The 59,152-nt window shown below is 41.6% G+C and overlaps 3 protein-coding genes across 3 annotated transcripts; 2 read left to right on the top strand and 1 right to left on the bottom strand.

Annotated features, from left to right (window-relative positions):
* Positions 1-16,968: 16,968 nt before the first annotated feature.
* col8a1a (collagen, type VIII, alpha 1a) lies at positions 16,969-19,461 on the top strand (the record flags this gene model as incomplete). The annotated part of the gene is made up of 2 exons (XM_079231465.1): positions 16,969-17,257; positions 17,528-19,461. 2 exons carry the CDS (start codon positions 16,969-16,971, stop codon positions 19,459-19,461), a joined length of 2,223 nt encoding a protein of 740 aa, XP_079087591.1.
* Positions 19,462-30,237: 10,776 nt separating this feature from the next.
* inpp4aa (inositol polyphosphate-4-phosphatase type I Aa) lies at positions 30,238-41,162 on the bottom strand (the record flags this gene model as incomplete). The annotated part of the gene is made up of 22 exons (XM_079230630.1): positions 30,238-30,370; positions 30,486-30,640; positions 30,722-30,834; positions 30,938-31,035; positions 32,587-32,854; positions 33,244-33,367; positions 33,458-33,630; positions 34,176-34,208; positions 34,373-34,520; positions 34,598-34,873; positions 35,408-35,594; positions 35,821-35,929; positions 36,029-36,133; positions 37,134-37,264; positions 37,985-38,132; positions 38,255-38,345; positions 38,838-38,955; positions 39,058-39,137; positions 39,324-39,440; positions 39,547-39,665; positions 40,914-40,958; positions 41,063-41,162. The coding sequence occupies 22 exons, from the start codon at positions 41,160-41,162 to the stop codon at positions 30,238-30,240; spliced, it is 2,871 nt and encodes a 956-aa protein (XP_079086756.1).
* A 6,219-nt stretch (positions 41,163-47,381) lies between these two features.
* On the top strand, positions 47,382-57,857 carry slc9a2 (solute carrier family 9 member 2; the record flags this gene model as incomplete). The annotated part of the gene is made up of 13 exons (XM_079231385.1): positions 47,382-47,646; positions 47,770-47,984; positions 48,078-48,326; positions 50,332-50,582; positions 50,690-50,907; positions 51,506-51,705; positions 52,114-52,203; positions 52,290-52,360; positions 53,896-54,063; positions 54,180-54,276; positions 56,364-56,480; positions 56,767-56,848; positions 57,396-57,857. The coding sequence occupies 13 exons, from the start codon at positions 47,382-47,384 to the stop codon at positions 57,788-57,790; spliced, it is 2,418 nt and encodes an 805-aa protein (XP_079087511.1). The 3' UTR covers positions 57,791-57,857.
* Between the last annotated feature and the right edge of the window lie 1,295 nt (positions 57,858-59,152).

Here is a 59,152-nt window from a genome sequence, read left to right as displayed (position 1 = left end):
ACTTTGTTTCAAATGCAAACAAACAAATTGGAACAAACAAAAGTCCGAAAACGTTTGGAAAATACATTTAGGCGCTGCATTTCTTCCATACATTTTTCATCTAGATTAATTCATTTGTCATCATGTTTTCATGAAAATCAATGTTATGCAGACACTTCAGTTACTTTGATACAGTTCTTTAGCTAGTTCCCTCACTCTCTCACAAAGCTGGTTGTCTTAAATTTGCCGGTGAGTGAGATGGTGAACTGCTGAAGCCAGACCTGTCCTGTCCCCATATGCTGCATCCCAGCATGCTATCTGTTTGTCCCAGGTCAACACCGAGTCCTATGAACATTCCACACATACTAACACCTCACTGCAGAATACTCTACCCACAATGCCTTTCACCGAGCACCTGTATTTATGACTCAATACCTTACCCTTTCACCCAGTGGGGAATATGACTTTCATTATTGGTTAAAGGACTTTGTTAAAGGGCTGAAATAAGGAGCTGGTATTATGTTGTTACCATCAGACAGAGCCAGAATCGAGCAGACATCTCTATCAGTGGATTTAAACGTCCACTGAAAAGATGGAAAAAATGTTGGTTCTGTGTGTTGCGACAAAGAGATTATAACCTTCCTCAAATTCCTTATTTTCAATTGGCTATTATGGGTGGGTTGTTCATCAAGCAGTCCAAGATACAGTTTATTTCTGCTTCCAAGTTCTGTTTTATAGTGAAACAATAATAATAACTAACAGAGTGTATAGGTGGTTGGAGCTAAAAGCAATACATAAATATTTGCCACAAAGCTATAAAAACTATTAATCACACCAGGGCCAACATGAAAAAGATTACTTGTGAGGTCCATTTGTGTATGTGTGTGCTCATGCCTTAATAACTGATTGGCTCATGCCTTGCGATGATTGATCATAAGTGGACTTAGTCAAAATAATTGCAAATCCCAAATCAAAGAAAGCTAAATTTACAGTAATTAATGGAAACATTTTTCTGATGTCGAAGGTCAGGTGAGTGATGAAGCAAACAGGCGATAATCTAAAGCATTAAAAAAAGGTGTTATTTCAAGCAAACACCACCAGAGAGATGATGAACCAATATCAGAGGACAGGAACATCAATTAGAAGGTTGGAAAACAGAGGCAGACAGAGAGTCTGCAGACTGTCTGTCTGCCTCTGACATGTCTCACAGTATATCAGTCGTATGGGTCTGTTTGCCACGTTGTGGATGCAGATGTATAGGAATGAGGTCGGTAGTACCATAGTGTGATGAGGGAGTTTGGGAGGTTCTGTACATAAGTGTGACTGTAGAGTGTTTTGGATTATCCAGCAGGTGTGACTTTACATTCCCATAAAGGTTCACTACAACGTTAAAACCTGGACACAGGGGTCACAGCAGCAGAAACGCATTAAAGAAATATTTCAACATTTTGGGAAATATGCTTCATTACTTTTTCGCATCAATATCAATCAATGGAAGGTAGCGATGAGAAGGATAGATATTTTGAGGGTTGAGGATAGATTTTGATTTGATCTCTCTGCAGACATAATGGTAGAAAACCTTCCAACTTCACTGTGACATGATATGCCTTTGAGATGCTGCGTACAGTCAGTGTGGGCAAAGATAGAGAGATAAAATGTGATAACGGTCAACTTACAGAGGCATTGGTAGGTCATCTCTCACTTTGGAGAAAGCTCTTTCTCCCTGTCGGCAGTTCTGTTCTTAACACAGACGTGAGATTGGTATCAATCGTCTCATCTCAATCTCAGGAAGCAAATTGATACATGTATTTTTATTTTTTCACATTCTCATAGTCCCTTCGGACAGAGAACATTCCTTATTAAGGAGAAACCTGACAAAGCCATTCTGTTTGTTTTTGATGTCCTGTTAAATTTGGTTAGTTTTGAATGAACTGCCTTTTTTTGTATGAGCCCACGAGAGAAGAGAGCCTTTTGAATCGGGCTCGAACCACCGAGCCACCTCATACCTTGTAAATGGTGTGCCCGTCTCTCTCGGTGGAGTGATGTCATCGTTGGACAGCCCTGGGTGAGAGACAGGAATGTTACAGCCTGTTGACTGAGGCAAAGGATTGTAGGCCGGGTGCTGTGTATGTGTGTTTTTTAACGTGTGGAATGAGGAGACTATGGCAGAGAGGCCGTGCACATGTTTGTGCATGTGTACGCCTATGTGCATGTATGGGGGCTTTGCTGCAACACTGCTGTGTGAAGACTTGTCTCAGCACAGGCCAGCTGTGAGCGGGGGAGTGTGTGTGCCGCCTGTACATTCACAGCAAACTCACAAAGCTAAATAAGCCCACTGCTCACTTGGAGGCACAGATACATGTACAGTAGGATGAACACATGATTGTAGCCAGAGGGTTTGGACAGATTCCCACTGGGTAGACTGAGTGGAGACTGTGGTGTTTGGGGTCATAGTGACTGGTCATGGTGGTTGGGCCCGAACCATGGGAGCCTCCGGTGAGGGATACATTACACATGTAATTCCACTTTGGGAGGGAATTAGCCTAAAATATATGATCAAGTATTTTGTGTTGTCCTTAACCTAAATTATGTAGTAGATACAAATACTGATATATACATATATTATTCTGAGATAAAGTAAAAGTTGTGGGATTTTGACCTCATTGGAACGCCTCGCGTCTTAAACCACAGTGGGCATTTGTTTCATGGGGTGGAGGTCTGTGAAGGAGGGAGGTGGTGGTGCAAGTCTTGGGAGCCCCACTGTGTGAGCAACAAGCTTGTTTTCTTAAAAAACAGAATAACAAACCTCTGGCCTTGTTGGTGGTGAGAGGGCCATTTTTGAAGTGACACAGGGGACTCTTAAAGCCTGTGATTTATTGCTAGACCCATGGTAGGGGGCAAGGAACGAGGAGTACCCGCCCTGAGTGTAGCAGGTGTGGGCTGAGGGCTGCGACAGTACGGTCATCATAACCTATGATGAAGAGGGCAGGACTGAACGAAGTTTAAGGCAACTGGCGACCTACAGTAAACCTGTTTAGCTTGCAAGGAATGTAGGCGAATACAGATCATACCGTATATTGTGCTGCCTGAGTATCTAGTTTTGTACATATTTTCAAGAAATATCCAATTGTAGAGAGAAAAAATAAATTTTTTGTTTACTTAATTGGAGCCCTAAAAGAAAGTGAACATATTTCCCTGCAGTTACATGATCTCAACTCATCATTAATAGAAATAAGCATTGCAATCTTGAAAGAAAACTGAATTAGGCAAATAGCGGCATTTACACCACAAATCATCTAAATTACTTTATATTTGTGGATATTATCTCGCACCACTGGCATATTTTTTTTTTTAACAGATTTTAATTTTTAAGACTCAACTAGAAAGGTGCACATAGTGGAGTGAAGATCTCCGCCCGGTGTGTCTGCAATGACAGCTGCTGTATTTTGTGATTTAACGAATACAACCATCTGTCTCACACAACAGATACACTCTCATTTTAATCAATGCAGATATCTGCTCCAGCTGCTTGCAAGCAAGGTTCTCAGCTCCGCAACCACAATTTTAAAGAGTTTATTGAGGCATAATGACAATACGCTTGTAAACATCGGATTGATGGCCAATTAAAAAGGCACGGAATAACTGTATCTTTGTTTGCAAAGCAGCGGCGGAGCAGTTTATGCTAATGTTTTCTAGTAAGCAAGATGATGAATTTAAATGAATTATAAATACAAATGTTGACCTGCTGGTGGCGAAAGCATGATTTGTTTAATAGAGATATTCGCTTGTCGTAGTTTGGAGTTTCTTGGTTTACTGCCCTCCATTGTTCACGTGTGGGGTCAGTGTGACCTTTAGGGTCAGTGGAGGAAGGTCAAGGTTCACTGCTCTGGGCACTGGGGCAAAAGTTCAAAATAGTAAAAGTCTTTAAAAGAAAAAAGCTGACTACACACTTGTTGAAAAGCATTGTAGGTATAACCCTGATTTACTTGTTGTCAGCCAAAAGAATCTCCCAGCAGCTGGATGACCGTGGGTGACATCATGCAGAGGTAAATATTTAGCTAGTGTGAGATCAGAATCTGGCAAGAGGGACTCAAATATTTCCTATTATGTTGAGGTAATTAGGCAGTATGGCGACACGCTTTTAAACACTTTTTTAAAAGAAAAGAAAGCACTGGTTTCATCACCGAAAAGGGTCGGTAGCATAAAGCACGTCCCTCTCATATTGCTGACAAAGGTAATTTGATGAATCACCAGTATTTTTAGGCGCTTTCTGGCAGGTCTAAATTCCACAGCTCTATGTTCCTACGGACGAGGTGACACAGACACTTTCTGATGTTTGCTCCTGTTTGCACTGCAAATTCCAAGATTGCCTCATGGTGGAGAGAGGGGCAAGGAATGTGTCCGCCTTACAAACTCAGATGCCATAAACTCATCTGAATAAGTGACAGGGACAGCGACTCAACAGTTAAATACAGATTCTAAACAGCGAGTTACTAAGGTGACGGGCTGATTGTCTCCGCTTTATGACTGTAAAATGTAAACACACAGCTGTGCAAATGTTCCAGAAGACGCATCTACAGCTGCCCTGATGCAGAGACGGCGAGATGCTGGACGCCTTTGGACACCGTGTCACAACGCAGAAGCACCCACAGTTGGAGGAGTGGAGGTCACAGAAAATGATCTGTGAAAGTTGGAGACTAAGAGCGCGCGATAGACAGTGATAAATGACAGAGTGGACACAGATTGCTCTGAAAGTTACAAATACATCTGATAAGGACATTTCCAAACACAGACACACATACTGCATCCCCCGTCTAAATGCCACTCGGTCTGCCATCTACTTGTTCTGACTATTAATAAGCAGTGTTTATAGTACGACCAAATGAGTGTTTTCTTTCAGCCTCTAAGTGGTGCTCCACGGGAACCCGAGGGCAAGAACACAAATACCTAGTGTAACTGTCATCGAGGGGCTCTGGTCGATGCCATGCATAATACGCATTATAAACTTTCTCAGGGTACAGAGGAGGCGTGCCAGCTGGTGGGAAAACAAAGACAGTCGAGTATACTGCGTGCAATTCTGTGTTTGGGTAAGTGCACACGATGGCCGATTGTTAATGTGTGTTTATGGATGGACTCTGGGTTACTTGTGCTCACTGTATGTTAGATTAAATGTATATATTTTATTCTCATATAGCATTGAAGAGCATCGTATGAATTTCTGCCTGCTTCTCATGAGTGCACTGCAACTTTACAACTGTATATATGTATACCAGCTGTGTGTTATAGTTGAAGATATGTATTATAAATGGTAAAGTATGCTACATGTAATATACAAAACATACTGTATAATGTACACAATCTGTATATAAGTGGACATAATCATTTGAATTGTCCTGATATAAGAGCATGATTCCAAAACCAAAGCCAGCCAGTGTGTTCCTTGTGGTACAATACATAGTGTGTAAGAGAACTACAGTTACTGATGCAAAAACACAAAAAGTGTGAATGGTCCTATCAAAAGCCAGTGTTTGGTTTGTCCATTCTGGGCTACTGTAGAGCCAAAGGGATCTGTTGAGTCAGGTGATAATTCTCTGTGAGTTTGTCACGGGCGACGCCTTTCACATTATGCATCGTGATTCCTTCTGTTGCTAATGTGATAGGAGTCTAGGTTGAGTGGTTTCCAGTATACTGAGTCAGAGCACAGGGTCTACTTTCACAAGCAGCAGCATACAGTACAGCCGGTGCAGGCCGGATCGTGAGAGGCAGTTGTGAGGCCCATTGAGGCTTCATTAATGGAACAGGAAGAGAATTGAAGCACAAGGGCAAACACACACAACTCATTACCCCCTGGTTATCGTGTACCTTTCACACTGCAACTCTAAGTGTGTGTGTGTGTGTGTGTGTGTGTGTGTGTGTGTGTGTGTGTGTGTGTGTGTGTGTGTGTGTGTGTGTGTGGTGCATTAATTGCATTTATATGAGTTCTGTGTTTGAGTGGGCGGGTGGGGAACAATTACCAGCAATCAAGAGACGAAAACTTCATTATAGTATTTGATCTTTGGGGTTACATTAGATATACAAACATTATAACAATAAAGCGAACGAAAAGATAGACACTTATTAACCTTATAGACCTTTAGTTATTTTTCCACCCAGGACGAAAAGGAATGATGTTTAAAGCCATCCGAACTCAACATAGAAACAAACATTTTTAAGACCACTGAGAACATCATCACAAAAGACAGTCCTTCGCTACAGACTGCCTCCGAGAGCAGTAAGCTGACTAAGCTGACACTTGGCTGTCGGAGGTGCAACAGGACATCCACCCTTTTACACCACCGTGTCACTTTAGAACCGCACACACCCACTATCCCTCACACACACACACACACACACACACAGACACACACACACACACGCACACATACTCACTCACACGAAGCCACCCTTAACCAGGACACACTGCTGGCCTCTGTTCTGTATCTAAAATCCCGTGAGCAAGGAACAGAGTGATTGACGTAAAGGAAATAAAAGAGAAAACACAGTCATAGCTGAGGTGCAGTGCACAGGGTCTCGCTGTGTGTACACACTGTTTAATAGTTAGTGGCTGGACACGTCAGAGTTGCTCAGCTGTTGTAGACAGGTGTCAAACCTGCCTTGGAAAGTGTCTGTCGTCACCAGCCAACAAAGACCCTCTGAGAAAAAAAAAAAAGAGTATTTTTAGTCCACACGGCTTAGACTGAATGCACGTCTTCTAAGTGCTCATCGGACCGCTTTTCACCACGTTTCATAGATCTGTCACACTGTTGCTATGACGGGTGTATATGCAATTCCAACATCAAGCTTTCCCAAGTGGAGGATGGTCCTCATATGACAAACAAAAAACTTCATGAAAATATGCTGTTTTTAGTCACTCATTCGTTCAAACTTTACTGAAGTAATATCACCGAAGTAAATATGCTCTAAAGTAACACTCTTGATGCGTTAACATAATCACTGTAGTGGCAGAATGCTAAAGCTAGGGTTTAATTACAGCAATACATTCTGTTTTATGTGTTTACTTAATCCTAGTCTTGGAACTACGGCTGTCAGAAAACGGGAATTATGTAATGTAATCAAGTTGAGTAAAAGTAGGAGTCTCACAAAACTGAAATATTTAAAGATAACTTTCTGTCATTGCCCCGAAGACAAATATATTTGGTCACGTTTCACTTGAATATATAAACCTATTTCTAATTGTGCAGTTACTTTAATGTCTGGTAATGTCTGTGTGTGTGTGTGTGTCTGTGTGTGTGTGTGTGTGTGTGCATGTGTGTCCTTGGTTATTTTACAGTCGTTGTCCAGGTGTGTGCCAGGACAGGTGATCTTTAACTTCCAGCTCCAGTGCGTTGGGGTTCAGTGGCCCGTAGATCACAACATTAATGAATGAATTTGGGAGGTTATACTGTATATTTACTCTCAGACCAGTCTCCATCTTTCCCTTCCTCTCTCTCTCTCTCTCTCCCACCCACCCGAGTGGCTCCACCCTCCAGCAGATATAAGTTGTGTCCTCAAGGTGTGCGTCTGTTATGAGCACATATCCCAGGGTTCCCTCTGTGTGGTTGTCTGTCTGCCTGCTATTCTGTCTGTTGGCCCGACTGCATTGATTATTTCCCCATAAACGGCCACTCACCAAGGTAAGCACTGTCCTATAGTCATTATATCCTGTGGTTCATATGATTCAAAGCTCTATTAGCATTATATGTGTATGATTATTGCAAGTATTTTCTTGTGCATCTGTATGATGTTGTTTTCTATGAAGTCTGCATTCTGTGAGTGTTGTTCCACTAAATACTATGCATCCACTACATCTTTTGATTAGTTCACTTAAAGTTTGTTTTCATCCACATTTTAATTTAATTTGGCAGGAATGCTTGGTGAAAATATTTTATTGGGCAAATGGTTTCCTTTTTTTCACTCTTCTTAAAAATTGGATGATTCATTTTGACACAACGTATCCAACTTTAAGCTTTCAACATAATCTCTAATTTAGATATAACATGATACATGAAGTACAATAGATACATGTTCATGAATGTTTATCATTCTTATATTTTTGTCCAAAATCTTTTGCGTGTTTTTTTGTCTCAGTGACCAAAAGGGAATGTCAGTGAATTGAAAGGCCTCATAAATGTGACCGTTAGCACCGTTAGCACCATTGCTGCACATCATCATCCTGCAGAGAAGCAGGCAGATCATCTCCTGAGCTAGAGGGGTGTTCCCAAGGCGGCTGCATCCTTACTTTGTCTGCTTTTCTTGAAGCCAAACTGCCAGATGTATGTGATGGGGCTAAGAGCAGCAGTTTGGTGAGAAGAGACTGCAGAGCAAACACCATCTTCGGCTCTGAGCGGCTCTGTCTCTCTGGCCTGATTTGCTTGGCATTTGCCTGACATTACTCATCGGTTTGGTGCCTTGTCAGTCACGGCGACTATTAAATAATTCACCTGCTTGAGGATGAAATCCATTCATTTGAATCTATGTGTTCAGAAAGTTTATGTTTTCACCTCAGACGTATTAGTGGGAAGCTACAGCAGAAGTGTGTCTTTCTTTCTGAAATATAAACACATTTTTATCGCACAGTGTTTTCAGGACAGTCTGCAGCCATTCAACAGATCTGCCTCATTGACTTGTGGAATCAACACAGATCTGCCCTCAGAAAACTACCATCAATTCTTTCTTCTTCTCTTCTGTTTTTGTTAGCATGAAGATGAAGTCTTTTCTCTTGTTTAATTATCACTATGTAGCTCTGTCTTTACCATTGTTCAGGCGCCTAAAATAAAATACACATCAAATTGTGTCAAATAAAAGTATTGCACAAGTTTCAAAAAGGTTTCACTTTTCATCACCTAATTCCAAATCCTTCATCTCTTATTGTTTCACGTAAAGTTTCTCCATCTTTCGCGCATTGCATCATAGTATGAAATCAGTGTATGGCTCCTGCAGTGACCTTAGTGTGTGAAAATGCTACAGAAGCTGGTCCTGTGGACAATAAGTAACCTTTCAATTGGAGTGCGTGCTTGCACTTGTGTGTGTGCACATTGTACCCTCCTGTACACATTATTCCGCCAACTTCAGGAATGCGCTGGACAAAAGAATCCAATGAAAAGCAAGAATAATGGTATGGCAAAGGAGAGGGACAGAGGTAAACACTTTGCTCATTTAGCTGCACAGCTGTGGCAGTCTGTGTGTGTGGAGTAGCTCTATTCCTCTGGTTTGTGTACGAGGTTTGTTTGAACGAGGACGTTTGCAGCGTGACTTGAAGAGGTGTTCATTTTATGAGGGCTGCTTTGTGATAAAAGCTGCGTTTAGGGAGCCGCGGAGCTGCAAATGTTTTTTTTCCCCCTTTCACTGAGAAACCGCATCATCAGTGCAGTCACCCAAATTGAGTGCCAGGGTACCGCTGGCTTATGTATAAATTTGTAAATGGTTTGCGGTGCAGGGAGGAAAGCAGCGTGGTTTGCTCTGTGATTTAAACACTAGCTTTTGGTCAGGCTGCAGAAGGAAAAACTCAAAGACCTAAATTGGCTGAATAAATGAATAGTTTAGATGCTAAATGCTTCTGTAATTCTCCCTTTCAAAATATACATACACATAGCACAAGCAGAGCAAATACATGTGCTCATGCAAACAGTTAAACACCAAATGGATTGTTAAATCTGAGCACATAATGTGTTCATAACTATGTGACCTCTCACATCTCATCATTACTGGACTTTTCTGTAGTGCCAGTCCCTGTTCTGTTGGCAATGTGGTTTAAAGAGACACACCTAAGTCTGCAGGCTCACCGAGTGGCTCCCGGTCAATAGAGAAAAAGGCACGACGAGGGCAAACAGATAGAAATGAGGCAGAGGGTGAAGACGGTGCAGAACAGTCTTTGCTCTGTTCCACAGAGACACAGGAAGAAAGGGAGACGGCGAGAAGAGCGTTGTCTGTATCTGACAGAGGAGAGAGGATAGACAGATGTGTCTGGAGACACGAGGATAGTAGACGCAGAGCTGATATTTCCGTCTCAGTCTAATGCATGAGAGGAGAATTAAAAGGTGCTTTTGAGGAAGAATGTTGGCCGCCCCCCGTCCCACCAGCTGAACTCTGTCACTGAATGAGTGTGGTTTTGTGCACTTGTGCGTGAGCAATATAAAGCCAGCGCACCAGAGACAGGTTTGTTTCCATAAGTGAGGAATCAGCCAGCAGCCGCTCTAAATCATTATCAGTGTCTATTTTCTTGCTCCTGTCCTGTGAAGGGTGTGTGTTGCAAACGTATAAAGAGCATCACTTTTACATTGATTATGCTTCTGTGTTGCTATTTTTGGGCTTTAACACACAGTGGCAATATGATCGCAGGCTGTTTCCCTTAAAACAACATCCCTGTCTCCATTAAATCATTCTGGGAAGCTGGGAATGGAGTCACACCCGAGTTGACTGCGTTTCAGTGCAACGAGTCGGAAAACCTAATGGGGTTTGCTCGTGCCAGGTTAGCTATTGTTAGCCTTTGTTAGCATTACCAGTTGACTGTAAGTTATTACACTGGTGTTTTGTGCACACAAACATCGTAGCAAAATCCCCACGGTTAGAAGTTGGAAAGTACCGTATTCATGACAGATTTAACGACACACAAATAAGACAGATGTTCTAACAAACACAATATTGCTTCGTCCAATTTCAGGCTTCTGACTTCCAGTTCCATTTTCGACTGGGAACTTTTCCAACTTCCCAGTTCAAGTGGAACGCAGCATTACAGAAAACTACACTTCAGAGATTGGTATTTCACAGACACAGTATATTGTGTTGGAAGTTATGCTGCTTTATATTTTAACTGGGAAGTCAGAATTTTTGAGTTTCCAGTCGGAAATGTCAGCTGCAATGTCGCCTAAAGTCGAAATTTTGACTCTGAAAGTCAGAGGAACCCCAACAACCCCAATCCTCAAAATTTCAAGATGGCTTTTTAACGCATCAACAAAATAAAAAAATGTAATATGCTGTTTATTAGCGCGTGTCATATCTGTCTCATTTAATGTATGTCATACATACAGTACTGCCCAACTTCTAGCTGTGGGCAATATAATAATTGTAATTATAATGATACAATGCGTTGTTAACCACTGGTTTTGCTAACAATCGATAACTTAGCTGGACCAAACCAATTAAGGTTTCCGACTTGTTGACTGGAACGCAGTCAACTCGAGTGTGACTTTTAATTCCAGCTCTCTCACTATACCTCCACGTTATGATGGCATCCTCAATATTATGTTTAACGGTAGCCAAAAAAACATTGATACATAAAAAACAAGTTATTCCAAAGCATCTAAACTGAAGTTAATTTCCCAAATAGTGTAGTTATACCTTATTCTTTGGGACACATTTGTTCAGAGGGTTGCACAGCTGCTGCAGTTTTAATGAGATTCTGGAGGTCGCAGCTTGTTTAAACTATAGTAGCCGACACATCAGCTTCCGCTGGGCGATGGTTGACTCAGCAATAACAACATCTTACGGACACATGATGCCCATGAGTCCTCTCACGTCGCACACCTGACAGACAATTCGCTGTGTTTCGTTTATGTGGAATGTAAAAAAAAGATGGACATCTGGAAGCAGTTGGGGAAACATACATACATACATATGGACACATACACATACGTTACATACAATGTAGACTACTTTGAGGTTTGCTTATTTTTTAGACTGTCTGGGCCAGGCAGGACATGCTGAGAGCTCAGTGGTGGATGACCAGCTACACATGATTTTGGCAGCAGATGTTGAAAAATCAGAGTCCGCAGATATTTGTACGCCCTTGTCCCGCCGGGCTGTTGTCTTATTGCTAATGTGTTGGCTTGACTTTGAGTGACGGAGCCTACTGAAGGTAATGTACATGCCAAGTGTGAAAAGAAGTTTATGAGTAATTATGCAGATTTGCTTTACTATTTATATTAAATGGATATTCTATATTATAGCTTTCATAGTCTGAGCCAATGTGCAATATTAGATGGGCATTTTTAGTAGCACGGTTCTAAGGATGCAATGTCAGCCGGTTCACTGCCCAGAGGATGACTCCTGGTTATTTAGGTGACTTTCTCTCTGGCGTCACCATGAAGTTGACGTTTAGGATTGAAATATCTCAAAAAACTTTGGATGGATTGAATATTGGTCAAACATACATACTCCCCTCTCACTCTTCCTCTGGCAGCATCATCATCAGGTCACAAGTTTTTTGTCCAATACCTTGTCTTATGACCAAATATCAATAAAACTACTGACAATCCCATCAGCCTCAGCCGTCCTTTGTGTTTAGTACTAATTAGCATCAGTTAGCACACAAACATGCTTCACTAATATGGTGCACCTAATTATACCTGCTGAGCAGCATCTCAAGGTTACATCGTCATCATGAGCATATCAGCAGATTAACTTGTCTTTTCCCGGCTCCTGAACAAACCGATACGGAGAGTGTGAACTGATTGACATCTGAAAATGTAGAACATGGATTTTGCTCCTGTTTAGTCAATGCTGCGCACCGCTGCTTGTCAGAGAGTCATCAGTGAGGGAGGCAGATTGTTTTACGCCAACGTGTGAAAAATTCAATCGTAAATATCATAAATGAAAGAAACAGCTCCCGACATGTTGCTCACACCATCACGACTTCACACACATTTATAAGTGACTTCATGTCTGACATTTGTACGGAGGACACGTGCGTTTTAAAATAAAGTTAACGTCCACAATAGACTTCTTTATAGTGACTTTGTTAAAACGTGGAAAATTGCTGGTAAATGTTTCTGTCAGTCTGAAAGTGGCCATACTGTATGAATACGTCTCTCTGCAGGCAACACTTATGTAGATTAATGTGTTGGAGAAAAGCACACCAGGTAAAGACAGAGGGTGTTTCCATTACTCTGCGGTCGCCATGACAACGTCACGGTGTTGCTGTATGACACTGAACAGACCCTCGTTGTGCGGTGCCACTGATCTGTGGTCGCAGGTTTTGTCAGAATATTTCCAACCCTTTAAAACCACTCATGCGCACACACACACACACACACACACACACACACACACACCCCCCCCCCCCCCCCAACACTGTGCTGAGATGTTCCTAAAAGGCAGTAAAACTGTCCTATTTATTTTCTTAAACCTTTTATGTATATATAAATAAATGGTCATATCAGGAGAAAGATGTACATCAAAATATACATTATGTATTGCACTGCTATCTCTGACCCTGTCTTCTATCAACTTACAACAAAAACAGCATATGTATTTTTAACTGTTTGACATTTTTATAAAGTTTACAATTTCTGTAAATTATGGTAATACATTTATACAAGTCGGAGAAAACACGATTAACACTCATTTTGCGTCTAATTTCTCCAAACGGAAAATCCAACGATTTTTTTCGTAAAGTGATCTTTTATGAAAATGTGTCAAAAGTGCACTACCTGCCGTCTTTTTTTCTGTGCCATCATAATTAATCACATTTAAATATATTAACAATGTACAAAGCTTTTTTTTATTTTGAAAAAATGTTCCCCTGCTGCAATACGGCAATAATTTCCGATATACAAGAACCTAACATTTAAAAAAAGAGATGCTGTATAAATGTAGTGTCATTAAAATCATTCTGCTGTACGTTTGGACTTTTGGGCCATAAGAGCTTCTCTATTATGTTGTGGAAAGTATCGAATAGCGACTGTGCCTGACATACCAATCGATAGATGGTGAAAAAGAGTATTTGTTAGCAAAAGTGTATTTGAATATTTTAACCTGACAAATGTCTCAGGATCAGTGCACTTTTTTTGACAACCCCCACAACCAGCCACCTCTTAAAAAAGGTACATGGTCAGTGATTCTATGTTCTATCCATTTGCGTATTTATGTAGTTAGACGTTATCTGTTTTAATTCCCAGAATCATCCTCAATTACTACTACTTTAAATGCGCTGCAATGTTTTGGATTCTTACATTTCTCTCTCTTCAGACTTAATAATCTATGATTAGTATCATTATTAGTAGCAACTTGGGGACCTGAAGATAACAGAAAAGGTTTGCTCAAGTTGTCACACCTTAAGCTCAGAGATCAATTATTTTCTTGTCCATTTCCTTTACTTCCGTGTATTTTCTTTAGACCTCACATGTTTTATTAGGATACTGGGATCAGACCACAACTTCCACCGAGCAGATAAAAATAGGCCCGGCTACTTGTTGGGAAAAACTCAGCACATTCCTCCGAACTCTTTGGCATGTTTGGCTTCTGCCGCCGGGGAAACTAGGTGGGCTTCTTTCAAAGAACAGCTCTCATAGAGAGAGACAGTGGCACGGCTATGTCAAAATTACCATTTGACTGAGAAAAGGTCAGAGGGCAGAAAAGATCCAAAGAGCCAGCGATGGAATGGACACTAAGGATGGGGTTTAGGATGTGAATTAGAAATAATAATAAAAAAAAAGTGTGGCAGGTGAGAAAGTGAACTGACACTGGGATGGAAATGGCACTTTGAAAGAATGACTGTATAAAACAAGTAGACACTCAGAGGAGCAGGTCATGGTAAATTATTTGTCTGCTTTGAAGCTATAAAACCCCAATGCCTTGCTCCGTTACTGACCATTTAAAGCAGAGAGCTTTGGGGTTAAATAATGTCTGTGAAACATAAATATACGGTTTGAACTGCACCGCTGGAGCGCAACTCTGTTGTGTCTGTCTCTTGTTGGACCATCTGACAAGCACCTGCAGATGGCTTTAGATATTTCTCACTGAATCATCTATGCATCTTCGTATTAAATATTGATTGTCTCGAGACTTTTTGTGTAAAATACCTGACTGAATGTTTTGCAGTAATGCAGTGACAACAAATGCTCTGAATGAAAGACTGTTTCACAGTTGTAAAAGTAGACATTCCAAATGGGTTCGAGCCTCTCGGTGCAGTGTATGTGAATGGCATTAGTTGACAGGAAGTGAACACGGACCCAAGCTGTTGCCGAACAATGCAATTCCGTTGAAACAGCCTGGTCTCACTCCCAACTCGTCAAATATCGTTGTTTGATCAGTGCCACTACAAGTCTGATACCAACGTACTGCAACTAACTCCATTGTAAACCCACCCGAATTGTCATTAGACGGTCAGAGTATGAAGAGCAATATAGTCCACATGGGGCGGGTGAATGGGTCAAACAAACATAGGACATTCACCTAGGAGACTGCTGTTTATGTCCAGTGCAAAACTAAAAGTAAACGTTGACATTTTGTCACAATGGTCTCATGAGTTGTTAGTCACGTCAGTGATTAGTTTGTTACTTGTTAGGTCAGTAGAAGTGACATAAGTTAGTCTAGTCAACCAAGCTCTATTCCTAAGCCTAACTAGGTGGTTTTATGGCATAAATCTAACTTCCTGTAAAGACGGAAGTTTATTTAACAAAAGACTCTATGCAGGTAACGAGTGGAAACCCAGCCATGTCCAAAACTGACGCTAGAATGGTATAGAGCGTAAAGGTTTGAGGCAGGGGGCCACGGTTCAAGTGTCGGTATTTGACATGTTGGGAATGAGAATGTGTTGGTTGAATCGGTCTATACCAGCAGGAGCGGTGAGGACACCAGTGAGTTTACTAGGAGGTCGCAGAAATACTTCACACACTTGTAAAAAGAAAGAAAAAAAAAGCTTTAGTGTCAGGCAACAAATGAATGTTCATACTAGTGTTCTCATTATAATGTCACCACACATCTCAGACAGTGGGACTGATTTATTATGGGACTGATATGTAACATTCTTCAGCCAGTTGATTCTATGGGCATCACATTTTCACATTACATCACGTTTGCATACATGGAAAGTTTCAGCCCAAAATATGAACATCAGGAAAAAAATAAAAAAATATTTGATGTGACATTAAATGTTGCTTCCTCTTGTGGATAACTATAGTAAATGCAGTTTATTCCCACCTCCAGTATTCTATTGCATTTAAGTAGATGCGGTATAATTTGTTGCAGAACACCATATTAAAAGCCTAAGCTGTATCACTGCAAGTGGGTGTTAAAGGACACTCTGTACATATCTGTATGTGCAGTTTTTTACACTTGATATGTACCATATCAATGCAGGGTGTGTATATATTTATTGTGGTATAAATGCTGCTATTTTAATTAAGTGTATTACCTATGCCCCTTTTATTCGGTGCCTTGTTCTTGTTTTCCTTTTAAACTGACTCAGTGAGCATTGCTTAAATAATTATAATTTCCTTTTAAGGTGCAAATGGAAAATACATTTCCTCAATCTTGATTCTTAAAGGGCGTCAGATTTAAACTAAAGGCAAGTCAAGACATTGTTATATGAGAATCGAATTTCCCAAAATCGTATTCTAAAAGTAAGACTTTGGAGGACTCTCGATTGGCCGTTTTAATTGAAGTATAGATGCTTTTCCTAATTAGAAATATACAGGTAAGTCTGCATAGTTCAGTCCAAAATATATTAGATTGAAATGGTCATGGCTGAAAAATAAATATTGTTTAGGTTTTAAAGCATTCAGTTTTATTTCCTGGCAAGATTAATAGTTTCCAGTGGGTGATACTATTTATGGTGTTGTTATAGAATAATAGCACGTTGAATTGGTAGAAATGGCAACTTAATGGCAAAAAGCCCACACTTAATCATCTTATTTATTCCAAAATCAAGGAGAAAAAAAACGTTCTTATCTGCCTATATTACAGACACACGTTCACACAAGTGCAACTGACTACAAACACTGATAACAAGACCATTGTGTAGCTCAAATGTAATCCAGCAGAGGGAGACAGAGGGTAATCTCCTGTAGCTGCATTTTGAAAGTGAGGTTGTCACTTTGAAGGTTCATCATATTTCATGAAATACTGAAGCGCTAACATACCAATGTTTGATCTACTCACTAATTTACATGATTTAAAAACAGATCCCTTCCTTATATCTGGTCCTCTCTACCTTCCATACAGGCCGTGGCCATGTTTCCCCTTCCTATCCCCCTGTTCCTGACACTTTTACAGATTGCAGTACTTACTTATGTGAGTGATGGGGCATACTACGGACACAAGCCACACCCTCAGCCATACCAGCCGATGCAGCACCTCCAACACATGGGCAAAGAAAACTTTCCCCAACAACAGTACCACGGCAAAGAGGTACCCTATATGCAGTATCCCCACTACAGGAAGGAGCTACCCCAGATGCCTATGCACAAGGGCAAAGAAAACCCTCATAAAGGGGGTGGCTATAATGGTGGCCAAGATAAAGGTGAGTAATCAACAATCTTCCATGAACATATATTCACATCTTGAACACATGTGCTCAAACCCATCAAGGGCTCAATCATTTTTATTTAAAAAAGGCATATAGTATGTTATTTTGTTCTGTTTCATCAAGAAGCAGAAAAGGAATATTAAAGGGAAGTACCCAACTCAGTGTCGATTGCATGTGCGTCTGTGCTCAATTGATAATCAAAATGTTGTCTTTGTATATTTAAACTCATAATTTCTGGCTGAATACCTATCTCATTCCTCACAGGTCAGACAATCCCTAGTGGGGCTGAGGGAATTCCCCAAGGAGAGCAAGGCCTAGCTGGGCCACCAGGACCAGAGGGACCGGCAGGACCTTCTGGACCTCCAGGGAATGGACAGCCTGGACCTGCGGGACAACCGGGATCTCCTGGTCCACCAGGAGGGCCGGGAATGGGAAAACCAGGTTTGCCAGGACTGTCAGGCAAGCCAGGAGGAAATGGTGAGGCTGGACCACAAGGAGAAATGGGTCCTAGGGGTGAAGAAGGGCCAAATGGGCAGCCAGGGCTTCAGGGTCCCCCAGGACCACCTGGGCTGCCAGGAATAGGTAAACCAGGGGTACAGGGATTACCAGGCCAACCAGGGTCCAAAGGAGAGCCAGGTCACAAAGGTCTGCCAGGACTACCAGGATTACCTGGACCCAAAGGTGATAAAGGAATAGGGTTGCCAGGACAGCCTGGCCACAAAGGGCTCCCAGGGACCCCAGGACCTGCTGGCCCACAAGGGCTGCCTGGTTTTGGAAAACCTGGCTTGAATGGGGCACTAGGGCCACAAGGACCACCAGGAGTGAAAGGATATCCTGGAGAGCTAGGACCAGCTGGGCCACCTGGTGATGGAGGACAGCCTGGCCCACCAGGTCAACCTGGCCATGGAAAGACAGGTCAAAATGGCCTGCCAGGACAGCCAGGCATGCCAGGTGGGAAAGGCCATCCAGGACCACCAGGTTTGCCAGGAAAGGCAGGGCTTCCTGGTATTGGTAAACCAGGACTCCCAGGACCAAAGGGTGATAAAGGTATGGGTGGGTCCCCAGGACTTCCAGGACCAAAAGGAGATAAGGGCCACGGAGGACTGCCCGGTATGCTTGGACCCCCTGGACCAAATGGTCCACCAGGTCATCCAGGCCCTATGGGAACCCCAGGAGGTTTAGGTTCACCTGGTCCTAAAGGACACTGTGGAGAAGGAGGACCTAAAGGGCTTACTGGAGCCCAGGGTGACCCTGGTACCTCTGGGATACCTGGTAACGATGGTCTGCCTGGAGAGAATGGAGAGCCAGGACAACGAGGTCCATCAGGACCAAGTGGTGCCAAAGGAGACGGTGGACATAAAGGTCTACCTGGGAACCCAGGTACTCTAGGACTTCCCGGGCCAAAAGGACAAGGGGGATCTTCTGGCGAGGTCGGTCCTCAAGGTCCAAAAGGAATCCCTGGAATGGATGGCACAGTTGGACCAATCGGGTCTCCTGGTGTTCCTGGGCCCAAAGGAGATATTGGTCTAACAGGTCAACCAGGCATTGCAGGTGAGGGGATTCTGGGGCTTCCTGGACCCATAGGACCCCCAGGGAAAGAGGGTTCACCAGGAACCCCTGGACAACCAGGTACACCTGGCCTTCCTGGAGCACCAGGCCCACCTGGAGCACCTGGGGCTGTCGACATGGCAGGAGTGCTCTCTGAGATGGGCCCTGAACTAGATGGTGTTAAGGCTGGTGGCTATGGTAAGAAGGGCCAGTATGGAGGCAATGAGGCTGAAGTAATGGGTGCCAGTGGATTGGAAATGCCAGCTTTCACAGCAGTAGTAACAACTCCCTTTCCGCCTGTGGGCACTCCAGTCATCTTTGACAAGCTCTTGTACAATGGTCGCCAAAACTACAACCCAGAGACAGGAATTTTCACCTGTGACATGCCTGGCATTTATTATTTTGCCTACCATGTTCATTGCAAAGGAGCTAATGTGTGGGTTGCTTTGATGAGGAACAATGAGCCAGTGATGTATACATATGATGAATACAAAAAGGGATTCCTTGATCAAGCATCAGGGAGTGCAGTACTACCTCTACAACCTGGGGACACTGTGTATATTCAGCTGCCCTCAGATCAGGCCTCAGGACTTTATGCTGGGCAGTATGTGCACTCCTCCTTTTCTGGGTATTTGTTATATCCGATGTAAAACCACAAACTGCAGGGAGCGAGAGAGGCTTCAGTGAGAACAAAGTGGGAGCATATTTTTATATAATATAAAACATGATCAGAAATCAACTTAGACTGAGCAGTCTTTGTAATGTAAAGTCAACAAAATATTGGTCTTGGCAGCTGCGGTGAGAAGTGAGGGAAAACCGGAAGTATGCCGGTCTGTATGTACAGCAGCTTTGATACCGTATAGTCACGTGATTGGGAGAGCAAAGGTGTTTTCTAACAGTTTAGTGTGTATAAAAAGGCATTGAAAGAACACCTCAAAGGTGGGTCCTCAAATGTATTTGCATGGCCAAAACTCATAAGAGTACAATGTATACAAACATATAAAGGGAACATGTTAAGTGTATGCCAAAGAGGATGAAACAAACTGTACAATTCTGGTTACATAAAGGCACATTGTGTTCCTGCACCTCCTCAAAACTGGCAGCTAACCCATGCAGCAAAGAATGTGAAATATAGTAGATAATCATAAAGGCATATTCATTTTTAAATGTATGTTTTTTGCATGCATGCATTTGTATGAATACAGTTTCTCTCTCTTGATTGATAGTGGCAAGCATGTCAAATTAACTTAAGAATGGCAATGCATTGGAAGCTTTGTATTACAACAGTTTGTAAATGTCTAGAAGTTAACACATATCTGATTGTGTAACCTGCAATGACTAAATCTCTCAAGCTCCCACGTTGATAACCGTAAAATTATAAAATTGGCTAAATACAGTGTGAGAGCAACCATGACCTTACAAGGCCTTATGTATTGACGGATCAACTGTTATTGGTGGTGAACTATTATAGGGCAAGTGATGTGCTCACTTGTAAGATCACAACATTTGAGGGTCAGAATTAAATAATAAAACGCTTGATATTAGTTGCTTACTGACAATTGCTCCCATGAGTGAGATTCAAAGAGTAAGAATGTAATATTAATTGTATGTTTTAACGTTTGCTTATAGGTTTATCAGAGTGCAGACAAGTGCAGAGGTCAAATCAACATACCATACTGCCCTGAACTATGAAAACAACAAGTCCAAACTAAACAGCATTTCTGAGTCACCAACCAAACCGTAGCATTAGTATAAGTGACACATACTAAATATTATAAAGCGCACCCATGCCTGTAAACATATACAGTTTTAACTACAATATAATACTCTACAGGGATTAAGCAGTGTTTCAGTCAAATAATCTAATGACTGAAAAGATCCAATGACTCTGTATTTAGCTTCATTTCAAAGCAAAAAAATATTTAGAAACAAATTAAATTAAATGTATTCTTACTTACTCTTTTTAATCTAAAGTTCAACTGATTATATTCTGTAAGTGTTTTGTAGGCTTAATATATGTTTAGTTGTAATGGCAGTATCATTATTCATAAGAGGGTGTTCTTTGGAAAACAAATTGCAAATTATTCTTTGGAAATTAAACACGTTAACTGTAGGACCTGGTCATTCAGTGGGATTTGTTTTGAAGCGAGAAAACCAAATAAAATTTCGCAGCATCCTTGGTGAGCTACATTTAGTTTGTTTTGCAAGTATTGAATGTTGCTGCAATTCAGTTATGTAAATAATGTATTTTGTTATGTGCTGATGGCTGATCACCTACATTCAATGACAAGGACATAACGCATGACAACCTTTTAAAGGGAAATAAATGTATATTTCTCCTTTTAACCATGGTGCTAATATTGTTGATATTTCACTATTGTTATTATTTTTAATGTTGTTTTTTCTAAATAAAAAATGTTTAATTAAAAACACATACTTATATTGTTGACATCTCTATTTCTAAGCTCATTAATCAAAACAAACCAATTTAATTGAATATCAACTAAAAACAGTGTGGTTGAAACCACATTGGGGCATCAATCATGAATCAAAGACCAAATACTGAATAATTAGCATACCGGTCCTGGTTGATAGTTTAAGTTGGATTTCCTCCTGTTAAAGATACCTGGTTGGTTGATAAAGTGTTGGGTCTGGAGAAAGCTGAATACCAGCAACATTAGGACATAAGGTGCATTCAGGTACAAGACAATGTGACATGCATGACACTAGATGCTCCCTGTCTGCTAGCTTTAAACACATTGATTGATTAGTTTGGCCATATCGAGGACCAAATATGTCTGTATACACCAGTTCTGTTGGTAACTTCTAAGGAAGCCCATTACCGCCAGTAAAAGAAGAAAAAAAAAAGATGAATATGTAGCTGTGATAATAAATATTTTCCCATGGTAAGTCATAATTATGAGATATAAAGTCGAAATTGTGAGATAGTAAATCAGGAGATATAAAGTCGAAATTATGAGCTAGTAAGTCATAATTATGAGATAGAAAGTCGAAATTATGAGATACTTGACAACGACTAAAGACGACAAAAAAAAAACATTTCAGAGGCCGTCTGGGCTTAATTGAGGATTAGGGGAACCTATGATTATTTGGGGTTCCCTGTGAAATATAGAAACCTTCCGCACTATGATGCCGATAGGTAAGCAAGTACAAACATCCCAAGTGGGAGAAGAAAGTCACACGTGCTGAAGATATACCGTAATTTGATCTTTTGTGAGGTGCAGGAACAATTTCTGATCTTACCTGGCTGGATTCAGGCTCATGTTAGCTGAAGGTCTTATGCCGTGTTCACACCGGACGCGGCGCGAATTTGCAGTGCGACCAGATTACATGTTAAGTCAATGCACAGACGCGTTAGGTTGCAAAAAAGCGGATTTTTCGCCAGGCGTCGCGATAGAGGCGAAACGGCGTTTGAATATTCGCAACTCCACTTTTTCGCCGCCGTTCAAATATTTCAACTCCAGCGAATAATTTGCATGACGCGGAGTTGCGAAAGCTAATCAGCGTTGAGAAGCTCCGCCCGGCATCACCGCTGTTACTGAATGAAACTGCCGGTCCGCTGAAGGAGCGCTGGAAGCGGCTTCACTCAGACACTCGTCCTGGAGGAGTCGGAGCTGTGTGTGACTACGGATAATATTATGAACCCAGACACGGGGGTGGTTGATGTTCCGACGTGTGTGGGACTTCCTCAACAAGTATAAAGCAGAACTAGTGGTTATTTACCTGGTGGATGAAGGAAATAGTAAATGTTTTCAAGACACAGAGAGAAGCCCCGCCCCCTTTCCCCAGCGATGGTTGCGAAAAAACGGATTAACCACAGAGCGAATTTTTCACCTGCGGCGCGATATAGGCGAAGTGGCGTTGCGAAAATTCGCAACTGTTTTGGTGTGAACACGGCATTAGTCTGGATTCCGCAGGATATTGAACTTCATTAAGGAGGAGTATGGAAATCAACCTATTATCATCACAGAAAATGGCATGTCAGAGTGAGGGCCGAGTGACCTAAACCAGTGGTCTCCAATCTGTCGATCTCAGAGACTTTTCCTGTCGCTCTCCAAAATAAAATGAATAAATAAATTCAGAAACACATTGGGCCTCATTCTCGAAACATTATCTGAAGTGTCTTCTGAAATGTTTTCTTAGGGAATTCGGAAGACCAACGTCAGAAAAGATCTCTCTGATTCATGAACGGCTGAATATGGGTTCTTACACAGCCGAGTGTTCTTAACTGTGCTCCTCCGAATGAGGATTCTTAAATGGAACGTGAGTTCTCCTGCACCTGGATTTGCATACAGAAACGCCCCACCAGCTCCTTATAAGGGCATGCAACTGCAAAGACGTGTGCACAATCGACAGACTCCACAAGCAACGCAAAAGCAACTTCAGACTGATTAAAATCATGTCAAAGCGGAAAGCAAACTGCAGTCAACTCAGCAGACACTCGGATCTCCGTAGTCAAATCAGCAGACATTGAAATTTCCTTGCGCCATACTGACATTCACGGTAAACACATTCAAACGACCCTGATCGGGAGCGAGCGAGGGTATTTACGAAGTTAGCGGAAAGATTCACGTGACACAACATCCGTTTTGCGAAGTTAGCGGAAAGATCCATGTGAAACAACATCCGGTTTTCATAATAAGATGTCGACAAATCGTATACTAGCATATATGGAAATGAGATTAAATTAATTATATTCTTATTAAGTAAAACATGTGACCTTCAACTAGTGAGTTAAAGAGAAAATACAACTCAAATGTGTGTGAAGTGATAGATTATTGTTATTACAAATGTTATTTGTGTCCCAATTGATTTTTTGTTTAGTTTTTGTCTTGTTTGTATTTAAATAAATGTTTGCATCATCTTTTCAATGATTTGCACAAGTCATTTGTCTTTTGCTTTAACAATGTAGCTTTTCAATCATGAATACTTGTGTTTTTAGTCGTGATATATATCTTACTCTGTGTTTTATGATAGTAATTGTTGTTGACAATGTGTGCATAATTGTAACATTTCATGAATCAGCTGGTGTTTTGCAAGTGACTGACATGAGAAGTTTAACAAATTGATTGATTGATGGTCATTTTGGTGACCTTGGAACATGTTAACATCACCGGAAAAACCCGCAGCGCTCAGTGTTTACTACGAGGATAGAAGATAGTCTGACTCTGGCCAAGAGCAGCGCACGGCTAATTTACCGGCGTTAGTGTCCTTTTACCCACTCTAGTAAAGGCAAAGCTAACTCCAATAATTACAATTATACTTTGCTCAAAAGATAAGTTAAAGTTTACCATTCAATCAGCTGAAAACGTGGTAGGATCATTTTTATCAATATTTGAAGGGCCATTTTATTGGAACATTAGCTAAAAACTGTCCGGGTTGGGACCCAATCTCTGTGAGGGTTTACGGCTGTCCCACTGTGTTACGTCCCCTTTTCAGTATAGGGGATAAGGGGGGCACGAACACAGGTCAGCCAAAGAATGAGTGAAAGAAAGTCAAAAATAGGAGTAACGTTTTTAAACAATAGTTATTCAATATTTATTATTTTAGATAAACCATAACAACAAAATGGGAGATGAGACACATATGACACATCGTTTGTGGGATAACGCATTTAATTCAGCATGTTTGAAACTGAACAAAAAGATAGTTTAGTAGCTTTGTATTCTCTGTGAAAAATACGTGGAGGAAGAAACTCAGCCAACAACCTTCTCTCGTTCCGTTGATTTATTTGTCAGGACACGAGCAAAGTACAAGCGCTTGCAATTGCAAAAGCAGGGGTGGTTCGACCAGCTCTCAGGCTGGGGCAGAAGCACACATTTAACATTGAACACCTCACGTTCTTATATCACAGTTCGGACGTCTAGGCGTCATTTATTATTTACAAATCTTATTGGCTCTAACTATCAAAAGGGGAGAGTTATGCCGCGTTCACACCAAAAGAGTTGCGAATTTTCGCAACGTTTTTTTGCCTGAGTTTACTCGCTCGACTTTATGTGGTTAATTCGCTTTTTCGCAACCATTCGCTGCGGAAAGGGGGCGCGGCTTATCTCCGTGGCTTTACTCCGGGAAAACATTTACCATTTCCGCCATTCACCATTGAAATAACCACTAGTTCTGCTTTATACTTGTTGTGGAAGTCCCACAAACGTCGGAACATCAAACGCCCCTGTGTCTGGGTTCATAATATTATCTCCTCCAGGACGAGTGTCTGAATGAAGCCGCTTCCAGCGCTCCTTCAGCGGACCAGGCAGCAGCAGTTTTATTCAGTGACGGCAGTGACGAAGGCGGAGCTTCTCAACGCTGATTGTCTTTCGCAACTCAGCGTCAGGTACATTTTTCACCAGAGTTGAAATATTTCAACTCTGGCGAAAAAGCGAATATTATTATTACTCTTATCTAGGTGTTTAATATCGAAACATTCATGAATGTTGAAATATGCAGAGTGTGCCTTCGACTGTCTTTTTGTGTCAAACTTTATCTCATAGTCACAGCCAAGTCTACACTTCCTCCTGCTGACTCCATACTCCTCACATCTGACCTTGAACACCCTTGGCTGTGCTTCTATTTGTTTCACACACAAAACTTTTATAACTTTTAAAATGAGGCTCGTTCTCCATCCGTAACTGGATGAATTGAAGAGTTTGTGGTTCGCTCCCTGTTTGTAAACAAAATAGTAATGTTGTTTTTTCAGAGCATTTAGAAATCCTCCTTGTGTCAGAGAACAAATAACTACACACAGATCTATGAATTAATCACCAGTGAGCTTTGAGTTTATATACTGTACTTACATGTACACTTGTTTTTTTTGCGTAGTTGCGGTTGTTCCGTCCATGACTGTCTTGCGGTTTCTTTTGTTGGTGTTTTCCCCCAGCTACGCCTGGAAATCCGGTGTTTAACCTCACGTTACAATGAATTGTGGGTAATTCCCTTAGGCAAAGTCTGTTCATGACCCACACCTGTGTTTCCTGTGTGTCTCCTGATGGTTCACGCCCTACACCTGTGTTTCCCCTCTGTGTCTCCTGATGGTTCATGCCCTACACCTGTGGTTTCCCCTCAAATATATATTCCCTTGTCCCCTTACAGATTGTCTTTGTATACCTGTGAGTTTGCGTCGCCTTCGAGCTGTAGTTGTGTTTGTTTCCGGTATCTTTCCCCTTGTTTTGTTGCTTTGTCTAGTAAAATACTTTTTTTCTTTACCATGTCGTTTTCCTCTGCACCTGAGTCTCTGCCCCACCAAACTCCATGCTTCCGTTGAGTTACGTACTTGATAATATGTACATCGATCAGTCTGTGGAGGACTCATCTGGCATGTGGTTACAATAAACTAGGATAAAGACTATGTTAGTAGAGTTGATATGCATCCGTTACAATTCTGCATGGTATGTGAATATGTTGAAAGTCTATAACTCCACCATGTTTCAAGTGCTTCTGATTTAAATGCATTATTGTTAGGATTGTGGTGGTGATTCTCCCATTGAAAATAGCTTCCAGTATTGAAAAAATTGTTCTTAATTTATTGTGAACTAAAATAATTTTGATTAATGTGGATTCATTGTGAAGGAAGGAAAAAATTCCAGGTAAATGCGTTTCTTGAACAGCCACCTTTTTAATAACTTTATAATGTTAATAACATATTCACTTATTTTTTATGGACCAGTCACACATTGGTGCTAATTATATTTAATTATTATACGGGTAGATCAAATCAAGCATTCTGATTGGTTGAGAGTGAGCCACGGGGTGTACTTTATTCAGCCATAAAGTACTGTACAGCCTGTTTACATTTAAAACCAAATCAGTGCGCACTTAAAAATAACAGGTAGATTTAAATTGCGCGACCGTTAGTTGTCATTTCAAGCTGGACAGTTACCAAACATGTTTTGTGTAAACTTTGATATTTTAGGGGGAATGACTTTTGATGAGTGTCAGCGGTGAATACTGTATTTGTGGTCCCTGTTCCTGCTGTACAGTCAAACGTTGATACGGCTCACAATCAGGAGAGCAGAGCAGATAACGCTCTGAGAGCAGACTAGTTAGCGGGGAGCGAGTGCATAAAACCGGAAACTAAGATGAGATATCGCATAAGCCATACAGTTATTTATTTGTCTTGACCCTCCAACATGTAAACTCATTATAATACACAATAGCTCTCACTAGGAGCGCTATTAAACAGTTTTCTCACAGATACAAAGATAAAAACAGATTTCTGACAATTGATTCTTCAGCATGCTTTGATGCTTGTCTCTGCTTCCTTTTGTGCATTTCAGTTCCAATAAATAAATAAAGTTAAATTGAATAACATTTAAACAATATTTATTATTGCAGATTTCCAATTGAACTGGTCTAATTATAAATAATACATACTCTAATAATAAATACGTTAACTTCTCTTATTTCAAGTAAAATAAAGGCTGGATTTAAAACAAAGCTTTTGAAAAAATAATTTAACTGAATTGTTCTGCAGCTGTAAAGTCAGGGTCTTTCTCAATACCCAAGTTCACAAGTACGGACTAGTAAACAGTTGCAGCCATTCAGCACAACTGGTGTTGAATCTCAAGGCACAAGGAGCTGAAACCGAAATACAACACAGTGTGTTGTGTTATATTGTTTTATGGCATACTGGCCTCTTTTTACTTGGTAGCAGTTGTATAAATGGCCTTACAGGAAATACAATTTTAAAGGGAAATACCTTTTTTTATTATTATAATTCATTTTTTGTAAAAAATAATCAAGTTAATGATGGCGCAATTGCATTAATCTGCTTCAGTTTCAGGGTCCTGGTATTTTGCATATTCCTAATATTTTTTTTCTCAGTTTTCCTAGTATTTTCGTGGAACCACTGTGATCTTTAAAAGTCAGTGATCCCGGGATTTCCTCGATAATTGCATCCCCAAACTAAAGCGGTGTATCTCTGCAACCACTAGGGCTATTTGGATAATTATGGTTACAATAAAAGGCTAATGTGAAATGTTTGTTCAGATGTGTAAATATCAGTCTATATGTTACTGGTTAAGAGTAAATGAAGATAACACACAGAAAAAAATTAAAAGGTTTCAGGTCCGCCTAGAAAAAATGCACTTTCAGGATGATTATTTCTTTGAAAAGATGCAGCTGTAAGGTCCAACTCTAACCCAAATCATAGCACAATATGTGAACATTCTCTCTGCAAAGGTTGACTTTGATAAATTGAAGCAGAACAAAGTTAGAGAGGGTTTAGTAGAGAAAATTGCATTGGGGCACATTTGCGCACAGCTTTGACATTTGAATTTGTTCATGTACCAAACCATGTATTTCACTTGTATATTACTTATGGTGTTCAATACATCAAAATACAGCAGTTTGGGGCTTTTTTTCATTAAACAAGCTATGATTTACAGTTTTATATAACAATCTCTCAGTCTTTTCAAAAGGTTAAGCCTTGAGAATGAGCTCATTTCGAGAGAGAGAAATAAAAAATGTCACTGTGGAGGTACTTTAAGAAGATGCTTCTCTTTGACACTTGAGAGGGCGAAATACTTACTGCTTAATTCACAAATCATCATTTCTAATTTCATATACTGATACACTCATTTGGCATTGACAAGCCTTTATTCATTATTCAGTTTCACTTCATAGCTCTGTGGGGGTGCAGGTCTCTCAAAAAAAACGTGCAGGTCCAACCTGTGTGCATGTACAATTTATCAGAACAAGGTTCTTACCTCAATAACAATGGAGAGAATTAAAACAGCATTTGGCAACAACAGCCATATCGACATAAATACCTGTAAGCAAAATAACATTTCTGTCTATGTAAGTTTTATACAATTAAGTAAACTGGAGCCCGGAGCTGGTAAACTGACAGATAAGGTGTTGTTGATGGTTGGTAGAAAAACGCAATGTGCATTATTTCACTTCAGTCTAGAAACATCTATCAGGTGTTCATGGGTAATCACAACAGTATACAATTGCAATAGCATAAAGTAGTAGCTTTTTTTCTTCATGCAGGTTAAATTAATACACTTTTTAAATTGTTTTATCCAATTTCAATCATAGAGTTCTGCATAATTCAACTGATTGCTGTAAAACTGAGAACACACACTGTAATATATTTTTTTTAAATGCTTAACGTTTGAAGGGCTATCAAACCGCTCTAGTGCTGCATATAACCTTCAGGAATGTCTTTAATATCTGGAGAAATGTTTATAGAATAATGTGTTGCACAACTTTTGAAGCTCACAATTTGTGAACCAGTTCCATTTGATGCTTCCAGTGTAGGACCAAAAGAACCACATTACATGAGACATCAATGTAATGCAAATGGGAGAAAGTGGTGTGAGATATGTACTTTCTAAAGGATAGCTGTGTTTTGTGGAGAGTGATACGGTGGTGGATATTAATGTGATTAAAGAAGACGAGAAGGAGAGACAGCAGAGGAAGAGACAAAATAAGTGCTTTGACGTTGGGTCCAGAGAAATTTGTTAACAAGCAAAGACATGTTTTGACAAACCTGAGGCTCTAATCAAAGCCACACTAGGCAACTTCACATGGAAGCAGCTCCAAGTGGCAGAAAGATACAGTAATTTTCTTAAAAACATATTTTAAAGAGACATTTGCAAGATTTTTTTTAAAAATGTTCATCACTACACAATCACACACTTGCCATTTTCCTAGGTGTCACCTCTTGTCTTGAAACTATAAGATCCGTGGGCTCTCAATGCAGCTTCACTTTGTGTTTTGGGCTGGAAAGAAATCCTTGATAAACAATTGACCTATTGTAGCTTGAAAGGGTGGTATTATTCTTTCTTTCTCTTATTGTCATCAGTGGATTGTGCATTTCTCACTATTGTTTACAACAAATGTCACATAAGCAGGAAGGAGCTATATGGAAATAAATAACTGTGTCAGCCAGTCCTTGTCAGTAGGATCAACTCATTGTAAGTTTTGGTCTTGCATATGCTTTGAAAATTGTAGAATATCAGCTGCCTTATCCTTTAACTGATCAGATCAAAAATAAAAGCAGTGAGGACAAACATGTGTCCAACATCATCTTTCTGAAGGCGGAGACATTTGTACATCTTATTTCTCGGGAGACAAGTTGAAATAAGTCAGCTGAATGCTTCCTGATGCTACGACTGGTACAGCAGCCAACAGTGTTGTCTGCACGATGTAACACAGAGAGCCATCTTTCTGGCCCTGAAGTGGCTGTGAAAAGTGTGTGATTCTAGCACTACTGGAGGAGGTGGGAAACCGCTAGAAAATAATCTACAGTAGCACTGGCACTTGGACATTAATCATCTTAACAGTGACTAAGCACAAAACAAAGAGCTGTTGTTCCAGTTTGTGTTTGGTATTTTGTGTTTGTGTGGTGCTATCATCATTATCCCCCTCAGTCTTTTGTCTTTCCTCCAGTCAGAAGAATCCACTTAGGTCTCAACTTTCCCGTACGTGCCCTCTGGAGGGCGATACTGTTTGGGGAAGGCGTTGAGCTGGAGAGTGTTAAAGGCGTATTTACGACATCCCACATTCTTCATGGTGTTTTCTCTCCTGCAGCCCTCGCTGTGGAGAAGCAGAAGCTATGCATCATTTATTTTTCTAATTACCTTATAAATGCAGGGGCAATCAAATCTGTGAGATTTATGACTTTTTATGACTTTTATTATCATCGACTAACCTGCGCATACAGTCCAAGGCCTGGTAGAAGACCTGTGGGGCGAGGGCGTGGTCCTGCTGCAGGATCTGACACTGCTCCAGGGTCAGGGACATGGCTGTGCGGTCCTTGGCACTCTTACAGCTGGTGAAGCGCACTCCATTCAGGCGGCGACAAGCCTTTAGGGTTAGAAAAAGACATCAGAGGAGGAAGACAGAGCTTTTAAATTAGCATGGGGAAGACATGAGAGGCAAGTCTACCTCGGCTGCTTGCCACAAAATCTCCACGTTCTTGCTTCTCTTGGAGTTCACGTTCTGGCTCAGCTGTTTAAGCAGCTCGGGCACACTGGTGGTACTGCAAGAGCGAGGCAGGCCTGGGGAGAGAGCAGAGGGGTACTGAGGTGAGTTACATTTGAGGGAAATAAACATGTCTTTCCTTCAGAGAAAAGTGTTTTGCATGTATGCATGTGAACTCACAGTCTTCAGGCAGGACCTCTCTAAATTGGTCGTAGTACGAGCTGAGGCGAGTCATGCTCTCCTTGTTGATCACCTCTTGTAGGGATGTGTCTCCAAACCTGGACAAACATTTGAGATATTAGAGTTGAACTCTTTTATGACTTGTCCTCCCCTGATAAGTAATGTAATTACAACATATTTCATCGCTCTACTTCAACCTACTGCATGCAGATTTAATGTGTTATCCAGGGACCAGATGTTTTTCATCATATTCATTTACTTTGCACGAATGAAAGTCTTACTATGAGACAAGCAACATTAGAAACAGCCTTCAATGCTTAAGGTTGAAACCAAAAATCACTTCAGACCACAACAAGTATTTCCAACTTCTTGATTTAAGATGAAAATGTCAAGACTTGCAAAATGTTGCATGTTATGATTCGTACTGTTTTGAGGGTTTTCTAAAAACTGATGTGTGTCTAAGTTTGTTTGGGCAAGATCGGAGTGTGCGTGCATGACCATCTGCAGGTTCACACGTGTTGCTATTTCGCAACTTCTCACTCTGCAGAATAATGTTTCTCCAGATAAAGCACTGGGTACCTCTGTTTATAATGCTGAAGGACATTAAAAGCCCACATGAATGTTGGTGAGACCAAAAAGGAGAGCAGGCTCAAAGGCATGTGAGGGAAAGTGTTTTTACGTGGTACTGCTAGCATGAGATTTCATTTGCATCAGAGTATGGTTTTCATAGGAAGTGTAGGCTTTGTGTGTTCTACTGTGTGTGCACGCGTGTCTGTGTGTGTGTGATTGTCTGTGTGGATGAATATGCAAGTGTGTTTGTTTAAGAAAGTGAAGCGCAATATTCTCAACCCAGTTCCCTTCTCGTCCAACCTGCAGCCTTGTTCTCATCACTTCATCTGTTCAAGCCTCTTTTTCTACTTTGTATTTCCTTCATTTTCTAATATTCTTCATGTCAAATATATTGAGAGGCACCCGGTAAATAAAGAGTAGAAACATAACCATTTAACTATAATAAAACATAATGACTGAACAGGTCATAAATACAATACATCAATGTGTTATTACTTTTATAAATGTTCTTATTTAAAATGACTTTTTTTTTGTTAGAATAAATCACAACATTGTTCTTTTTCCTACTTCAACCCTTTCTTCTATCTATCTATCTATCTATCTATCTATCTATCTATCTATCTATCTATATATATATATATATATATATATATATATATATATATATATATATATATATATATATATATATATTATTGGCCAAAAAAGTATCTACATGGCAAACGTTTTTAATTGAAATGTTTTCCTCATGCCTCACATCTAGATAAAAGCTTTTGAATAACTGAACCATGCCAAATGTATTGAATTATATTTAGATATTTTTAAGATATTACGGGATATAATGACCATTCCTCTTTTTTACTTGGTAAAGGCACTCAGATAGATGGCAATGTAGTATGTGTGTTTTTGATGACCATTTGAAATATTTCATTTAAAAACTATGAAACAAGCCACAATATCTAAAGATGTACATATCCAGCTACATTTGCCATTTCCCCCTCTGGTGCCCTTTCTCCTCTCTCTTTTCTTTCCGTCCTCTAGCACACAACCTTTCCTGTCCTTTGCTCTCAGGGACTCACTTCTCAGCCAGCGTCTGCTGTTCGTTAATTCCCACATTGAAGAGGACGGGCTGCACACGCAGCAGCATCCCGTTCTGGATCTCCCGTGGCAACGTGTCGAACATCGCCCCGGACATGGGAACCCTGACGTTGAAGCCATTCCTGTTTCCTGTGATCACCGGCAGCATGTCCGGGGCGAAGCTGGAAGTTGCCTGAGTAACTTTAAATGTGACATTTCTCAGGTCCATCACTCCGACGCTCATATCCTCCAACATGGCCAGCTCCTCACCTTTAAGACACAAGGACTCGTCACAGAAAGGAAACACAGAGGACACTGACATCATTACCTCAGCCAAGGATGTTATGATTTGGTCCCGTGTGTTTTGCTTGATATCACACAACCTGCTGAACAGATTTCAGTGAAATGTGGTGGAAAGTTAGGACTGTGGGCTAAGGCCGTGGTTCTCAAACTTGTCACGCCCCACTTTGGAGGAAGAACATTTTTCATACCCCATCGCCCAAAAAAAAAAAAAGGATTGCTCCATAAAACAAAAACAAATAAAATGTGCAATCACTTTGTTAGAACATTGCAAATAAAGTTCTATCTGTGTGAAAAATAACTAATATTTAGTTTGAGAACCACTGGGCTAAGGACCCATGTGCTCTGGTTAAGGTTACCATAAGTGCTGAGCAGGCCCTCATACTGCACCAGTAAGCCGATGGTGTGTAGCTGCTTGAGGAAGCCTGAGTCGCAGAGAGAGTTCCTCAGCTTGATAACGAAGCCGCAGATCAGCGCCGTCAGCTGCAAGAAGCACAACTCTCATCAATACGGTCATATCGTCATGTTTGAGAGACAGAGGAGCGAGGATTACGAAGACACGTGTTGACGGACCGTCTGACAGAAGACAACGTCGCGGCGGTACTGCAGGGTGAGGCTCATGGCGATGGTGGGGGCGCTGTCCTGCATCAGCAGAAACACCATGGCCTTCTTGGCCTTGTCGCTCATCAGAGACGCACAATCCGTCAGCGTGGTGAGGAGAGGGTACAGAGCGTCGATCCACTCGCCTGCAGGCACGACGCGCACCACTGAAAACACATACACACACACAGGGAGGGGGCAGACACTGAACTCAGTAGGTTTTGCGAACATCTTCAATTTGCAATCTTAAAATGTGCACATTTGTTATGACATTTTTGCAGATGTTGTGGAAATATTTTCTTTTTTATGAATTACAATTCATTACATAAGTACTTTATATAATTCATTAAATAAGTACTTTATATACTTTTTCTTTCGATTTTGTTCTACTTTGCTACTGCTACTAATTTAATATTGCTTATGTATTCTTTACTGTTCATATTACTGTTTATATTACTGTTTTACTGTTTATTTATATTACTTAACTACGGATTATCTTATTTTATCTTAATATGTGTTTTTCTTTTCTTAATTATTTGTACAATATTGTAAAAAGTTCTTTTTGACACGACATAAAGCCATAATTTATCATTTCAAGCAATATTCAAGTGGCAGGAATACTTTTCTTTTTTCGTATCATCATGACATTTTAGGTTTAATACACAAGGATTAGAGGAAATAAAGCTCTCACCTGGGGACGTTTTTTCTACCTCTGGGCTGATATCTACAAGCGAGAGAACGTTTGTTTAGATAAGGACAAGATTCCACTTCTGCACAACATTATATTTCAGATTCTAAACATCCAGCAACACTGAATGATGAAGTTGATGGTGACGGCTGTTCCTGGTTTCTATGGATACCTCATGAGAGCAGCATGTGTCTGTTTACCTTTCTTAGTGCTCTCCGTTTCCTCGCTGGCGAGCAGGAAGACATCCTCCGAGCTGCTGTCGCTCTGGAGTTTGTCTCGCTGCAGCAGCCCGTCCACCCTCTGGATCACACACTCCAGGCTCTTCGTCACATTTAGCCAAACCTTATCCTGCACACACATTAAAACATTAACATTAAAAAACACATGAACACAGACATCAAAGAGGCAGAAGGATTTTCTCTTACCCAGTCCTCCTCATACACATCTGCCTGTAAGGAGGAGCGCTTGTTTTTACTCCCTTCGCTGCCATCTGGAGGAGCTGCGAGGCGAGAAGGCGAGGTGGCAGCACGGAACGGGGAGGTCGAGTGGCGGGAGGGAGAGCGCGACGGGGAACGAGAGGAGGGTGAAAGGGAGGATGGGGACGGGGTGCTTTGCAGAGTGGACTCTGGGCGGGCGGATGCCAGGGCGAGGATGGCTGAGGACAGCAGCTTGGAGTCACACACAGTCACCAACTGACGAGTCTGCAAGAGAACACACAGAGGCTGGTAAGAGTGGTGGGATGTGGCTGTGTGGCATTACTTTAACCTGGGGGAAGCGGGGGGAATGCTCTTTAAAGGTCAATAACCAAGACATTAAAATTAGGGAGAAAATGCAGAATACAATTCAAGTATATTTTCGCGCTCAAGAAAGTTGACAACACCAGACACAATGCAAAATGTAATCAATGGGGCCGAAAAAATAATATAAAATATCTTGCTATGTCAGTGTTTCTGTGACTTAGGTGAGTTGGTGACGACGTCTTATTTTGTGTGCAAAACTGAAAATTTATCTGTTGTACAGTATTCTATCAGTCCTTTTTTTTTCCTCATTTAAAAACATTTTTAGCCTGAATAACTGCTTATCATTTCCATTCAGACAATAAGTGTGGACATAAAAAGTAGCGAGGTCAAAGAAGCCAGAAGCAGAGGGAGAGTGAAAGAGTACGATGAAACAGAAAATAATCTACATCTCAGCACTTGATTAACACGCTGCAGTTCCTCCGGGCGATCTCCTACCTTCTCTGATAGGATGGCCAGAGTTCTCTCCAGAGCGTTAGCTGAGCGCTCCTTGGCGGCTCGGGACAGACGTTCAGTGTAGTAACACACTTGTGTCTTCAGAGTGTTTATTTGAGCAATCAGCTCCTTCGCTTTCACAACATCCTGAGGCTGGTATGCCATTCTTTTAGACCCAGATCCAGCAGAGCTTTGGGTGTGAAAGACAAAGACAGATAAAGAAGATAAGTATGGAAGACACAGCAGTAACAAAAAAAAAACACCATAATCTTACAGGACACTACTTGTCTCCTCACCTTTCCTCCTCATAAGTGCTGATTTAGTGAAGCAAAACAAATAACAAAAAGATTAGTTAACCACTCTTAAAATCAAACACCACTATGAAGCTCATGCCTTTTTTGTTTTGCTCTACTCACGTTTTCCTGGCTTCTTCAAGCCGATGCAGCAGTTTTCGAAGGCCACAGCCTTTAAAGCCCTGATGATGTGCTGCAGGTGCACCAATAGTCACAACATCGTACGTCCGGTCTGATCAGAGGACAGTAAAAAAGAGGAGGCAATGAGGTACTGACTAAACAATATTATTAAAACCTTGGCCACACCTATGTTTGCCGTAGAAATACCTACCATAGCCAGACTCTCCCTGTACTCTCATCCTCTGGATGTGCAGATTAGTAGGAATAAACTCCAACTTCCTCTCAGCTTTCAAGGTACTAGACTTAAAAGAAGGACCTGAGAGGGATCAGAAAGTAAGAGAAAAGTTCTTTGTATCTGTAAATACAAGTTACAGATATGTCCTAATGTGATATTTTACATGAACATATAAATATGTAAGCTGTTGCACTGGTTTATATATTTTAACTTAAAGGGAAACTCATCAATTTAGTATTGCACTTTCTTAAAATTCGTGCATCTGTGAGTAACAACTTTTTCTATTAATGGTCAAAGTTGATGTGGAAAAGACTCAAGCTCGGTCTCAAAATAAGAGTCAAGCTCCAAAAACACTGGATTCTACACTTTCCATAACGACACTGAAAGGGCCAGTGTGAAGCATATCAGGGACCTTTTTGCAGAAATGTAATATAATATTCCGAACTATGTATTCACCTGAACTAAGAATCGTGTTTTCCTTATCTTAGAATGAGCCCTTCATATCCCCCATATAGAGAGGGTCCTCTTCACAGAGTCCTGAGTCCAGAGTTCACAAGTTTCTACAGGAGCCCAGAACAGACAAAAACTCTAGAAATAGCTTTTTGCAATTTTTCATTACCTGAAGGCCACTGGAGCGCCGTGACAAGCTTGTTGACCTGCTGTAATGTGAGCCACAGAGTGCAAACCCATGGTACCGCCAGCCACCGTCTGACTTCCGTTACGCCTTAAGTGGTGTTGTCATGGAGAGGTTAGCCTCTGAGTGAGGAGAACGGCGTTACCACAGTTTTGCACTTTGCGGCTCACATTATCGCAGTTTTGGAAAGGGAAGAAATCAGCGGAGGGGTTTCCAGTTGGTTGCAATCTGCAACCACACCGCTAGATGGCACTAAATCTTACACACTGTCCCTTTTTAAAAGCATCTTTTCGACCTTTCCTGAATGGTAAATGCCCACATATCAAACGCAAAGCTCGCAGTTTTGAAAGCTTGCTTTCTGTTATAAATGCGTAGTACTCCCTGTGACTGATTGAAATGGTGCAGTGCCCCATTCAAATGATGTTACGAATAGCTTGTGTTTCTCACCTTTATATTCGTGCAGGTCACTTATGGTCTCCTGGTAGGTGAGGATGATGGTCTGATACTGAGTGATGATCTGCCTCCTGAGGTTCTCCCAACATGCAGACAGCTCGCCCAGTTCCTCCAGCTCACACACCCTGCACATCACACACACAAATGCATTTACGACCAAGACATCCAGCCGATGCACTGATGATCTCACAGCTGATTGGTGTTAGTGCCGCTTGTCTGCAGCTTCTCAAATCACCCACATTATAAGCAACCATGAGTAAGAATGTTCCTGTGACCGTATGACGAAGACAATATGATTATAAGGAATATACAGTTCATGATACATCACACGAAGGACACGCTCATTTCAGTTCAATGTCTACAAAGGAGGCATGGAAAAAGATTTTTTGCACAGATATACATTTGATAAGAACATTCTGCTACACAAATTATGCAGATGTCTTTATTTATTTCAAGATGAAGTAAATTATAATTATAATGGAAACAAAATGTTCTTGCATAATTTTGAATGGATTTCTCTTTTCCTAAATTAAACATCAACTTTTTTACAAGACACTTGATGGAAGTTTGGAAAGTTATATGCACTTGACGATGTTCGTACAGAGCAGTGCACGAGATATTAAATAAAAGGAAAAGGAAGGGGAAAAAGAGAACGAAATAAAAAGCTGTAAAAGGTGAGACTGTGGTCTCGGTGGCCGAGACCGAAACAATGGATGTAAAAACAACCAAGACGCAGTGAGTTGGACATTGCTTTGCGTTGAAGGGTCACTGCACTACAACACCCGGCTGCTCCTCTACAAAGATGTTAAAGCCTCTGATCAATAATATACAGTTTCAGACTTTACCTGACGGCGTCTTCCTCCAGCAGCAGCTTGACAAACTGTCGAGGAATGTGCAGGGAGAGCGCACTCTCCGCCATCTGCTCCAGGATCCGAAGGTGGTTGCCGTCGGTGGTGGGAAGCCGGTACATCCGAGACATGACGCCCCCAAACACTGAAGAGACCGAAACACACCACCACAGACGTGTATCACCATCACATGGCTCGCAATGCAGACGGTTACTGAACTCTCACTTACAGGAGGTTGATATCTAGTTTAAATAGACACACACTCACCCGCCTTCAGCAATGGGTCTTTACACAGAGATGAAGACTTGGATTTAATGCCCATGGATTCAGTCAGGCTTTCATCAACAGGGAGAACCATCTGACACACACATGCACACACCACAACACACTGTAACGTTTCCCGAAAGAAGACCTTTGTGACCTGTTATTAAAACAATACAACCAGAAATAGGCTGAGGGTGGTGACGCTTAGACAGGCAAAACAATGTGAGGTTGAATTTATTTTTTCGGTCTGCTACCATTATATTTATCATCAATTAATCGGCACCTGATTGTCTTAATTCGGCCTAAAAAAGGTCAGAAAATACAAAATGGCAATCACAGTTTTCTCATTTTTAGCCTTAGGTAACGCCATTCAGTGGTTTGTTTTGTACAACCAACAGACAGAAACTTAAAGATAGCTGTTGTTTCAAATAAGAAACATGCTCACAACTGAGAAGCTGGAACTACGTCATGTTTAGTATTTTGCAAGAAAAATAACTTTATTGAATCGATTATAAAAAATATAGTTGCTGATAAATCTTATACCAATCAAATAATCATGGTGCAGACACTTTTCCCGCTCACTCACCCTTCCATTCACAGTGTCTCCTCTCTGTAATCTTGCAACAGGAGCTCTCTGCTCGCGCTTCTCCTCTATCTGCCAGGCGATGACGGTGATGTTCCCCACGTGGTTGTTCTCCGCCGACCTGACCCACAGTGACATCGACAAAATTAAACATCCCCGAACCCAAATATCATGTAGTCACCCGTAGAGGAAAAGGGTACAGTGTGTTGTGTCAGCCGGTTACCTGAGCATCAGGTGCAGTCTGTGGTGTTTGTCCTGCAGCAGCTCTTTCACAGAAAACATGGCTGAACCAAGCATGTACATCTGTCACATAAACACACACACACACACACACACACACACACACACACACACACACACACACACACACACAAAGGATTTAGAGGATTTCACCCAGATAATGTAGACTATTAAGGATTTAGTAGATAAGAATTTGTATTCACTTCCTAACAGGACATTTTAAGACAGTAGAGTGATGTGGTATTGTACCGTGCCCTGTGTGCGGTCCTTGACATCGTAGACAGAAAGCTTGACCTGAGTCTGCTGAGTGATCAGAGAGTCCTGAAAGAACGCCACGCTGCTCAGGAAGATAGGGTTGCTGGTGCCCTGAACACAGAAAGAGAGAGAGAGAGAGAGAGAGAGAGAGAGAGATGAACTGGTTTGAAGTCTCCAGCAGCTAGCAGGAAGCAAGGGAAAGCGAACAGTGGCGTACCTCTATGATTTCAGTTTGAGCGTGCTTGGTCCAGAAGGCCTGGGGCGGAGTGGTGCAGCTGATGGCAACGAAGCTGGTTGGCTTACGGTCCAGAGAGGGAGTGACCAGCTCGCTGCAGGCTGCAGCGACATAGAAACACAGAAAGAGATTAGAGACGGTGGGATTTATTGGTGGGATAGGCACTAATCCTTGGCCATGAAAGAAATGTAACACAGTATTGAGTTGCACTTGTTTACAGTAATGCTCAGGTTGAACAACGGATAAATTGAACTAGTCGTTGCACACAAAATGATGCTGTCGTCTCTTCAGCCAATCAATGATCACGTGTCAAGATCATCCAAAGCAGCATCAAATTATGTTTTTGCCGAATTATGGCCAGCTGTAAACATTGATATATAATCAATTTAAACTAATAAGGTGAACATGTTAGCAAATAGTATAGTAATTGTAGCATATTCATACCAACACTGCATTAATCTGCCTTTCGATTCCTTTTTGAAACTCTCTTTAATGTACACTGTAGTTAAAGAATTTAGAGAACATTACTCAAACAGTCTGTTGGGTACTATTTTTATCTGGGGCTTAATAAACATTTGGTGCACTATTCAGTTTTTACCACAACAGGTGTGGGGTGGACTCAGAATGAACAGCAGTGTCAATAAATCATAATGAATAAAGACGTCAGCCGGTGCAACGGTGTTACTCAATAATGTGTTTTTGTGTGGAGCAAAAATGGAGCAACAATAAAGAGGAATAAGCTGCATCGAGCTTTAGACACACAGACAACACTTGCCTGTGTAGTTACTAGGACCAATGCATTGTTGGTTTTGGTCATGAGATTTGGTCACGCTCAACTACCCCATTAGGCCTACTGGTGTAAATGAAGCGGACTCTGTCGATACACAGTGTAACACACACAGTCTGATCCACATTCAGTGTGCTGCAGTGCATTAATGGCTTCAATCCTCAATTTTTGTCCAAAGAAAAAAAAAAAAGGCAAATCCTACACACACGTGTCACCTTATTTAAGACCAGTTGATAATCAGTGAGAGGTGATAAGTGTGCGCACGAATTTACTTTTCCCTTTGGAATTGCTGCACCACAAAGGAGACAAAGCAAGTGTGTGTGTGTAGAAGAGGAAATTATCCTTTATTAATCCCTTTGGGGAAATCTGTCTCTGCATTTAACCCATCCTTAGTATTTAAGGAGCAGTGTGCTGCCATGCAAATGGGGGTTCAGTGTCTTGCTCAAGGACACTTCAACATGCAAACTATGGGGAGCCCAGGGGTCGAACCGGCTACCTTGTGGTTTCAGAACGACCACTCTCCCCATGAGCTGCAGCCGCTTCTGCTTCTCCTTCAACTTACCCACACTAAACTCCAGCACGGGCTCGTCTGGATCCTGACTGCTGCCTGTAGGATTGAGAGAAAAGAGGAGCGGGGAGGTCTTTTTAACGCCCTGTTATTTCATCGGCAATGTGGCAAACAGGTTACCATGGTAGCAGTTACTTAGTTACCCGAGAGAGCCAGCCCCATCATCTCAGCCGAGAGATCAAACGTGTTGGCCCGGTAGACCGACCACGGCCGATGGCGGGGGCTGCGCTCCTTCCCGGACATGGTGGGGTCACGGCGGTGCTGAGGAGGGATTTACGAATAAAAGGGCCGAAGAGTGGAACGACGGCGAGCCGACTCAAAATCAAAACTCCGTCTGTCGCGTCCGTTCTTTGAGCTGTTGTTTGGTTTCCCTTGTTTGTTGAGCACTTACACGTTCGTCAATGATTGGTCTGAAAGAAGAAAACAGCAAAGTGATCATCTGATGTCCCCATAAAAACACATGAGACCGACTGGTGTCATCCTTTCATTGAGATGGCAGCTGATCTCAGAGAAATTAGACAGAATTATAAATCTGCTGGTAATTAAACATGGAGGTTGCTACACTGGCATCACACTACAGTCTCAGATGCACAAGGTGAAAGCAATGAATAACTAGCAGTTGGATGTCTTGGCATGATGCTCCATTCTAAAATGAGCAGTGATTGAGAGTTGAGTGGTTTCCTGTGAGGACTGACTTCTGATAATGTGCTAATATAAGCAGGGTAGAGACAAATCAGACTTCTCACACAGCTGTAGGAAGTGAAGCAGAGCGCTGCTGCACACTGAGTCTTCACCTTCTATCTCCTGATGCGATTTGTGCTCTGGCGGACTAATATCAAACAAACAGGCAAATATATAATGAAGGGAACGTATGCATTTTATGCATTAAGCCAACATTCTAGGACACTGTGGAAATCTTAACTTATAATAACGTATTTATTGCCTTGTTCCATTTTTAGAATGAGGATCTTTGTGTCTAAACAGTGCATAATCAAAAGCAAAGTGCCTCTAGCAGTACGAAAAGACACACACACAAAAAAAGTTTCAACTGTTTGATGCGACAAACAATGTATATGTTGTTCCTTCTGTGAAAAAAATAACAGGAAGTCATTTCAAATCAAAAGGATTTATCTTGAGGAGCATGAATTTTCTCTGACACCCCATTCTTCAAATCTTTGAGTAACATTGGAAACCTGAAAATGTCACATCAATGTACCATAATAAGTTGTCATGGACTAGTGTTCACAACATGACATTTTCACCTGAAGAAAGGGGGTCACTGAAATCACCAAAGATGAATATAAATAACAAACTTGATAGTAGTCTGACCTGCAGTTCGATATATACTGCTCTAAAACCATTAGTTGATGTTAAAGAAACTGACTGGAAATGCTTAAAATCTCTCCATATTGAACATCCAACAAATAATTAAATAAAATGACTGTTTCATTATACAACTGTTGCAGGTAAACCTTCTCACTTTAAGCACTCAGACTTGGCCCTTATATAACGATTATTGTTCCACCACATCCCGTAAATGCTTGTGGTGTAACACATAGTGGAAGTGTTAAGTCCGATGCTCATTTTGAATGACTCTGCAGAGCCACAGCGTAGAGGGCTGCTCATGTTGATTCACGGCTCCTGCCAAATGTATGTGCACCAGTGAGAGGAGAGGAAACTGAGTCTGTGCCAAGTGTGAAACACTGGCGTTCAGTAAGGGTGAGAATCAGCAACAAGACAATCAAGCTGTCAGTATATTGATTCTCTTTTTCTGCAAGCCACAACTAAGCACGATTATGAACCAGAGGAGAAGTAAGACACAGAGGAAGAGAGAGAGAGAGATAGAGATAGAGATAGATAGAGAGAGAGCGAGAGAGAGAGAGAGAGAGAGAGAGAGAGAGAGAAAGAGAGAGAGAGAGAGAGACCAAATGTGAAAGGTAAGAGGACAGGAAAAGGGTACAGCAGGTGGTCTGACGACTAACCTGAGCTGAACGGGGCTTCAAATGGCCCTCAGAGGTCAGACTCAGTTAACATTTCCTCTTTAGAGCTTGTGTGTGTGTGTGTGTGTGTGTGTGTGTGTGTGTGTGTGTGTGTGTGTGCCACAAATACCCACAGCTGGCATAAATGTCTCTCCCTCTCCTGGTGGACTGAGAGCATCTCTGGTACCGTGAGTGTCTGTATTGTCTGTTTATTCTGTTCATTTGCCATTACTCCGACAAAAGGAAAAACATGTGCGTGCGTGTGCGTGTGCGTGCGTGTGTGCGTGTGTGTGTGTGTGTGTGTACCACTGTGCATTCATGTGTAAGGGCTTCGGCATCACAGGTCTATTTTTATACGTTGTGAATGTGTTTTGACGTCACACGCCACGCACAAATGAACTCAAAGTCGTCTGCATAGTCACACAGACTAAATCCAGAGTGTGAGCGTGATGCTCTCTGCCAGTTTAATCTCTGTTTTGGCACCTTCGTGGGAGACCATAACTGATGACAATTACAGCGCGGCTGTTCTGCCTCATTACGCTGTGTGGGCGTCGTTATCAACGGGAGCTGTCTTTTAAAAGGCTGTAATCTGCCAGGGGCACTGTGGGAAGCTCTCTAGGAAACCCACAGTGGATCTAATGGACGGCCACAGGGAGCCTCAGATGCTCATCATCATCACATCTGTCAGCGACATCAAGCCTGCTTGACGAAGGGCAAAACGCCTGGGAGCAGAGCTGAAACGTCTTGTCAATTAATTAATCAGGGGATGTAAAATTGATTGGTGAGAACTTTTTTTTACCGTTTATTGCAAAAATTAAAAACTTTCTCTTGTTCCACTTTGCGAAGATTTTTTATTTTCATTTGTTTGACATTATTATAAATATATCTGAATATCTTTGGACTTTGGACTGTTGGCCGGACAGTGAAAACACATTCTCTGAAATTAATTACTAATTGATTAATCTTATCAATCAATCGTAAAATAAATGAAAATGTTAAGATTTTCTTTTTTTATTAATTAATCACCTGATTATTTTCCTGACTAATCAATTAGTCTATAAAATGGCAGGAAATAGTGACAAATAGCACATTTCTTACGAAGCCAAAGTGACTCCTCAAAGTGGTTGTTTTATTCGACCAACAGTCCCGAAGCCGATAATATTCAAATTAAAATCACGTAATGCAGTGAAGAGCAGTCTATTTTCTTTCATGAGAAGCTGGAACCTGAGAACATTTTATCTTCTTGCACGAAAAATGACTTGAAATGATTATTCGATTACCAACGATTCAGCTCTGATTGACTGAGTTGGGCCAGCAAGCAGCCACACTGACGAAGCGCCACTAAGCAAAAAGGATGAATACTGACCAGCTCCACAGTTGCTGCCCTGAGGCTGACCTTTGACCCCAGATAGGTGAAACAGGTCAGTGGGAGACTGACTGCTATGGTTTTACAGCTTCAACGAAATAAGAAGAAAAGAAAGTATACATGCAGCAAGGATGCAAGTGAGGGAGTAAAAGTAGAGAGGACAGAGAGGATTCAGGTGGAACACGTGGAAGACAGTCCTCTGGGGTGGTCTGGACACAACACTGACCCAGTTAGTGAGGCTGGCGGCACACAGCTGGCACCCTGCAGATGCTGCAGTGTCTCTCTCTCACATGTCCTCATCCTTAACTCACCTCCTCCTCATCCCTTTAAATTCCCCCCGAATGGCCCCCTTCTTCTGCTTTGTCATCATCCCTCCCCTTTTTCAGTTTGTGCTCCATCTCCATTTCCTGTGTCCCCCCTCCATAGCCATGGTGTCCCTCTCAATTTCAATCTATTGATCTTGTGTTTCGGTCCACAGCTGAGCTGATCTGCCTCCCTGAGTCTGATCTACAATCGCCTACTTGATGTAGTAACCATGGACACATGGACGACCGACTTCATCCACACATCTATACATTTCTTGGATTGAGGTGCAGAATATGCACAAGTGTTTACCCCAAAGAGGAAAACATTTATCCACACATACAAACATGCAAGCAAAAGCGTGAGGAGGAAGTAACGCTCTTGTTTCCAAGGCGACATCAGTAAACTGAGAAACCTTTGATGACGATGATGATGATGATGAGTGGTGATGAATGAACTCTCGTTAATGATGCTACAGGATCTCACACAGAGTTGTACAGTAGGCGGGTCTTTACTCCAGGTATCAGGAGAAACACACACACACACACACACACAAACACACACACACAGATGCTAGAAACAGACAGAAAAAGAGGAGACAGTTTGAGGCGAGCCACACAAAAGGTAATTTAGTTCCCTCTCTGTTATGAAAAGAGTGAAAACAATGATTCAACAGATCTAATCTAATCCTGTCCACTCTGCTGGAAACATCTGTGAGGCCTGTAATAGCGTGACACGTTGCTTCATGAGCGACACACCCGGTAGACGTAACGTGTATGACAAAAAAAAGCACATATATGTAACATTATTCTCCATAATCCTACATGAACATTCTTCTGGCCTTTTTGCACCCGCGTGAAACAGGGTGTCATCTCTTAGCAGCCTATGTGTGCACCAGAGCCGCCCAATGGGAATCTATTTATGGCACCATTGGCCAATAATGCATTATACTTCTAGTGTGGATTTATCCTCTGACACTCGGACAATAACAACTATGGCGTCATGATATATCTGCTGATGCTCAGTCGGTCAGGCTGCCGCATGGTGCTGCAGGACACACAGCACAATAAACCACGCGCCGTGTTTAAGAATAGAAACAGACAAATGGACATTTGAGATCTGGCTGTGGCTGTAAACATGTCTTATTCCGCTCCTGCTGCGAGCCGCTGTTCTCTCTGTACGTCAGCATCCACCGGTCTGAACAAACGCCCTCGACACACCGTGAAATGATGAGATGTCACATGAGAAACACACGCACATATAAAGATGTCATACCGTTTAGAGAGATGTGAAGGTGTCTTTTCATAGTGATGCGCATCCTGGTTGCTGCTCGACGATGTCTGCAGTCAAGACTCGCCCTGACTCCCTCTGACACATCGAGACGTAATCGCTCCGCCGGACGCAGTTCCTCCTCCCGCCGCTGGAGGCCGCTGGAGGCCCGGTCTGCAGAGAGCTACTGTCGCTGCATATAACCTCACGCGCTGTGCGGGTGGGCGCAGGACGATACGTTCACGCAGAAAGCGTGGGGTTTTTGCACATTGAGCCAAATAACAACATCTCAGTCATTTGAATACTATGGAAGCACACTTTACGATTGATGAGAATAATACATACTCACTGTTGATCTGGATGAAACAGCTCTTTTAATAAAATATTAAGAAAGTGTTTTATATTGTCGTTTGCCATAATAGATTCCGTTTTAGATATTGTAGGATAGTGTTTTTTTCTTTTTTCTTCTAAGTCAAGATGAGGGCCCAAAACATAAAAAATTTAAACTTAAAAAGGAGATTATATACCAGCCTACATATCAATAATTGCAATATGTTCACTGAATCAAAATTATTAGATTCTAAATCTTACATTTATCAACAAATAATGTTTTATGAAAATGTAGGAAATTACAATATACTAGTTGAAAGGCAACATTATGAAATATCAAGTCAACATTCGGACTTTCAAAATAATTTCAAAACTATGAGCTGAGACCTTTTCTAACATTATTTTTATTAAATCAAATTTCATAAACAAGTTCTACTGATGATAATAAAAACTATCAATGTTTTAGAGATACTTCATTCTGATATTGACATATATTAGATTACTTTGGTGACTAAAAACATTTCTATCTGATTTTTTGTTTCTTTCTTGTTGAAATGGGCTTTCATGCTCAGCACAGACTTTACCAGAGATGGACAGGTGTGTCTAATGGTCAAATGATGCTGAAACACCTTTGTAAGTAGAGTTCACTTGTCATGTTGTGATCAGCATTGAATTGAAAAGGTAAACTGCTTAAATTATTCACATTAGTCAATATCTTTTAATTCTGCACATGTTAGTGAAACGGTCGCATTAACGTTTGCAGTCTGAACCACTTTAGATAAATCTGGGAAACTTCTTGAGTAACAAGTGAAAGTTGAAACTCGTTGTTCAGGAAACTGGTGTCACCGAAACTCACGAGTGGTCCCTGAATGATCCGCGGACACACCGCGCCACACCCTTTTTTTTTATCCGCTTCGAGGTGACACCCAATCAGAGCAGGGCTCGGGGCCGTGCCCAGCCTGTATCGGAACTCGTGGACGCGCAGCAGGTACAGGTGTGTTGTCCGGCAGTTTGAAGGAGACCTATCCGGAGCATGCAGCCCTGAACTCCGAAGGAAAGTTAATTAAGATGGAGTGACTACAGGACACATTTATATCATCAACCTTAAGAGGAGAAGCTGTTGTTTTTCTTCTCCTTCTCTTTTCGGCTGAATGTGGATGGATTGATTGATTCACATCGAGTTTAATTACTGAAGGGACTTTGGGTGTGTGCACAATGGATTTCAGCATTACGAGACGAACGGGAGTTTTACTCATCATTTTCGCGTTTTCGAGTCTTCTGCATGTCTCCAGAGGAGAGATCCCACCCAAACCAACCGGCGGTGTCACGATTCTGCCGCCGGTTAACCCCGATAATGGCCCGCAGGCCTTTCCAGACGCGGAAAAGGCGAATATGCCAGTGTTTACAATGGATTACCCAAGAATACAGATCCCATTTGAGATCACTATGTGGGTGCTGCTGGCTTCATTCGCAAAAATTGGTGAATAACAAATTATGCTGGTGATGGACTAAGATCCAAGCCTCTGATTATTGTGTGACCTTTTCAGGCAGGCAGCCATGTTCCATGTTTTTTTTGTTTTTTTAACTAAATCTCTTTTCTCAGGTTTCCATGTGTACAAACAGATCACCGTCTGGGTGCCGGAGTCCTGCCTTCTGATCACCATCGGCCTGATCGTAGGTGGCATCATGCACTCCGTCCACGAGGAGCCACCTGCTGTGCTCAGCAGCAACGTCTTCTTCCTCTACATGCTGCCCCCGATTGTCCTGGACTCTGGCTACTTCATGCCCACCAGGCCTTTCTTCGAGAACATTGGCACGGTCCGTCACAGATCAGCCACAGCTTTCCTGAGCCGGATTCCATGTCTTCTGCTCCTGTAAAGCCAATTTGATGTTTTCTGTCCGTGTCTGCAGGTGCTGTGGTTTGCAGTGGTGGGGACGCTGTGGAACAGCATCGGCATCGGCATGTCTCTGTTCGCCATATGCCAGATCGAGGCGTTTGGTGTGCAGGACATCAACCTCCAGGAGAACCTGCTGTTTGCCACCATCATCTCGGCCGTGGACCCCGTGGCCGTGCTGAGCGTGTTTGAGGACGTGTCTGTGAACGAGCAGCTCTACATCGTGGTGTTTGGAGAATGCCTCTTCAATGATGCCGTCACTGTGGTGAGTGGGCTGAGGCAGAGACTTAACATAGTGGGTTAGGTTGGTGTGTTTTTAAAACACATTTGTGGTACCTTTACTCTAAACTGAGACCTTCTGCAACACGTTGGTCCACTTTGAGTTCCTCAGAGCGACTGCTTGTTGTGAAAACACAGAACAATGAGCAAGGTGTCGTTACAAACTGTTCTTATTGTGTTAATGGCGTTTCAGTCACCAAATAGACCTGGTGACTGAATTCACATTCAGCGATCCAGCATGCCAGTGGGTCCTTGCAACTGGAGAGATGAAACAAAGGTTCATTGGGAAAGTGCTGCAGCTGGTGTGTGAACAAAGCAGAATTGCACACTTGTTGTTCACCATATCGGGACTCCACCTACCATTCAAAACCCAGGTTTCATCCCTAATTCCTAGACCGCTGTTATATGAAATGGCAGATCCACTATTGTTTTGTCTGAAGCTTTTCTATTCTTTCTCCAACGGCTCAGCTCAGGTTTCGCAAGATACTGTACAATTAGTTCACTCTCATTTCTGGGTTAGTCGGCCAGTATGAGACCATAATGTGTGCCTGTGCACTGGCAAGATGGCTGAACAGATAAAACAACTCAAAAATGGCAGTGAAGTAATGTTGTGAGAGACATGGAACGAACACCTCTAGAAAGAATAGAGCCTCATAGCGTTGGATGCTAGTTTGCTCAGATGCTGCCAAACCAGTTTTTGAGGTTGCCGTTGCATTGGCTGTGAGGGAGGAGTTCACGCATACAGACAACATCGTCTGAAACTTCACTGAGCTCATGCTCAAATTTCGCCCATCACCCTCTTGTTATTGTCCACACACACACACACACACACACACACACACACACACACACACACACACACACGCACGCGCCTACAATATCCTGCTCTGAACTTTGGTGTGGCTCCCCTTTTGTTTAGTCCACAGTGGCAGAGCTGATTCAGAGTGAAGAAACACATTTACCCAGGAGACTGGGAAAGCCCAGGTATGGTCGGCACAGACGGCTTTGTTTTGCAGAATTGCACCCATTGAACAATATGTGATGTTTGCCAAAAGTAAAAATAATACTTCTGATGAGCACTGCAGCCTCTAGTTAGGGGAAAGGTGGTAACAGTTGACAGGGCTTTAAATGGTGGAGAGGACCCACGGAAATTCTAGTAGGATCCTAAAAATGACGTCTATAAATGATGGCAACTGTTGTTGCCACATTGTTGCACTTGCTGGCATGTTCCTCCATGGGAATTATACTTAATTTAGAGACTATCCCACATACAATGTCCTGCTGCTGTTGAACCCACCAACCAGCACACCAAATCTGTGGCTGAAAATATAGTTTCCAAAAAATAAAACTGCAATGCTCTGCTGTTATAGGAAACCGTTTAGTGTTTTAAAAAAACAAAGTAAAATGTATTGCAGAACAAATTGTCTCACTGACAAGATGGGGGATTTGGAAAGTAGTGCAAGATGGACTGGTCTTGGTCTTTTCCTGGTATTTGTTGACAATGAACACAAATATAGATTATGACCACCTTTTAAAGAAAACTATGCATTGCATCATTTACAATGCCTTTAGTCTTTCACATTAATTCCCAATGTCTACAAATGTCTTGCTTGCTTTGAAAACACAGTGTTAACGGTGGTGTGCAGTCAGACGACCCATTTTAAACCATGAAGCAGCAGTGAGTTGTTCTTTGTCAGAACATGAGGAAAAGGAACAAAGTCGGTTGCTCTGGCAAATGCTCCGTTTCCGTGAGTCATTCAGTGTGCTTGTTGAAATGAGATTATCAAATTGCAAACAGTGCAGAGTAAATATTCCAACAAATCACTGTTATCTGCAACTGTGTCATGAGCGGCCGCAGCCCCTGACACCACCCACGACCTCTCACAGGGATGTGTGTGCTGTTTGTGCACGCGCACATACAAGACTGTGTGTCAGCATCAGCGCTTCATGGTTGTGTGTGTGCGTGTGTGTGTGCGTGTGCGTGTTTTCAGGTGTTGTACAACATGTTCAACTTTGTGGCGGAGATGCCGGTGGTGGAGCCAGTGGATGTTTTCCTCGGGGTGGCCCGGTTCTTCGTGGTCGGGCTCGGCGGGATGGGCTTCGGCGTCCTGTTCGGCTTCACGGCCGCCTTCACCACAAGATTCACCTCCAAGGTCCGAGAGATCGAGCCGCTTTTCATATTCATGTACAGCTACCTGGCCTATCTGGTGGCCGAGCTCTTCGCCATCTCATCCATCATGGCGTGAGTGGATCTAAACATTTTCCCCTGGTTGAAATATTTAAATGGCAGACGGTTCCAGTGGCTGCAAGAATTCTGCAATAACACGGCAGCTTCATGTTTTTCTGCAGCATTGTGACCTGTGCCCTCACCATGAAGTACTACGTCGAAGAAAATGTTTCCCAGCGTTCCTGCACAACCATCCGCCATGTGGTCAAGATGCTTGGCTCCATCTCAGAGACCCTCATCTTCTTCTTTCTGGGGGTCGTCACCATAACAACAGAACACGAGTGGAACTGGGGCTACATCCTGTTCACATTGCTGTTTGCTTTCGTATGGAGGGGTCTGGGTAAGGAGAGGGCAGGGAGGGGCTGTTTGTCCTGTTGCATGATTAGAGGAGTTTTGGCCCCCTGGTAGTGCTACGAAGCAATGTTTTTACGAGTGGGTTCAGTTTGTGTCGCGCACACACTCAAGGACGCACATGCACACACTTTGATTGGTTTCATTGCAATAAAGATAAGGAAGAAGAAGACGCAACAACATGTATGTGAACGGTATAGGATTTAAAACCTTTAATGCAAATGTATTATGAGAGGGGAAAATGCATTCAACTGCTTTGACGGGCATCAAAGATTTACACAATGCATTTTAGTAAATAACCTTGAATGGAAACAGGACTTTGTTTGTGTACAAGAAAACTCCACGGGGCAACTTTTACTGTTACTTTACTTGCTCTCAAAACACTGAATTAAACTTTACGCCTCGCTACCGTGATGCAACTGGAAAGACTTGAGGGAACTGTTTCAGTTATAAGTTGCGCATGTGTTTTTGTATTTTTTATTTTTAGTGAAACAAGCTGCGAACACAACATTGATACAGCATCAGTAAGTTAGTGCAGATTTATAACCTAAAATAATATCCTGACACTGCTCTTCCTCTCATCACAGGTGTCGCGGTGCTGACTCAGATCATTAATCCTTTCCGCACCATCCCATTTAACTTGAAAGATCAATTTGGTCTGGCCTATGGTGGCCTACGAGGTGCAATTTCATTCGCCTTGGTCTTCACCCTTCCTGAAACCATCGGCCGCAGGCAGCTCTTCATCACTGCCACCATTGCTGTCATCCTCTTCACTGTCTTTCTCCAGGTAAGAGGGGGACTGAGTGCTTGTAATCAAGACCTTCTTGTCTTTTTAACTTTGTCTTAGTATTAGTCCTAATTGAATCAAATGGTCTGTCAAAGAGAATCAAACTGGTGGCCTGTGCCATTTTCTTTCAAGCTTGGAACAAACCACATGATTTAATATCCAGATCAGAATTTATTTCATTATTATCTAGTATTTTTTGTGGGTTTCGGATATAATGATCTTGCACTGCAACTCAATTTCTGAAAAAAAAGAAGAAAAGAAAACGTCTAACAGGCAGTTTTGTTGCTGCAGTATGGACTCTTGATTCTGTATCTTTTAATTTCTTTAGTGCCCTATCCTTTGACATACAGTTGGGATTTTAAAAGTCCTCTAATATTTTTCCGTGATCGCTCCCTTTCTCCTCCACAGGGCATCAGTATCCGACCTTTGATTGAGTTCATCAATGTCCGCAGAACCAACCGCAATCTTGACACCATTAACATAGAGATTCACTGCAGGGTACGCTGCACATTGTGTTGGTTGTAAATGTGGTTTACTGCATGTTATTCTGCACACGGTGCTAACGGGTCTCATCTTGCTCTCAGCTCATGGAGCACACCGTGGCTGGCTTAGAGGACCTCTGTGGGCAGTGGAGCCACTTCTACTGGAAGGACAAGTAAGAACTTTCGCTCTCCCAAAGTGTGCTCATTTTGCTCAACAAGAAACTGTATTTATTTAAATATATTATAAACAGTCACAAGTATTTAAAGTACTCATTGCTTCATATCGTTACGCTTAAAGGGGAAGGATCTGCTGTGAAACTGGAAGAGAGGTGGCGGTTATAGTTTACCTGCGCTCAGTTTCCTCCTGTGGTGTTTTGTTTGACAATGCTATTGTTCACTGCAGACTGTGTGGGAATGTTGACAGCTAATCACACTTTGGTGTCGTGTTCAGCTTCTGCCGTCGGCAGTGACGGATGCTTTTCTTCTTAAAGCTCTGAAATGTTTTACTTCACTTTTTTAAAAACATTTTGGTGTGTATTAGTTACCTGCATTAACTAATAACTTAATATTTCTTCATATTTTTTGTGAAAACCCCAATCCTTTTTTTTTCCTTGTGAGCATGCAATGTAGTATAGTATATACGATATGCTCCATATACTGTACACATGTTTAGTACTGTATACCATTGTGTTATTGAAATACATACAGTATACAATAAATAGTGTGTATAGAGTATGAAATAATCATCCATTCTGCATTATAAGTCATGTGTGATCTAAACACTTTGAGAAATACGTTGTATGGTCACATACAGCTTATATATATATATGTATGTATGTATGTATGTATGTATGTATGTATGTATGTATGTATGTATGTATGTATGTATGTGTGACATTTGTATTGAATAACAGAGCAGTCAAAAGGAGGACAGTGAAAAGTTTGTTTTGGAGTTGTACTCCGGCACATAGCCTGGGGTCAACTGCCTTTGAGCTTTTAGGGTGTTTGAGGTTATAACGTAACGTCCATGTTAGGTGAACAGTGTAGCTCTTTTTAGTCCTGCAATTTAAAGATAATTCAGCAGGACAGTGATCCTATCATCAGTCACATGGCCTCTCCCAATGATCATGTGTTTAATTTCTGAAGATCAGACTGAAGGCCAAAAGCCCCCGAAACAAGCAAGAAGTTGAGATTGCTGCAGCACAGACCTGATGGCATTAACAGAGAAGATACCGAGCGTCTGCTGATGGCCGTGGGTCAAAGATGTTCGGTTGTGACCAACTGAAAGAGTAATTTAACATCCCAAGCTGTGTCATAGCAGCAGAATAACAAGAACCGATACATAGTATCAATGAGGAACCATTTAAAGACTAGACTACGATAAAAATGTTTACTCTACACAAAATGAAGCATGGACATAAAAAAAAGGTTAAGTGGTCCATACACCTCCATGAAACAAAGACAAACATAGTCCCAAATAAATCAAGGTAATGAAGTTGCAATATACATTTTGTACACAAATTTGACATGCATATTTGAAGCCTTGCGCTGTTACTTTCTCTCCACTAGAGTTTGTGGTTTACGACGACGACCAAAAATTTCAAATACCATTTAACTTATTCTTTAACCATCATTGTTCGCTGCAACAGGGCCTCCACAGATAGCTGTCCATCCTAATCAATTTAAATTCCTTTTCTTTCGATATCAGGTTTATGAAGTTCAACAATCAAATCCTGCGGAAGATCCTGATCCGAGACAACCGGGCCGAGTCCAGTATCGTGGCGCTTTATAAGAAGCTGGAACTGCAGAACGCCATGGAGATCCTGGACACTGTGTCTGGAGACATCAGCGCTGCTCCGTCCATTGTCTCTCTCTAGTATGAAGCCTTCATCATGTCTCTCTCTTTCTCTGGGCATAACACCACCTATGTGTTGTCTATACAGATCAAAACAAAAAAAAAAACATCCTTTTTTCTTTGTATCTGTCTTTTAGTGAGGACATTGCTAAACCTAAGAAGAAGTTCCTGGCTCCGGACCTGAAGAACATGCATGAAATCCTGTCCAAGAACATGTACAAGATCAGGCAACGGGTGAGATATTCAAATACTCTTGCAGGGTAAACCACCACGTGCACACCATTTTACTTTTCTCCCTTTTTCTTTGTCGTCTTATTATGCCTCTGTGGTGGAAAGTAACTTTTATTCAAGTTACATATTTCAGTACAGTTCTGAGATATGTGTACTTTACTTGACTATATTGTTTATACTTCTGCTTCACTACTTTTCAGAGAGAACTATTGCATTGTTGTTTTTACTATTCCATACATCTGACAGGTAACTAGTTTTATTATAAAGCAAATGATACGTTTATTGAATAGAGTGCATTGTTAAAGATTAAACCTGTGGTTACTCTGACTAGCTTTGGGCCCTCTTTAACACTTTTCAGATGTCTAAGTTGTTACCCGTTCCACCAAAGAGATATTTCTGCTGTATTTAAAAAGAAAAAGATTTCATTCATAGTGTAAGTCTTAAAGAAGTCAAATAATCCAATATTTCACAAAAACAACAAATAATAGAAGAAAAGTCCCAAACAAATTAATTCTTCAATCCTCTGCCATTAATCATCTCACGACACCTCAATTTATCTTGTGACCCTCAGGAGGGGCCCGCCCCATAGTTTGGGAACCACTAGACTAAACTGGTGAACAGTATATTAAGTAGTAAAACGTAGTTCCATCATGCTGATTACAATTTGATGCATCTGTATGGAAGATTTCATGATTATAAGTCATGTCATTTCTGCAAAACAAGTACCTTTTTACTTTTTAAATGCAAGTTTTCCTAAGTTGCAGTAATGGAGGACTTGTAATAGAGTATTTTTAAAACTTGTGTCTGTACTGTTACTGAAGTACATAATCTGACTACTTTTACCCTCACTGATGCAGCAGCTACCACTGCAGCTGACACAGGCAATACATACAAACTAGAACCTGTTTGATTACGTAAAGGCAGAAAGCGATCACCAGTTTTGCAAACCGATGCATTTGCATTTTGCTGTTGCCGTGAACGTTCAGCTGCGTACACAGGACATGCAGCAGTGTTTTATCTACATTGATCAACGACAGCAGCCCAGACTCACATGTCCTCCTCAGCAAAGCTAGTAGTTGTGATATCCTCTTTGTTTTATTTACACGAAAAGGAAGTAGCTCATCAAATTATTTCACCTAAAATTCTGTGATCACTGTTTGTGCGACATATTTGTCTGTAATCGGGTGAAGACATTTTATTTTCATCTCACTTTGACAAACTCCTGTGACGCCTTACTCAAACACAATGATGTGTTTACCCCGAGGACTGAAAGTCGGAGCTGTTTTGCTTAACCACACACTGTATTGTACTGTGGCCCGCTGTACTTTTTCCATCAGTGACATGACGTCACCCACAGAGACACTTTAATGTGAAGACAAAAATAGGGAGCATGTGCTTCTGATCTTGTCTGATTGTCTTCACAGCCCCTCTTTTCAGGTCTCATGTGTCGGCAGTTCTCTCTCACACAAAAGCTGCGTCTCATGTGTCCTTTTTTTAACCTGCATCATGTTAGAATTTAACATTTATATTTATTTGACACACGTTATTAGATGAAAATTCAAATTGTGATCTTAAGGGAACCGAGTGTTAGATTGGCTCCCATTCTGTCTGGTCGTGTTGACTTCTTGTGATAAAGACAGGAGCATTTTGTTGACATAAGACTGTTCTTAGAGCAGTGGCAACCTTTTAGAGTGTTTGAAATGTTTGTTTTAGGTCTAACTAATAGGCACTGGTCAGACAGATCTATGTTGACGAAGATGTGTACATTGCATAGTGTGGCAGGTCGCAAATAACAAACGGAGACACGGACCCTTTCAGTTCAGACAGGTTTGGCCAGTTTTGGTTGAGTAATCCGCGCTTTGAAGAATGCCTGCTCGTCTAAAAGCATTTTACAGTCCATTTGTCTGTTAGTTGAAGTTACTTTTACGATAAATTATTGTGGCTGCCTGTTGGATCGCTTGTAAATGTATAACATATGGACACGTCCAACATGGTCAAATCTGTGAGCAGAAAGCATTAGAGGTCTGAATCGACTGTGTAGTAATAATAATATGAATGTATCTTGTACCTTTTTTGTTTTCTTCAACTAGACGGTGGCTTACACAACTAAGCATGCCCTGCCCAATGACAACCACAGCAGAGAGATATTGATAAGACGCCACGCCAGCATCCGCCGCAGCCTCCGCCCGGGCAGCTTTCAGTCATCGGTAAGCAGGCGGCTCTTTCTCTGTGGCTGGTATTGACTTGAGCTACTTGGTACTGCGTTATGAGCCGTGAACAGTATGTTCTCAGCCCCTCGGTTAAAAGTAAGGAAGTGAGAGCAGAATTGAACCTTGTGAGAAGCAGGTTAATTATCTCTCAGCTACGACGAGATGAAAAATGTCCCAAATTAAATAACAAGTTTGTTTTCTATATTCTCATCCTTCATTCATTGTTCTTATTTTTCTCTCTCTTTCCATTCTGCTTTTTTTTTTATTCCCATGTTGTTATCAGGTGGTACCCAAATCCCACAAATACTTCTCTCTTCCTGCTGGGAAAAGTCTGGACTCAAAATTCCCCCCTGTGAGGCAGACGGGTAAGCTTCCGAAAATACTTTTAAAACCACTTGAGGTCCAGTTAAGGTCTCTTAAGTAGATATAAGCTTGGAATAATAATTTTAAACGCATAGATTCACGGGTTAGTTTTTTTTCTCAGAAAATGGATCTTGATCAGGTGTTTTACTTATACACTTGGTCAAGCTCTTCATTTAAGCGACAGTTACAGAGCGAAATATTCAAACCCAAGCTAGAGGTGTGGCTATTGGGATGGCAATGACATTTACAAACATGCATATCCCTCCACAAGATTAATTTGAATAAAGTTTAAGACTAAATATCAGCAAAACCAATGACATTCCCATCAGCCTCAGCTGTACTGTTAACATGCTGACGTTAGCATTTTACCAATGTTTGGCTGCACAACATAAGTTTGTGACGACTGACCCACCAGCAACTCAATTAGATTTAATATTGAGGTACATCTCTCTGCCTACATTCATTTCCGGTTACTTACATGTGTGTTGGCCTAATTAAATTCCCTTCATGATTTCTTTATAATTTTGTCATGTTCTTTCCCTGTCCCAGATGAGGAAACCATGTCAGAGGTGGCCTACCCCCCCAGACGCTCTCGGTTTGGCCAGTCCGCACGCTCCTCCTCCAGAGCCATGATGCCTCTCCGCCGGCTGCACACCCTAACAGAGGTGCACTCTGTTGACATGGTGGACGAGAGCTCAGGGGAGGGCAGAGGCAGGTCGGGGCGCGGCACGTCCAGAACAAACTCCACTTCCAGTGATCCCCACATTCCTGTTCCTCAACGTCGCATTGACAACGAACATGGCTCAGCTGATAACTTTAGAGATGGGCATCATGAAGACCAGCAGCAGCCTTCGTCCCCGCCTCCAGGCTGGGCTGCTGAAGCCCGAGACCACGCGGCACGAAACCCTCTGCTCAGGCGGCCGCAGTGGAACCCCAAGATGTAAAAGTGTCCCTGGGTTTTCAAGAGAAGCTGGACTGCCACAGACTCCAGGGTCTCTACAGACTGTGTGTTCATAGACCAAATGAAGGATCACTGGAGGTCCATTCATTTCTTATTAGGGGTGAGCCATCCTCTAATGAGCCAAAATTGACAGTAATGCCTTGAAGTCAGACGTGTCGGCCACACCAGAAGCACAGTGCACTATAGTGAAGCAACTGAATATGAACTGTCACTAGTGACTCATTCTGAAAATTGGATCTGTGCAGTTATTTCACCCATTCACAACAATGTGATTTTAGAATACTTAAAGACTATGTCATTTTAAACTATTTTATTTTAAGTAATTATTTCTCTCTCCTTGGATGTAAACTGTTTTGTACTTTGTTGCCTATTGTGTGTGACAGTTGTACAATTGAGGATACAAGTAGTTTTTTTTTATATATATAGACCATATTAGTTTAACATGAGGAACTATTGCTGTGCAGTACAAAGTACTCTTGGGACTAAATGGAGGCCTTTTGCATGTCTGTTACACTGATGGACCTAACACACGTTATTATTGTTTTCTTTATCTGTAATAAATGTTCTATGTTGTTGAAGCTGATATCAAGCATTCTCAATCAAACCATGGACACAATGCAAGTTTATAAATGTGACGCTGAAGGCCCTGCCATGGAGGAAAAGGAGATGGGAAGTAAGTACAATATATTAGACACACATGAAACATTTATGTTTCATTTACAACTCAAGACTTGCATACAAACATTTTATTTCCTGTGACTCTTTGGCATGAATCTGGCATGTACTTCATTGATTAACTGACATCTTTACAGAAATCTATAAAAGTCTCACTCTGAACCAGGGGGTATTTGGGCTTTTAAACAGTGAAGCTCATTATACAGTTATACAGACCGCTCATTTAAACCTCCATTTACAAACAGTGAAGTAAGACAACAGTCAGTTTCTTCGTGGGCTGCCTAGATTACAAAACGTGGCCATTCAGATTTGGATCCCCTTCCTATGTCACATGCAGGCTCAGAAGAATATACCGCCACCCATCTAAATACCTACACACCCACAGCTTGAGAAATACCTTTGCAAAGGTGTACCTGCTGTTTTTCTGTGGCTTAAAGAGACAGTAGCTTAGAGGAGGATGACAACACTTATATTTATACTCATATTAAGACAGACAATGTGGCAAAAATAATGTGTTTTGAACATGACGGCATGTAAAAATGTTCTAGTAGAAACTAAAAATACATGTATGAGCCTGAAAATTATCATTATCATAAAAAAATAATTCTGTCCATTAAACATATCCTATGAAAAATTTACAAATCTCTAACTGTAAAATTAAGAACAAACA

Source organism: Taurulus bubalis (genome assembly GCF_910589615.1).
Source record: "Taurulus bubalis genome assembly, chromosome: 15".
Taxonomy (NCBI): domain Eukaryota; kingdom Metazoa; phylum Chordata; class Actinopteri; order Perciformes; family Cottidae; genus Taurulus; species Taurulus bubalis.
This window is presented reverse-complemented; position numbering and strand designations above follow the sequence as displayed.